The following is a 70,289-nucleotide window of genomic DNA, read 5'->3' on the forward strand; positions in this document are numbered from 1 at the left end:
GAATAATTCACCTTCAGTTTTTTTTACTTGAATATATCTTTTTTTTCTGTCTGATCTCGACGTTTGTTCGTTCTGAGTTTGTTTAAATGAACAGAGTCGGTTTAGGACATCATGATGTTCTGATAGTGTTCCAGTTATTTTGTCCAGCCCTCAGCTGACTGTGTTCACACTGAACAACACACACTTCAGTTCTGACTGTATGCACTGTGTGTGTGTGTGTGTATGTGTGTGTGTGTGTGTGTGTGGGGGGGGGGGGGGGGCTTTAATGAAGCAATCAATTAACTTCAATTAACTTCAAGTGAGTTTAATTAACTTTAAGAGTCACTTTAAACACACACACTTCTGTTGTTTCCTTTGTGATCAGACGGACACACACACACACACACACACACACACACACTCCTCTGAGGCTTTATTTGAACATTTCGGCCGAACAGTGTTTTTTTATTCTCTGCAAACTGACAGAAAATCAATGAAAACCTTCATCTCCTCCTCCTCCTCCTCCTCCTCCTCCTCCTCCTCCTCTTCTTCCTCCTCCTTCTCCTCCTCCTCCTCTTCCTCCTCCTCAGACTCAATCTGAGTCTTCTAACAGGAATCACCTGGTGTCAGAGGCTCTGATTGGTTCTTTTGTTTAACTTGTTTCTTGTTTTTCTGTCGTTGACTTTGAGCTGAACTTGTTCTCACTGATTTGTGTGTGTGTGTGTGTGTGTGTGTGTGTGTGTGTGAGACGTTTCCCTCCACAGTTTAAAAAGTGATTATTAGTTATTATTATTAATCTCTTTGCTTTTTTGTTTCCTCTGAAAGAGTTTTAGCCGCAGTTCATGTTTCCCTCGTGTGTTTCTGAATCCAGCCTGGAAATGACAGACTCCGCCTCCATAAACTAGCTGATCAACAGACGATTAACAGCAATTCACAGCTGATCGACAGCTGATAACCTGCTGATTAACAGATGATTTATGGCCAATTAACAATCATTTTACACCCGATGAATGGACGATAAACGGCAGCAGTCTTTTTACGAAACTGGCTTCAGTTATGTTTTTCCTGCTGCACAGTGTGTGTGGGCGGGCTGTCTGACCTCTGACCCCGCCCCCGGGCTGATGACCTCACTCTGTAATAGAGACTTCACAGCTCACAGAGTCTGCTGACACACACTTAAACACACACACACACATACACACACACACACACACTCTGTGGTGGGTCTACGCGTCAGGCTCTGGTTGGTTGGAAGGTAATCAATCATAGAGCTGTCAGACCTGTCAGTCAAAGTGACATAAAACCTACACACACTGTAACACACACTCATATGCACAGACACACAATAAATACACACATTACACACGTACAAACTCATGTTTTGAATCTACCAGCTGATCTGCATCCATTAAAGTTACGACACATCAGAGCAGGTGAATACACAGCTGTCATATCACAAAGACAGACCAGACGGCCTCTGATTGGCCAAAGAAGATGTGATGTCACTTCCCTGAGGGTGAAATGATGCGTTCAGGGACATCACACTGATGACCTCCATATTTCTATGTATCTGATTACTGTTATTAAGGAGGAGAATAATCAACAACTGTGCTGAGTTCAAAGCAGGTCTCACACACACACACACACACACACACACACACACACGCACACACACACACACACAGGCTGTCAGCTGTCAGTCAGACAGAAATCAATAAAAGTGTAAAGGCTGTTAAAGTTAATATTTCATCTGAGCGGCTGCTGAGGAACCAATTAATGGAGGGAGTGAACCTGAGAGAGGAGTGTGTGTGTGTGTGTGTGTGTGTGTGTGTGTGTGTGTGTGAGAACAATCCAACTCAACAATTTAAAGTTTCGTCAAATATTTAAAATCAGTTCATATTTATTCAAATGTTTTTTTTTTTACGTCTTTTTGACACAAAGACGTAAAAAAAAACCCAATTTATTCTTTGTAAAGTGAGAAACATAAAGATGATGACGGTGATGGTGATGATGAAGAGTGCCTCAGTTTTGAAGGCAGAAATGTAAAACATGTTTCAGTTGCGGTTCATAAAGAATTCATGGGACAGGAAACAGAACAAAGTGAACACAATGTCTCTGCTCAGCAAAATAAAAGCCTTTAAAATGTCTCTTTAATCTGACAGTCACGCTTCACTTCTCTTCTTTCATCTTTTTATTTTTATTTCTGCCTCAGTTTGCTGTCGTTTCCACGCCGACAGCACCAAGAGGAGGAGGAGATGTTTTGGTGTTTTTGGGCCTCAGGGACGAAGATTTTCCGCTCAGAATCCTTTTACATGAAGATAATATTAAACAAGTCAGCGATGGAGGGATGATGATGGAGGGATGAAGGTATGGAGGGATGATGATGGAGGGATGGAGGCCCAGAGGGACAAAATTCATCTCTCTGACCTTCAGTCTGTTTGTTTCTTTCTTGTTCTTTCGCTCCGTTTGATCAAAACAGTTTCCACTCGTTTAACAAAGTCTCAGGAGACACTGAGCATCACTCCATCTGTCTGTCTCTCTGTCTGTCTCTGTCTCTCTGTCTCTGTCTCTCTGTCTCTCTGTCTCTGTCTCTGTCAGTTGTGTATTTACAAATGAGTGTGCTGCTCATGGAGAACACTCACTCAGTTATTTGTACTTTATATTTTCTCCTCTATTTTCTCCTACCTGTAAATGTTGAAGGTTGTTTGGAATCAAACCAACGTTTTATCATCATCAACACTCTGCTGCCACCTGCTGGACACACACACCATCAACACACTTTTAATACAGTCAGTGAAGAAGAAATTAATAATAATATACAGTCTATGATAATAGTAATAATGATAATAATAGTAATGATAACAATGATAATAATAATAATGATAATGATAATAATACTCTGACATTCTCTATTCGACAAGCCCAAGCTCTAAATTGGAGCTGAGATTCCAAAATCTCGCGAGAGTATGTGCTCGCTCTGATTGGCTCGCCCGACTCTGACGTCTCACCGTTTGAAATGGAGGCAAGCATGTAATGTGCCCAACGTGACGCGTCAAGTGGTCATAAATATTAGTTCCGATTCGGTAGGGGGTTTCAAAATAAAAGCAGATGCCTTTTTATTAGTTTTTATTCAGTTTCGTTTTTAACTGTTTTTTTTTTTATTATTATTATAAAGGGATTTTATAAGATGTTTATTTTGGTAAACTGCTTTTACTTCTACTATACTATGTTGTTGTTGTTATTATTATCATTATTATTATTGTTGTTGTTGTTATTGTTATTAGTAGTAGTAGTACACATGTACACAGGTATGTGAAACAATAGGTGTCATATAGATATTATATAAATATATATAAAAAGCACTAAATTACTGACAATAAAAATAAGAAGTAGAAAATAAATAAAAAGTTTAAAGTGTACAGTTTAAAGTGCAAAATAAGAAATGCTGGATGATATACATGGACTGAATGATATTGAACAGTATTTGCACGTGTACATGTTTATGTAGTACTGTGTGTACAGCATGCAGCATTAATACTGACGGATGATATGGACAGTAAAATCAAAATATATAACTTACATGGTATAGAATCTATAACAGTCTTATAATGAGAAAAGAAAGGACATGTAAATTACAGCATTACTACATTTATTCAGTTATTTTGCTATTTTTCAATGAAAATACTACTTACAGGACTACATCAATAACCGCATAATAAACTGTTAAAATAAAATTAAATAAAATTAAACTAAATTATTATATTAGATTAAACATGTTTCATCAGTCATATTATTGTTCACAGTCATGAATCTGTTAAAATAAAATAAAAATGATTTCACGACGACATTAAATTAAACAGGAAACGATGGTGCTTGTAATCTAAAATTTCCGACACTTCTTATACCGGAAGTATTGATGTAGTTGCTGTGAACTTGAAGTCGCCGGTCAGCAGAAGGTCGGTCAACAACAACAACAATAACAACAGTTAGCAGTTAACCGTTAACGGAAAGTTAAACAGTCGTCGGTTAACGTTTAAACTCGTAGGTTTATTCACATTGAGCGGGAAACTGACAACTTCCGGTCGATGTTTGAACAAAGTAACTCGTCTCCGGATTATCGGCTAATGCTAACGTGCTAACCGGCTAACCGTCCAAGCGAACTGAAGTCCTCTGTGTTAGCCGTTAGCTTAGCTAGCTTTGTTAGCCATTAGCATGCAGTGTGTTAACGTTGTGAAGAAGAGAAGTTTAGAAACGGAGGTGGAGCCGTGGAGCTGCAGAGCGGTGAGTAGTGATGATGATGATGATGATGATGGTGGTGATGATGAAGGTGTTGGTGGTCGCCAGGTGTCTCTGGTTCACCTGCGGGATGTTTAAACTGAACTGTGAAGAAGAGCTCTGACCCTGTGTTACTGAAACAGTACTGAGATCAAAGTGTTTCCTCAGGTAGAGTTTGTGAGTCCAATAAAGTTATCAAACATTATTGATCAGCTGTTATCAGAGGAAGTGACACACCTGTACACTAAAGAGTGTGTTATCACAGCTGTGTGTGTGTGTGTGTGTGTGTGTGTGTGTGTGTGTCAATCAATAAAAAATAATCAGTAAGACATCTGATGAACATACAGTGTAATGAAATATGATAACAGGGTTAATCCTGCTCAGAACGAGGCGGAGGTTGATCCATCCTAATCGTGCACATAAGCGCACGTGCACCGAGCCCTCAAACACTTTTTAGGGAATTAAAAAAGATTTTAGGATATATTTTTTCTTTTTAATCAGCTTTTTTTTCCTGCTGTATCAGCACAAACATTCTGGCATCTGTAAAACAAACACAACATCATTTAAGACAGGAAGTAAAATAATTCAGATACTTAATATAAAAAAATGAGGCTGCACTCAGTCCGTTTCCATGACCATAGAGAAAATGGATTTATTAAAACCGGACTTTGAAAATCCATGTGAACATGTTAGTCTGACTGAAATGGTCCTCAAGTGAATTTCTCAAAGTTGGAGTGAAGGTCTGACACTTTACTCCGTCATTGTAATTTTCAGGTTTGGTTGTCTGTGTTTTTCTCCTCTGTCAGAGTCTTTAGAGACGTCTGACTGAATCAGCGAAGAAGATGTGGCAGTGGGACACAGCTGAGACGAGACAGAGGGACAGAATCATTTCATAACTCAGACAGATATGTTCAACAGGTCAGAGAGTGATAATCAGGTGATGATGATGAAGAGGAGGAGGAGGAGGAGACAGAGAGGGAGGACAGCTCTGGTACCATGGTGGACAACTTTACAGCTCTGTACATTTGGTCCGTCCAATGGATGTAGATTTCTCCATGTTGTTACCGGCTTCTTCTTCTCTTACACATTTAATGCTATTGGACTTCCAGGTAAAAGCCCCGGGCGGAAACTGTGGAGCATGCTCAGAGCGCCTCCGCCAGTTTGGGTCTGATTGACTGCATACTGTAGCTAACCATAGCTAACTTGTTTGTCCATTGTTTGGTGTGTGACGTAATAGGTCAACAGGAAAAAGGTCCAATACTAACAAGCTGAAAGGGGGCATATTTCCACCTATCGTAGAGGAGTCGCACATACTTGGGTCAATAAATGGATTCCCCTCCCGTGCTTGTAAACTGGGACAAGGACAGCAGTCCAATTAAATGTCTTGTCCAGCTGGAACTGTAGCTCCACTTCACTGTTTCCATGGAAACGGACTGAGTGTTTTGTAAATGTGTGAAAGGGGATTACTTTAAATACAACTCTTTCTTTTTTTAAATGCTTCAAAAACATTTGTGTAAATAACAGTTTACCTAATAGTTTGTTAGTGTTCTGAAACATAAGGCCTGTTTCCACAGAGCAGTCCGCTTCAGTTCACTTCAGACGTCTAATTTATAAACACTGCGTACGCACAGAACGAGGCCAGAAAGAGGCATACGCCACTTCCCATTCAAGAGTTGTGATTAGGGCTGTCAAAAAAAATTTGAAGTTTGAAATATATCCTAACGTAAATTTGATAATTTGAATATCATTATAATTAATTAATACTGTTAATAATGTTGTATATCATGGCGAATCATGTCCTGCTTTTAAATGTAGCTAGCTACCTCAATCCTCACTTTCACAAACTAGTGCATCTGTGTGATGACGAGAAGCAGATTGTCTACAGTAACGTTTGGGCGGAGATGACTCGTGCACAAGCCAGGCGAGAGAGGGACGCAGAGACTGAGGGAGAGGCGTCGACAGAGGAGCCCGCTGCGCCAACACCACCCACTGCTCTGTCTGCAATGTGTGACCTGTTCGGGGAGACATACAGGGAGAGTGTTGCACCTGCTGCCTCCCTGCCTACCCTTTTTGAAGAAGAGATGAAACGTTACCAGAATGAGACACCACTACGAGCCGACCAGGATCCACTCTTGTGGTGGAAAACTACGCACTGACATGGTCAACATAAAACGTTCAGCCCTCGACCCAGATCAAGTGGATCGGCTCATTTTCCTTGCCAATAACCTCCAGTGATAGCCTGCTTTCGTTTCCAAATGTCTATCTATTTGCTGTTGCAAGTAAGCCAAAATAGGCTGGCTAAGTTTATTACTTAACCCACACAAATTCAGGTAAAACATTTTTTATTTATTTATTTTGTTAGGGTCAAGTCCCCTCTCACTTGACGAGTGTCACGTTCATATTGCACCAGCAATAAGCAGCTTATCTTTTGTAAAAAAAACAATATATATATATATATATATATATATATATATATATATATATATATATATATATATATATATATATATATATATATAATTAATTTGAAAATATTCTAACTCAATTTCATGGCGCTTTTGACAGCCCTTGTTGTGACACATGAGAAATAGACTTGATGGGAGAAAGTTTAACTCACGCTGACCAACATTTTGGAAACAGAAAATTTGCAACTCAAATGGTGAGGTGGAGCCTGATTGTAGAAACTGTGGAATATTACTTGGTGCACGCCATTTTTGTCTTTTGTCTTTATGAACGTTTAAGAGGACTGTCTGTGGTGGAGACACCAAACAGGCCGAGGGTCTAGGTACCATGTCTGGTACCTGGTTCACTGTTGGTTCCAAAGGTACTGTACTCAAAGGGTTTGGTGATCACATGACTTATCCAGGTCACTTTAATATGATATTAATATTATATCAGAAACCTGCAGATGAAGATTTAATATCCAGGAATTCACATCACAGACGATCCTTTGTCAGTTAAAACACAATTTATCAATAATTGTAGTTTATATTAATCAATCAATCAGTTATTATATCAACTAAAATATGTTTTACGCCTGTAAGTGTTTCCTGAGTCAGTTGACGGCTCGGTGCACATGCAGGTGTGTTCACATGATCCAGGTGGTGCCACCTCCATCAGAGACAGAAAAACCCTGTAACCTGTGTTTGGTAGCTGATCTCTACAGTCTGGGGATCAACCGATATGGTTTTTACAGAGCCGATGCTGATACTGGTTATTATGAAACAGAGACACTGATAGCCGATATTTACAACCGATATATGTCTGCTGTAAAAATCATAGTTGACACAGAATTTAAAAACAAAACACTGACAAAGCAATGCATTCAAATACAATTAAGCATATATTTATTCTGAGAACTTTTCCAATGAAACAATGCAGGATATTATAACAGCACTCATAAAAACGGTAACTGAGGAAACGTTATTATGAGTAAGGAAACACCAGGGGCAGGATAAAAACTCAGAATAAAGAACGAAATTTTGGATCTTTCAATAAATAGGAAAATAGATAAGTTAAAAATAAATGAATAAGTAACAAAGTTGAAGAATATGCTAGCTAAATAAAAACAGATTAATAAAAATAAATACACAATAATCATAAATACAAACTTTAATAAATAAAATGAAAAACTCAGAGAGATGAACCCCGACCTCCACCTGCACCTCGTATTGTAGATTCTTTAAATGTGTTTTAAAGTACTGGATAATAATGTAATGGTTGAACATGGAAACACTTAAATGACTTAACCCAAATATGGACATCAGTCCCAAACATCCTGTATCATTAATGAGTGATAATGATGATGATGACGGTGATGATGATGATGTTGACGTTGTTTTGGTTACAGAAGAGAGTGTGTTTGGGAGTGGAGCTCCAGGTGACAGAGTGTCCAATGGAAATGTCCCACAGTCTGAGCGTGTCCAATCAGCAACAAGAACAGCAGGTGACTTTAATGACCACAGATGTGTCCAGATGTTCAGATGTGTCCTCAGCAGCTCATTAAACACACTCAGATCAAACATAGCGAGGCACAGCTCGTCACTGATCACATGATGCTGCTTTATGACCATAAACTGTGTCGATAACAAGAGATCAATAAATCAATCATGCCACAAGGCTTCAGATAGACCCTGTGATCAATATCAGCTGATCCTGCTTCTACTGATCGCTGATCAGAACACCTGCAGTTATTATATTTAATGTCACAGCTCATATTTCATGTAAAACTTCATCATCATCAGTATGTAAATGTGTGTTTATTAATAACTCCTCCATCAGTGGTGTCTGCTCTGTCAACACAGCTGTGTGCTTGTTTATTGATTATAGATCATTGATCAGACAGTGATCATTAGGAGCTGTTGCTATGGTAACATGTTAATGTGTGTATGTGTTTAGATGGATGTTGGTGTGGTCCGGCCCAGAGCTCCTCCTCTGCTCTGCTGCCCCCGCTGTCTGGGAGGAGAACCAGTAAGTATCAGTCAGACTTCTGATAATGTTATTGATCATATTGATAACTGTGTTCATCTGATGATTAATGATGAGTTCTCCGTTTAAACTAAAAGTCATAGTATGTTATGTCAAAACCTGGTAGTGGAGTGTAACAGAAGCTCCAGTGAGTCCAAAGAAACTCAGACTGGTTTCCATAGTTCCCAGTTTAATGATCTTCATCAGATGTTTGCATGTGTCTTCAGGGTCACATTAATCACATCATGGGCCACTGAGCAGCTGATCAATAACACTGATACAAGAGGACGATGAAGAGGTGGCGCCCCGTCCTGACCTCCTGACCCCTTCAGGGAACGCTGACTTGTCTCACAGCCGTCCAATGACGCTTCACTCCTGCAGGATGATGTCATAATGACCTGTCCTGCTGAAAGGACCAATCAGGTGCTTCTGTCAGACCCTGTCCCTTTAACAGAAGTTATTTTACACTCCTGCCGATTGTATTTAGTTTTCATCATCTCTCATAGCCCTGCTCGTCATGGAGATGGTTTAGTTATTGTCACATGAGCTTAATTCGTAAGAACAAAATCTGTCTTTGATGGTGCATTTAAAGACGATCTGACATCTGCGCTTCATACTTTTAATAACTGACCGTTTGAGGTTGATTTGATCTTCTGTATTTGAGTTTAATAACTAAATGTAAATGAATGTAAAGAGAAACGACCACTTCACGTCACCTTCATCTTCCTCTGAGTCTGGAACACTTCTCAGCAGCCCACTCCGAGTTCTCAGATGTCCACGTGTCCTTGAACACACCATCACGTGTAATTTGGACAGTCAGCAGTAATGTGTTTAATTCAGAGCAGACTGTTAAAGCTCCTTTAACAGATCAGTATTAGCCCCGCCCCTTTACCTCTCCCATCCAATCACACATCCTCCCTCCTTCTACCAGGTGTCTGATTGGTTCATGCATTTTGTCACCTGAACATTTTATATCAGCTAATGATTACTGATCAGTAATTGCAGCCAGTGATTTGACCTTTGATCTCTGGTCTCATGAGGCGTTCACTGTCTCTGAAAGCAGGCACTAAAAGGGCTATTACAGAGTTTTAAAGGTTGATTCATGAACAAACCTCCTGATGCTCGTTAGCTAACTCTCCTCAGTTTAATTAAAGATGTTTGAGTAGAAACCTTCAGGGTTCGTCTCCACGGTCACAAACAGCATGTGATGTTGTTAATGTGTGTTGGTCCTCGATTATAAGACGACTTTTCATTTCCAGAAACAAACGTCGTCTCATCATCAGGTCAGTAAGACGAACTGTGGTGGACATTAAATGTCTCCGACTAATCAAAGGGAACCATTAAGATAATTTGTCTTTTTTTTTATTTGTCTCTCCAGCATCGGTCGTACAACAAAAGGGACTGAATTTATTTTTGTGTTTAAAGTTTGTTAATAAATCTGTTTTAATGAGTTTCTGTCTGTTGGTCAGGAAGCATCTTAAATTTAAGGTGGTGATTAATTATTATGACTGATGTGTTCTCTGTTAGAGTTCAGTATTAATGAAAAGGAGAAATAAATATTGTTAATCTGTCCTTTCTGTTTGTAGAGATATATTTTTATATTTCAGAGCAGTTTTTTATTGATCTGACTGAATGTACAGCAGCTTCCTGCATAGCTCTATTTTTGATGGCATCATTTTCTGCTTTGGGGCTGACCAATCAGAACACTCATTTGTACCACAGACAAATTTTAAAAATAAAACATTGAACTGAAAACTGAAAACTGTGACGTCTGTTTTTAATGAGAAACTAAAAAACTTTATTCAGTCTGAACAACAAACACAAAACAAAGAGCTCGTTAACAGAACGACTGATTTTCTGTTCATCAGCTGTTTATAAAAAATATGAACACATCAGAATCAGAAGCCCCGCCCTCCTCAGCTGTCCATCACTCAGTCAGGTGAGGTCTGGCTTTCTTGGCTGCAGGAGACTCACCTGCTCAGGTACAAACACACACACGTTTCAGCTCTAAGGTTTTTCATCATTGATCAGGTTGTGAGTGTCAATAAATGAATTGATTAATGAGTCAGTGAACCTACAGTCTGCAGGTGGAGCCTCCTGCTGGCAGCTCGACTCACTGCAGCTCTTCATGGTGGAGATGATCCCGCTGGCCGTCTTCCTTGTTTCTGACAAACAAACAGAGAATGTGTCGCTACACAGCAGTTAATCATTAGATTTTATAATCAAATGATTGATTATCTACCAGTTCATCCCCTGTAGATCAACTGACCGATGGCTGCAGCTTTATTTACAGTCAGTGTAATGTAGAGCTGTGGAGCTGTTTCCTGTTCACACTGCAGCACCTGTACTTTATTTACCTGCGTGAAGCACAGCTGATCGACAAGTAGAGGACACGGCTTCTTTGGCGTCTTCGTCCGACAAATCGAACAACAAACCTCTGAGGAACCAGATCAGGACGACAACGTCATCTACACACACACACACACACACACAGTAGTGCATACAAACTCCAGTTTGCTGTTGAACCAATAGGAAGGATACAGGTTGGTGATGTCATAGGGCCCTCTGAGCTCCAGAGGCTGCGGACACACAGACATTATTGATTACTACAGGTTGATCAGTTGTGTATTTATCACTTCTGATTATGATTGATCACCGACCTTCTCAGCTGCACTGGACAGGATCACATTCTGAAAGACAGAACACTCACAGGTCAGTCACACTGCAGGTGTTTCAGGCTCCACCCCCTCTGACATCACCACTGCATCACTGAATATGTCACAATCGATCCACAAGGAAGGTGAGTAGTGACATCACAGCATATACCTTTCCTTTACAAGTCTCCATCAGACACACAGCATTAATGATGGTGTAGCGCCTCCTGGTGGAGTCTCTGATGGCTGCAGAGTATGACACCTCAAACACCACCCCTCTCTCGATAGCCTGAACACAATTATAACACCAGTTTAACACGTGTACATACGTATGGATGTGTTTTTATAACATGTTATACTATGGTGTTTTTTGATGCTTTCGGATGACATGCTATACTATGACATTTTTTCATAATTTCAGACGACATGCTATACTATGAAGTTTTTTGATGATTTCGGATGACATAAAGTTAAAGTTCCACTGTTTGTCACACACCTGAGTGTGTGAAATTTGTTCTCCGCATTTGACCCATCCCCTGAGGGAGCGGTGAGCAGCAGCGGTGCTGCGCTCGGGAATCATGTGGTGTTATAACCCCCCAATTCTAACCCCTGATGCTGAGTGCCAAGCAGGGAGGCAATGGGTCCCATTTTTATAGTCTTTGGTATGACCCGGCCAGGGATCGAACCCATGACCTCCCAGTCTCAGGGCAAACACTCTACTAGGCCACTGAGCTGGACATGCTATTTTTTGATGCTTTCAGACGACATGTTATATTATTACATTTTTTTTCATGATCTCAGATGACATGCTATACTATGACGTTTTTTTGATGATTTCTGAGGACACGCTAAACTATGATGTTTTTTTTCATGATTTTGGACAAGGTGCTATACTATTACGTTTTTTGATGATTTCGGACAATATGTTATACAATGACATTTTTGATGATTTCGGACGACATGCTATACTATGATGTTTTTTCATGATTTCCGATGACATGCTATACTATGGCTTTTTTTCATGATTTTGGACAATATGCTATGCTATGACATTTTGTCATGATTTCGGATGACATGCTATACTACCACATTTTTTCATGATTTGGACAACATGCTATACTATTATGTTTTTTGATGATTTTGGAGGACATGCTATATATGCAGTTTTTTCACGATTTCGGACCACATGCTTTATTATGAAGTTTTTGGGTGTTTTCGGACGACGTGCTATACTATGACGTTTTTTCATGATTTCGGACGACATGCTATACTATGACATTTTTCAATGCTTTCGGACCACATTCAATGTTGGGACGTTTTTTTGATGATTACGGACGACACGTTATACTATGACGTTTTTTGATGATTTCAGACATCATGCTATACTATTATGTTTTTTGATGATTTTGGAGGACATGCTATACAATGACGTTTTTTGATGATTTCTGAGGACATTTTGGACCACATGCTTTATTATGAAGTTTTTGGATGTTTAGGACGACGTGCTTATACTATGACATTTTTTGATGATTTCGGACAACATGCTATACTATGACATTTTTTCATGATTTCGGACCACATGCTATACTAGGACTTTTTTTTTTCCATGATTTCGGACGACATGCTATACTATGACGTTTCTTGATGAATTCGGAGAACATGCTATACTATGAAGTTTTTTCATGATTTCGGAGGACATTTCGGACCACATGCTTTATTATGAAGTTTTTTGATGATTTCGGACGTCGTGCTATACTATGACATTTTTTCATGATTTCGGACCACATGTTATACTATGACTCTTTTTTTTCATGATTTCGGACGACATGCTATACTATGACTTTTTTTTCCCCATGATTTCGGACGACATGCACCCAAGGGTTTTTATATAAATTGTCTTACATGTTAATTCTTTCTTTTCCTGCATTATTGTGTCCGTAGAGTAGACTGCTCTTTATAGTGCATTTTTTTATTTTGAAAGTTTTTCAATTCAATTTAATTCAATACAACTTTATTTGTCCCGAAGGCAATTCAGTTTGACAGCAAACATAGTGCATACATTCATATGGTTACAATCAACAGTCAGTAATGTCAGAGACAGCACACAGGCGTCCTCCTGTGTCCCCCCAGATGATTTTGAAAGCATCTTCAATTTTGCACATCACTTCAATAAAAATAATGGTGTTAGGCTGAGTGGATTTCTTCACAATTACTATGACATTTTAAAATATTTGTTTTCATTCTCAGAGAGAAGCTTGAAGGATCCACGTATTGACCATGCTGTTGCCATGTGCAAGAAGGTGGTGAGCAGCTTCTCTTTCAGCTGGAAGAGGAGAAGAGACCTGGCCACAGCGCAGCAAGAGATGAATCTCCCTGCACACCAGCTGATCAGTGAGTCTCCTGCCAGGTGGGGATCCCGAGAGAAGATGATTGAGCGGGTGCTGGAGCAGGAGCGGGCTATTTCTCAAGTCTTAGCCACGGACAAGAAAACCCGGCATCTCATTCTCACCTGGCAAGACCTGGAAGTCCTGGAGTCAGTGCACAAGGCTCTCAAAACACTCCTGGAATTCGTTGACGCTTTATCCAGTGAGAGCTACATCACAGTGTCCTGTGTCAAGCCTGTGTTTCATCTTTTCCAGTCCAGCATCTTGGCACATCAGCAGGATGACACTCCACTTACCCAGTCTGTCAAAGTCTCCATCCTGGATTACCTGAGGGAGAAGTATTCTGATCCTTCCACTAACAACCTACTGGACATGGCAGGCTTAGTGGATCCCAGGTTCAAGACAACATACTGCACAGAAGAAAAGGTGGAGGACATCAAGAGCAGAGCCATAACCGAGATGGAGGCAATGCTGTCCGAGTCTAATCAGGGCACAGCTGAGTTGGCTGCTTCACAGCCTCAAGATGCAACAACAGTATCACAGCCAGCAGAGCCACTAAGGAAGAAAACCCTTGGAAGCTTCTTTAAAACGGCAGCAACACCCTCTGCCACACTATCACAGCGAGAGCGTATTGAAAAAGAGTTGTTTGCCTACTTGCAGTCTGTTAGTGTTGACAGTGAAGCAAATCCCCTGCAGTGGTGGAATGAGCATGAGGAAATGTTCCCAAACTTGAAAAATGTGGCAAAAAAGTATCTGTGTGTGCCCGCCACCAGTTTCCCATCAGAAAGGGTATTTATTACCAGTATAGTTACATGCCACCGAGCATCTCTGCACAAAATGCAGCTATATATTTTTTGAACTTTTTATTTCTGCCATGCATTTCATACAGTAGAAACCAAAACTAAAGCTGTGAACTTTTCCATAATGTACCCCATTCACCTTTTGTTGCCATTGTTTTATGTTTAGGCATTGTGGCTGACACCATAGGATTGTGACAGCCCAAAAAAACTAAAAGCCGGATCCTTAATAAATACATTTTCTCTTTCACCATTTGATTTCCTATTATGCAGCTAATTTTTTTTTTTTTACCGTTTTTGAAATTACCTGTGTCACATCATGCACAAAAGTGCAATTTCATTTAGTGTTGTTTTGAAATGTCATCTTAGTGACATCATGCACTTTATTTGTTGTAAAACATTGTAATTACAGCAAGAACATAAGTACACAAATTTTTTGTGTTGAAATGTTTCTGTGACAATCTTGCGTAAAATATGCATTTTCAGTTTTAAAATGACAATTATATGTTTGTGCTGTTTAATAAATACTGTTTTGGCAAGTTTGACTTTGTTGTGATTTCCCCCTTTTTGCATTAAAGTTTAAAATTAGCATATATTAATGCAGTATTAACAACAATGTTTTAATGTAGACATATAGAATCATCATACTGGTGTGACTGTGTGCATCAAAAGCATTAATTAAAGGCTGGGGCAAAATATCGAAATATATATCGTGTATCGTGATATGGCCTAAACATATCGAGATATTGATAAAAGGCCATATCACCCAGCCCTACTATGACCATTTTTCGAAATTATGGACAACATGCTATAACATGACATTTTTTCATAATTTTAGACCACATCCTATACTATGATGTTTTTTCATGTTTTCGGATGACATGCTATGATATTTTTTTCATAATTTTGGACCACATGCTATACTATGACGTTTTTTCATGATTTCGGACAACATGCTATACGATGATGTTTTTTGCTGATTTTGGACGACATAATATACTGTGACATTTTTTCATAATTTTGGACCACATGCTATACTATGACGTTTTTTCATGATTTCGGACAACATGCTATACGATGATGATTTTTGTTGATTTCGCACAACATAATATACTATGACATTTTTTCATAATTTTAGACCACCTGCTATACTATAAAGTTTTTTCATGATTTCGGACGACATGCTACACTATGAAATTTTTTTCATAATGTTGGACCACATGCTATACTATGACATTTTTTGATGATTTCGGACGACATGCTATACTATGAAATTGTGTTCATAATTTTGGACCACATGCTATACTATGACGTTTTTTGATGATTTCGGACGACATTCTATACTATGAATTTTTTTTTCATAATTTTAGACCACATGATGTTTTTTCATGATTTCGGATGACATGCTATACGATGATGTTTTTTTGTTGATTTCGGACGACATAATATACTATGACATTTTTTCATAATTTTAGACCACATGCTATACTATGACGTTTTTTCATGATTTCGGACAACGTGCTATACAATGACGTTTTTTTCATGATTTCGGACGACATGGTATACTATGACGTTTTTCCATGATTTCGAAGTACATGGTATACTATGACATTTTTTCATGATTTCGGACGACATGGTATTTATTCTATGACGTTTTTTCATGATTTTGGACGACATGCTATACTACAATATTTTTTGATGATTTTGGACAACATGCTATATACTACGACATTTTTTCATGATATGAGACGACGTGCTATACTATGATGTTTTTGATGATTTCGTAGTACATGGTATACTATGACATTTTTTCATGATTTCGGACTACATGCTCAACTATGACTTTTTTTCATGATTTCGGACGACATGCTATACTATGACGTTTTTTCATGATTTCGAACTACATGCTCAACTATGACGTTTTTTTCATGATTTCGGATGATGTGCTATACTATGATGTTTTTGATGATTTCGAAGTACATGCTATACTATGACGTGTTTTCATGATTTTGGACAACGTGCTAAACTATGATGTTTTTTCATGATTTCGGACGACATCCTATACTATGATGTTTTTTCATGATGTTGGACCACTTGCTATATGATGATGTTTTTTGATGATTTCGGATGACATACTATACTATGACATGTTTTCATGATTTCGGACGACATGCTTGACTATGACGGTTTTTTTTCATGATTTCGGACGACATAATATACTATGACATTTTTTTCATGATTTCAAAGTACATGGTATACTATGACATTTTTTAATAATTTCAGACAACATGCTATACTATGATGTTTTTTCATAATTTTGGACCACGTGCTATACTATGACGTTTTTTCATTATTTCGGACAACATGCTATAGTACGATGTTTTTTGATGATTTCGGTCAATATGCTATATACTATGACATTTTTTTTCATAATTTTGGACCACATGCTATACTATGACGTATTTTTCATGATTTCGGACAACGTGCTATACTATGACGTTTTTCCATGATTTCAGACTACATGCTCGACTATGATGTTTTTTGACATGCTACAGTATTTCATTTTTTCATGATTTCGGAACACATGCTCGACTATGAAGTTTTTTTCATGATTTCGGAACACATGCTCAACTATGAAGTTTTTTTCATGATTTCCGACGACATGCTATTACGTTTTTTCATGATTTCGGACGACATGCTATACTATGAGGTTTTTCCATGATTTGGGACGACATGCTATACTATGACGTGTTTTGCAAAATTTCAGGCGACATCCTATACTATGACTTTTTTCCACGAATTCAGACAACATGCTATACTATGATGTTTTTTATATAGACTTTTTTTCACTCTTTTGATAATATCAATAATAAAAACTCACCCCGTTAATCGGCGCTCTCTTGAAGAAGAAGGGAAGTTTCTCCGTGACTGGGATACAGATGATGTCAACATCATATGTCATACAGGCTGCCTGCGCACACGCACATGCACACACACACACACACACACACACACACACACACACAGTATAACAACATGTAGTCTTGTCATCAGTCAGATCCTTTACTTCAGTATGAGTAGTGAAAATAAATATACATTGTTACAAGTTAAATTCCAGCATTCAGAATTGTCATCAACAAAACACCCTCAAGGTGTCAGCAGTAAAAATACTTAGGAAAATGTTGTCTGTATATTATTAGTCTATATTATTTAAACTGATTATTATTACTGATGAATTCATGTGTAATCAGTGATTAAATGTTGTCACTGGTGAACCTGTTTATATACTGCTGAGTCATGACAACACGTTGTGTTTCATGTGTTCAGTATGACAGTAAGTTCAGCTGTGAGGTCAGTGTGGTAAAATATGAAGTAGAATAAAGTAGAAATACTTTATTGAAGACAGTGTTTAAAACATGTTGTAAAGTCAATGTATTTTGGTGTAGACAGTGTCAGTGAAACTCACATGGAAGAGTTTCTCTGTGGTCGGCTGGACGGCGAGGAGGTCAAAACACCGATACTCCGGAGCGGTCGGCCTCTGAACACACGCACACACACACAAACACACACGAAAGTCACAGCTCTATTGAGCCTTGTATTCCTTCATCCCTTAGCAGTAATGATTTTATGAGCTTTTTTAATGACAAAATTCTAACTATTAGAGGCAAAATTCATGACCTCCTGCCCTCAAACACAGCTGTAAGATCTAATATACATTTAGATAGCTTCTCCCTGATTTCTCTTCAACAACTGACCTCAATGATTTCTTCATCTAAATCATCAATGTGTCTCTTAGACCCCATCCCAACTAGGCTACTTAAGGAGGTCTTACCTTTAGTTAACACTCATATATTAGATATGATCAATATATCCTTATTAACAGGCTATGTACCACAGTCTTTTTAGGTAGCTGTAATTAAACCTCTCCTAAAAAAGCCCACCCTGGATCAAGAGGTGTTAGCCAACTATAGACCAGTATCTAATCTTCCCTTTATGTCAAAGATCCTTGAGAAAGTAGTCGCAGGCCAGCTGTGTGATTTTCTCCATGATAATAATTTATTTGAGGAATTTCAGTCAGGATTTAGAGTGCATCATAGCACTGAGACAGCACTAGTTAAAATTACAAATGACCTTCTGATTGCTTCAGACAAAGGACTCTTCTCTGTACTTGTTTTATTAGATCTTAGTGCGGCGTTTGACACTATTGACCATCAAATTCTACTGCAGAGACTGGATCACTTAATTTGCCTAAAAGGTACTGCACTGAACTGGTTTAAATCTTATTTATCTGATCGTTTTCAGTTTGTTCACGTTCATAATGAGTCATCCTTATGTACTAAAGTTTGTTTTGGAGTTCCACAAGGTTCTGTGCTCGGATCAATTCTATTCCCTTTATGATGCTTCCCTTAGGGAACATCATTAGAAATCACTCTATAAATTTCCATTGTTATGCGGATGATACTCAGTTGTATTTATCGATAAAGCCAGAAGAAAGTAATCAATTAACTAAACTTCAAAAATGCCTCAAGACATAAAACCTGGATGAGCACCAATTTCCTGATGTTAAATTCGGACAAAACTGAAGTTATTGTTCTTGGCCCCAAACAACTCAGAGACTCTTTATCTGATGACATAGTTTCTCTAGATGGCATTGCTCTGGCCTCTAGCACTACCGTAAGAAATAATATTTGATCAAGATTTGTCTTTTAATTCTCATTTAAAACAAACCTCACGGACTGCATTTTTTTCATCTGCGTAATATTGCAAAAATTAGGCCTATCCTGACCAAAAAAGATGCAGAAAATTGGTCCACGCTTTTGTTACCTCTAGGCTGGATTACTGTAACTCTCTATTATCAGGTAGCTCTAATAAGTCTTTAAAAACTCTGCAGCTAAATCAAAACGCACCGGCACGTGTGCTGACACAAACTAAGAAACAAGATCACATTTCTCCTGTTTTAGCTTCTCTGCACTGGCTCCCTGTAAAATCCAGAATTGAATTTAAAATCCTACTGTTAACTTATAAAGCTTTAAATGTTCAGGCTCCGTCATATCTTAGTGAGCTCATAGTGCCATATTATCCCACCAGAACACCTTGCTCTGAGAACGCAGGGTTACTCGTGGTCCCTAAAGTCTCCAAAAGCAGATCAGGAGCCAGAGCCTTCAGCTATCAGGCTCCTCTCCTGTGGAATCATCTTCCTGTTACGGTCCGGGAGGCAGACACCGTCTCCACATTTAAGACTAGACTTAAGACTTTCCTCTTTGATAAAGCTTATAGTTAGGGCTGGCTCAGGCTTGCCCTGTACCAGCCCCTAGTTAGGCTGACTTAGGCCTAGTCTGCCAGGGGATCTCCTATAATACACCGGGCACCTTCTCTCCTTCTCTCTCTTTCTCTCCTTTGCCAACACTAATGTCATGTTACTGCATGTCACTAACTGGGCTATTAACATATACCTACAACATGTTGTACCACAATAGCTGTAATTATTATAATATTATTACTTAAATTAATGTTGTTGTAAGCTACTGTCATTACTGTCTATCCTGCATCTCTCTCTGTCTCTGTCTCTCTTTTCTGTCTCATTGTGTCATATGGATTACTGTACATTTATGATGTTGATCTGTTCTGTACGACATCTATTGCATGTCTGTCCGTCCTGGATCCATTCTGGCATTTTTATACCACATGTATTTATTAATGTGTTCTGTCCCTTCTTACATAAACTAAATATTAATAACTGATATTGTCACCAGAGCTTCGTCAGTTTCTTATTTGTCACTCTATAACTACTATAAATAATATAACTATTTTAATTCATTCTAAAGTTTATTTTTTCAGCACACACAGAAACAAACTGTTTAATATTCTCTGGGATGTTTTTGACATTTAGGAAAACAATCAATCAAATAATGGAGAGAATAACCACCAGATTAACGGTTAACTGTCGCTCTGTCTGAACCCCCAGTGCTTTTATTGTGAAGGTCAGTTTTACTGAGCAACATCCTCCGCACATGAAACCTGTTACAGGTGACCGAGGTGTCAGCTGAGGTCAGTCACAGGCTGTGTGGGGTCATAGCGCTGTGGGTCCTGTCTGTAAGTTAAGTGAAGCGGAAACACTGAAAGCAGCCGACGTGAAAGTTTCCAAAATAAAATCCACACTCACAAAGTGACTGGAGTCTGACATCACCACGGTCAGCCTGTTCAGCACTCTGATTGGACGGGACCGACCCTGAGACAGACAGAGACACGTTACCATGACGACGACACAAACAGTCACCATCATCCTCATCTTCATCAGACCCACCTGTACGACCGGCAGCTGATCGATCAGCTCATTGATCGGTTTGGGGACAGGGATCTCCTGCAAACAGGAAGTAAAGACAGAGTTACAAAATAAAAGTGACACTGATGGTGGATCCATGATTCAGATTGCCTGTAAAATACCAACAACTGTGACAACTCACACTCATGTCTTCAGACTTCTATTAATCACATCAAACATTAACTGACATCATTTTAAATTTAATGCCGAGCTGACTGACCTGTTTCTTTTTGACCGTCGGTTCGAACACGTAGTTGATGGCGACTGTGGAGAAACCGACTGCAGGAAGAAGACGACACAGACTCACAGCTAAAAGTCACATCATCACAAAACTCATCATCTTCATCTTAATATTGACCACTGATCATCCCTGTGTCAAATCATTTTAATATCATTATTGTTCTGACAAGTTTTTACCATCTACAGTTTGTTGATTTATTTGTGTTGCTTACATTACATTTGGATCCTCAGGACTACATTATAATTTAATAAATTAGCTATATGTATTTATATGTTTATCAACTTAGGTTTTATTTTAACATTTCAATGTTTTAAATGTTTTCAGACGTCCTGTTCTTTGACCAGCAACAGGGGAACTTTAAAATGACAACTTTTTGAATGGAGTTTGGTGAAGAGGTTTCAGCAGGTTCCCTGAGCTCATTAATCAATGAACTGTTTTCACTCATTAAATCTATCATAAACTGATTAATTAATCAATCTGATTACCTGCAGACTAAACAGACCAACACATCACCTGCACTGTTTATCTATTTCAATCAGGTCTGGTGGTATTTTTACCTTCTAGAACACTAAGACCTTATATAAAATATTAGGTTTATTAAATTAATTTGGAATTTATAGGTTCATGTTGATGGACGAATTTGTCGCGGGATCATATTTGTTTTCAGGATGTCTTCAGTTATAACTTATTTCAATTCTATATTTATTAATAACAATGGAAACTTTAAATGGAGCGATTTTCAAACGGACTCTGGTCTGATGGTTTGTTACCTGTCTGCAGGTAGAAACAGATTCTTTAAACAAACCTGTAACGTAATGAACGAATAAATATATAGTACATTAATAAGCCAACGTGTTTACTGACAGTAATCACGTGACACGGGTGGTTTCATCAGGACGCAGTGAAACTTTAAAATGACAACTTTTCAAACGGAGTCTGGTCCAGAGTGTGTCGGTAGTTTGTAGCTCTATCATTGTATTTAACGGTGAGATAAGCACCAGTCTGATGCAGCAGGTGAGTCATCACCTGTTACAGAACAACCTGAACCCAAACAGACCCCATAATACTCAGAGCTTAGCTCCGGTGCTAGCTGTTAGCTCCCGGCCCTGTGGACTCTGACTGCCCGCTGAGGAGCTGCTGTCTGCGGGGTGAAGCTGAGGAGACTCACGGTGAGCTGCGGTCTGGATCAGACTCTGCAGGCGGGTCTGATCCGCCGTGTAGTTCAGGTTCAGATCCATAAACACAGACATGATGCTGCTGCTGCTGCTGCTGCTGCTGCACGCGGGTTTCCGACACATGTGTGAAGCCGAACGGCCTGCTGGGAATTGTAGTCCTTCGCTGTACACAGCTGTAGGCACAAACCAGCTTTCCATCCCATCTTCTGTTTAACAGGATTATTATTTCTGACCCGCTGTGACGCTTAAATGACAAATAAAACCCGTTCTTACACTTTTTAAAATCTATTTTATTATTTTATTATAAACATTTGTATATGTTTTATCTTTTTGTCTCTGAAGCTTCAGTTTTAAAACGTATCCATTTGATTCAGTATTTCTTTCTAACGTCAGATTATAGATACATATTCTGCCTAAATTAATATCTCATTTGGATGAAACAGTTATTATAACTTAATAAAAGTTATTATCACAGTGTTTTTTTATTCTTAAAACAGAAATCTGTAAGTTATTGATAAAATCCTCAAATTTGTGAATGAAGTTAAGAAAAAGGCGTTTAATTTATTAACCCACCAAAATAAATAATGTTATTATGATAAACATTATTTATAAAATAGGTCTATTTTATCATTATTGTAAATTACTAATAAAAGTCTGAATTAAAAGACAGTAAAAAAGAATAGATATTGATACATTAGCACATTATATAATCTCTCTTAAACAACTCGTTAAATTCTTTTAATATTTTTCTTGTTTAAATCAGTTGGTTTTTTCCTGCAGGGGGCGACAACAGGTCAGCTGCCGAATAACAGCAGCAGAAGAAGACGAGTGAAAGGTCACAGAGCGTGAAGGAGCGAGGCAGCTGCAGGTATCTGACAAATACTAACACCACATACAGAACTAACACAGTATAGTATTCACAGTACACACACTCACACACACAGACACAGGTCCTTAATACTGCATCCATCAGCCTGTAGTTCAGCGGTCTGTGTCTGAGTCTGTTTTTGGACTTTATTTGATTCCAACCTTCATTCAGAATCTGACTTAATGATTCTCTTGTTTTCGGTAAAAACTCCGAACAAACTTTGAATAGTATTTAGAATCCGGACAGTCTGCTGTGACGTCAGCAAACACCTGCTCCACCACAAAGCTCAGGTTAAAACAGAGTGTGCTGCAGGATTCAGTGTGTGCTGGAGGAAGATTTCACCATCTCTAACAGCATATAGTTTGTATTTCTGTTAAAATAAGAGCAGCCAGAGTGGTTCAGTGAGCGCCGAAATGACAACTGGAAACTTAAGATTCAGATATTAACCTGAAATTACTTAATAATGAGTAAACAATGCTATAAAAACAAAACAAAATGTAAAATACTAGATTTTTAAAGGGGGTTCGGCACTGTTGTCTCTCCACACATGGACACTTAACTCCCGTTGCTTATAAAAGCGAACAGTTTCCCTCCGTTTCCAGTCTTTGTGCTAAGCTAGGCTATCAGTTTCCCTCTGCCTCCAGTCTTTGTGCTAAGCTAGGCTAACAGTTTCCCTCTGCTTCCAGTCTTTGTGCTAAGCTAGGCTAACAGTTTTCCTCTGCCTCCAGTCATTGTGCTAAGCTGGGCTAACAGTTTCCCTCTGTCTCCAGACATTGTGCTAAGCTAGGCTAACAGTTTCCTGTCTGTCTGTCTGTCTCTGGGCTAACAGTTTCCCTCTGTCTCCAGACATTGTGCTAAGCTAGGCTAACAGTTTCCTTCTGCCTCCAGTCATTGTGCTAAGCTGGGCTAACAGTTTCCTTCTGCCTCCAGTCATTGTGCTAAGCTGGGCTAACAGTTTCCCTCTGTCTCCAGACATTGTGCTAAGCTAGGCTAACAGTTTCCTTCTGCCTCCAGTCTTTGTGCTAAGCTAGGTTAACAGTTTCCCTCTGCCTCCAGTCTTTGTGCTAAGCTAGGCTAACAGTTTCCCCTCTGCTTTCAATCAGGTGCTAAGCTAGGCTAACAGTTTCCCTCTGCCTCCAGTCTTTGTGCTAAGCTAGGCTAACAGTTTCCCTCTGCCTCCAGTCTTTGTGCTAAGCTAGGCTAACAGACCATGCTGAGACCTGTGAAGATCCTCCTCTCTACAACATGTCTGGCCACTCGCTGCTGTTCAGGCTTTGTCTCCAGGATAAGGTTCAGTAACTCAGAGAGACTTTGATTTATTTATTGGTTGATTGATAGACTGATAAATCATCTGACTGACTGACCCGTTCTCTCAGGTACATGAACAGGCTGAAGGAGGATGATGACTCGTGCGCCGCAGCTCTACCGAACGCTCACATGTTCCTGTTCCACCGTCTGTCTCCTTTGCTGCAACGCACCGAGCAGGGAACCTTCAGACCTGCAGCACTGATCACCTCAGGTACAGAACCTCAGGTCCTCAGGTACAGAACCTCAGGGACAGAACCACGTGTAGGGAACTTAAGCCACAGGTAGATAACTTAAACTACAGAGCCTAAGGTACAGAACCAAAGATACAGAACCCTGCAACTTCAAATACAGAACCAAGGGATGAGAGCCACAGTTAGAGAACCAGAGATACAGAGCCACAGGTGGAGAACCTCAAGTACAGAGAGCTGAAAGCCACAAGTAGAGAACTTCATCTGCTGAACCACAGTTAGAGGACCAAGGGAACAGTAACAGCTCGAGAGTCCCAAGAGGAGAACATTAGGTACAGAACCAAAGATAAAGAACCACGGGCAGAGAACTGTGGGCCACAGTTGAAAAACCAATAGATGAGAACCAGGAGAACCACTGCAGGTAACTAAAGTCAGAGAGTCACAGAGAGAAAAATTGAAAAGAAGACATGAGAACCTCGTAGAGCCTCAACCAGAGAACTTGGGGCATAAAAAGTCCTGATCTCTGTTTTGTGTTCTAGATGTGCAGTCGATCCTGGAGAGACTGGGTTCTGACAGAGCCCTGCTGAAGGAGTCGGTTCTGATCGGCTGCTCTGAACAGAACCAAGCTCAGTTCTGTCTGGACGTCGGTAAGAACACATCAGTGAACTCAGAGTCCCTAAATACACCAGTCAGTAGGTTCTGCATGTTCTGGTCTGGGTTCTAGGAGAACTGGATCAGGCAGCAGTAGAAGAAGAGTGTGGAGGAAACTTCATCGACTTGAGGAAGGCGTTCTTTCTTCTTACTGGAGCAGAGGTGCCTCTGGTGGCCAAGGTGGGTAACTACACCTGAACCAATATGTTCCTGTGAAGTAAGACTCAGATCCTGACCCGGGTTCTGGGTCTGTTCCTTCAGGGTCAGGCTCTGCTGCACTGGCATCAAACCAACAGGTTCTGCAGTGCCACGGGTCTGCCGACCAAACGCAACCAGGCAGGAAGTCAGAGAGTCTGCAGCAGCTCTGGCATCATCTACTATCCCAAGGTAACAACTACAGACCAGGTCTGAACCATCCTCTTGCCTTGATGTAATGTGGTGCCTATGTGGTTCCAGTCTGGACCTGGTCTCTGAATGGTTTGTCCTGGTCTTCCTGCAGATGTCTCCGGTGGTGATCGTCCTGGTGTCTGATGGGAAACGGTGTTTGTTAGGCCGACAGTCGTCTTTCCCTCGAGGGATGTACAGCGCTCTGGCTGGCTTCTGTGACATGGGTCGGTCCAACCTGTCTACAGACTTACCTGTCTAATCACCTGTCTACAGACTCACTTGTCTAATAACCTGTCTACAGTCTCACCTGTCTACAGACTTACCTGTCTAATAACCTGTCTACAGTCTCACCTGTCCACCTGTCTCTCTGTGTGTGTTCCAGGTGAGACAGTGGAGGAGGCTCTGAGCAGGGAGGTGGCGGAGGAGGTGGGTCTGGAGGTCCACAGTGTCTCCTACAGTTCCTCGCAGCACTGGCCTTTTCCACATAGCTCCTTCATGATTGCCTGCCACGCCTCTGTTAACCCCGCCCACTCCCAGGTGAGTTCTGACACTGAGATTTTACAGAGGAAACTTTTGAGGAGGAAATGAAGGACTCATTGAAGCTGTTTTATAAGTTCATTTTTTTCTTTTTCACAGTGAGTTAAGGTGTTTTAATGTTTTAATTACATTTTAAGGTTACTGTGCATTTCCTCTTAAATTTAAGGAGGTATGAAGCAGATCAAAGTTAACAGTTATTAACCCTTAACCTTTTACCAAAAGTTTGAAAGCCACCTAACAACTGCCTTAATGTTTTCCCTTAAGGTGAAAACTCAAGGATGTCTCTAACAGAGCATTTAAAGGCATTTTTTTAAGGTTTTACATCTTAAAAAATGATGATGATGAAGGTTTTACACCTTAAAAAACCCTGAACAGAAAAGCCATTAATTAATTTAAAGCAAAGTCATGAACCCATTAAAATCTATTCAGATTCTTAATTAAGGGCTTTTAAAATTAAGTACAAGAAATTTAGTAAAATTAGGGTGTGTTAAAGGGTTTAGTGCTGGACCTTTGAGAATCCCTTGAATATAATAAAAACACCTTAAATTGATCATTAATGGAGTTGGGACAAATATTAAAGATGAATATTTGAATTAAGAGCAAAGTTAAGTCCTCTTTGCATTTGACTTAATTTGTCGATTAAGGGCTTTTTAAAATTAAGTTTGTTTTTGTTTTTTTAATTCATGGACAAGTAAAGTTAAGGGTTTTCATGGAAACAGAGCGTAGAACCCCTGATCAGTGTAGAACAGCAGAGGACCGAGCGTGGAGCCCTGAGGAACACCAGGTGAGACCACCTGTTGTCTTCAGTCATGTGACCTGCTGTCCTGTTTGTCCTCCAGTTGGACGTGGACCACTCAGAGCTGGAGGATGCTCGCTGGTTCAGTCTGGAGGAAATCACCGCCGCCCTGCAGGTGAAGACTCCGCCGAGGAGGGGCGATGCCCCCGTCCTCTGGCTACCTCCAAAACATGCCGTTGCCCACCGCCTCATCACAGAGTGGACTGACTGCCAGAGACGCCGCAATGAGGGAGACTAACGTCTAACCTGAAGACGTAGAGGAGATAATAACAAACCCTACATCCACAATTGGTCCACGCTGAGTGTCCTCAGTCCTCATCCAGAGTTCTCAGAGTCCAGAGGGACAGGTGTAAAAACAGGAAGTTAGTGACTGCAGCAGAGACACACAAATGATGGAGAAGATGAAGACCCAAACTGACTCCTCCTCCTTCATCACTCAGTGTCTCTGACATCCATCCAGGACAGATGTCCATTAATCAGCTGAGACATCAGAGACAAATCAGTCATCAGTTTGATAAAAAACTTTATTTCAAATTAAAGCGTCTGAGATAGAAAACATTTATCTGACATGTTGGGCTTTTATTTTGAAGGTGTGAGTGTGTGTGCGTGTGTATGTCAGTGTGTTATGTGCGTGTGTTTTGCAGTAAAGTCCAGCTCTGTCTCCTTGGTGACGGTCAGGGCGCTCTGGACTTGTCTCTGCAGCTCGGCATCAAGCAGCGTGTCTCCAAACACGAAACGATCCTGATCAATAAAACATGATGGACAGATCTGAGACTGTGAGCGTGAGGTTAATCAATAAATCAATGAGTCGTACTGATCAAAGGTAAAGATCTGAGGTGTGTGAAGGTGCGTCTGATTGGTGTACCTTCTTCTTGCTGCCGGGTGGAGCTACAGGAGGGTTAAAGGTCATGTCTCTGACACTGTAGACGTCAAACAACTCCACCGGAGACCTGGACAGGAAGTCGACACACAGACACGTCGCATGTCAGGAAATGAAATTAGTGTACTGCTCCTTTAAGATGACATCACCTGCAGACGCACCTGCGGCTCAGCTCCACAGAGAGCGACGCCGAACCTTCACTGGGCGCTCCCTGACTCAGGTGGACCGCCATTCGCCGCACCACCGGGTGGAAATGTCTCTGTAACGCAGTGTGATGTCAGCATGATGTCACACAGCATGATGTCACTCAGCATGATGTCACACACAGCTCCCAACGTACCTGCAGTGTGTGTAGTTCCCACAGCGCTGTGTTCTGTGCATTGCAATGTTCAGGTTCGTCCAGCTCCGGCAGGTAGTAGCCGCTGCCCTGAACCTCATTATCCAACAGGAAGTCACACTTAGGGAACGCCTGACACACACAACACACACACACACACACACACACACACACACAGGAAGTACAAGTGTATAATTTCAGATCAGACGCTCTTTCATCAGAGACATGATTCAGGTCCAGGTCCGAGGTACTGTACAGTCCACATATAAACCAGGTTCCAGCCTTCCATTGGCCAAACACACTCACATGCATGGCGGCTCTGCTGGCGGCCAGGATCCCCACACTGGCATTGGGCAACACATGCAGACTGAGCATGCTCAGTCTCTTGATGAACGCCATAGCCCTCTGCAGGGTCACCTGCTTCCTGCGGCGGGTCAGCATGGCATCCAGGCACCGCAGCAGGATGATGACATCATCATTGGGCACCCCTGAGACAGAAGGACAGACAGACAGCAGCTTTGAATAAACTGTTATATTTATATATCATATATAATATCTGATCAGTCAGTAACTTTTACAGTTTTTACTTTATCAATAAAACACCAATCCAATAATATCACATCTAATAATCTGAAACACTGAGAACTGTTACTATGGAAACTGTACGTAGACGCAGGACTTTTACCTGTAACAAAGTATTTTCACACTGAGGTGTTAATACTGTTACTGCAGTAATATATCAGAGTATCAGATTACTCTCCTGCTCTGTGAGTCGGTCTGTGAAACAGGAAGTGTGTCTCACCTGCATGGAGCCGCGGCAGCAGTCTGTACAACTGCGAGTAAAAGTTGAGCGGGTCGATGTTCAGAACGTCACCTGATGAAACACGTCAACAAACTTTATTGATACAGGTCAGATTAACAAACACACACATACACACCTGCACACACAAACCTTGTCCTGACAGGATGGTGAAGACAGTCTGGATACAGTGGAGACTCTCCCGATTGGTCAGATCCTGCAGAGGTCACATGACGATCATCAGTTATTATAGAACTAGTTCTGTATGAAAACGTCTGTCAGGAGCAGTGTATGTAATGTTTCCCTGATGTTAGCATGTAGCTACATGTAGCAGTGTATGTAATGTAATGTTTTCCTGATGTTAGCATGTAGCTACATGTAGCAGTGTATGTAATGTAATGTTTTCCTGATGTTAGCATGTAGCTACATGTATCAGTGTATGTGATGTTTCCCTGATGTTAGCAGCTACATGTAGCAGCTACATGTAGCTACATGCTAACCTCGGGACATACACTGCTACATGTAGCTACATGCTAACATCAGGGAAACATTACATATGCTGCTACATGTAGCAGTGTATGCCAATCAACTTATCAATTGATTGACTAATCGATCAGTCTGACAGCGGACTAACAGCAGGTTGTTAAGAGGGCGGGGTCAAGGTGAATACTCACTCCTGATTGGATGAGGTTCTGAAGCACGTTGAGCAGGTCGTCAAAGAACTCCAGGTTGATCAGGTGAGCAAAACTGACAGGAAGTGACATCACAGTCAGTACTACAGCACATCTACAGTACTGTGTGTGTGTGTGTGTATGTGTGTGTGTGTCGTACTTGGCCAGCCCCTCCAGAACAGCAGGAAGAAGAACTGACTTCTGAGCCTTCTTCAAGATCCTGAAGTAGATGAGGAAGACGATGTTCAGAGTCTCTGTGTGCTGAGGAAGAGGAGGAGGAAGAAGAAGAAGAGGAGGAGGAAGAGGAGGAGTTTAGTTTCCTGTGTGTAGAATTTGTTCTTTAAGCGGCGGCGTCGATCTGTGACTCACCAGTTTGATCTTCTTCTCTTTGCTCTCAGAGGCGTCGGCCTCCAGCAGCTCCTTCTCCAACTTCTCCTCCGCCTTCTTCCACTACACACACACACACACACACACACACATACAGTCAATCCAGGAGTGTTCAGGTGTTCCCTGTTGTGAAGCAGCAGACAGGTGTGTGTGGTTTACCTTCCTCTGCATCCTGGACAGGTTCTTCTTCCTCTCTTTGTTGTTCATGAACTTCTTCTTTGGTGCTGTGTCCTCCAGGTCCTTCTTCACCTGCACCTCCTTTATCCTCAGACTGAGCAGCGTCCGCAGCACCTGGAGGGGGGGCAGGTGAGGTCTGACATCACACTTACACAGGTGACATCAGCACACTGTGGCGTTGGATGTTAAGGGTGCATTTGATTCATTACCTCAGGTCTGACATTATAGTTGAGACTCTTTACGAGACCCGAGATGACTCGTACGACCGCCAGTGAAGCTCCGCCCTCTTTGTCCTGCTGGAAGAGCTTCCTGAACGCATCACAGCACACACCTGACACCTGTGACAGACACATGAACGCATCACACACCTGACACCTTAACGCATTACACCGCACATCTGACACCTGACAGCAGTCTCACCTGTTTGACGGGGTCGTTCATCAGCGGGACGAGGGCGACGATGATGTTGTTGTGGAAGTTGAAGTGAGGAAGAGCGAGCAGCAGCTCACACAGGCAGCGAACGGCGACTTCGGCGAGTCCGCGGTACGACTGGAAACCAACCGCCTGACTGCGCTTCTTCTTCTTCTGCTTCCAGTCTGCAGGTGACAGGTGAACATGCTGACGTGACACCTGTACATGCTGTCATCACATGTGTGTGTGTAGCTGTGGTTGTGACGTGTGTGTAGCTGTGGCTGTGATGTGTGTGTAGCTGTAGCTGTGTACCTCTGATGGTCTGCTCCAGGTCCTCCAGGTAAAACTTGTACTGACTCACCAAACCTTCTTCAAACTCTCGGAGCTGCTGCGTCTCCTTCTTCACCTGCAGGACACACATCAGATACAGGACTCCTGAGTCACACGGAAACACAAACACAGACACACAAACACAGACACACACACACACACACACGGTGGTTACCTTGGCGGCCTTCTCCTCAGGGGTCAGAGGTCGTATCCTATAGGTGGGGGTGATGTCTTTAAAGATCTCCATCAGTGAAACCATCACCAGCTTCCTGACCGTCACCGCCACAGAGGGGTCCGACTCCATCAGCATCCCACGCAGCTCCTTCACCCGCTTTATCTGATCACACACACAGGAAGTGACATCATCAGACTGCGCCTGTAAACACAGCATGTCTGACCTCAGATCAGCGGTGCGCTCTTACGTTGCTGTAGGGGTCGGACATGACGGCTGACCCCAGGCTGGCGATGCAAAGCTTCTTCTGGTTGATCTTGTGAAGTCTGAGCGTCTCTCTCTGCTCCGCCGTCAGTGCTGCTGAGCTCTCTGGCTCCCCCTCTGTTCAGGAGGACACAGAAGGACACTCATCACATGACCACATCACATGACTGACGGCTGGTCTGACCTCTCTTTTCTTTTGGTCACATCCTCCCCTAAAAACATTCAAACTTCATAAAGCGCCGTTTGAACAGTGTGCAGTCTGACTCAGAGGAGACGCAGTGCATTGTGGGAATCTGAGTGAGACAAACAGGTTACCGTTTTCTGACTCCTCCTGCTCCTCAGCAGCCTCCTCTTCCTCCTCCTCCTCCTCTTCCTCCGGCTTCTTTGTGACAGCTTCAGAGACAACAGAAGAGACGCTCAGTCAGCTGGTCACCGATCAGACCGATCAGAGGATCAATAACAGCGATCAGTACCTCTCTCCACGCTCTGTGGGATGACTCCTCTCTTGTCTTTGATCGGCAGCAGGTGGATCACTTCCTTCTCCTCCGTCCTCGCCATCTTCCTCGGAACCTTCTCGTAACTCCGGACCACCTCAGCGCTCCTCTTCTTCCCGCCGTGCACTGGCCCGCTGAGACGCCCCGCCCACCGAAACAAACTCACATCAGTCTCTGTGTGCGTTTGACATCTACATCCTGATCTGTGTGTGTGCGTGTGTGTGTGTGTGTGTTACCATGACGACAGGTCTCTGGTGATGAAGGACGCCTGGCGAGCCAAAGCGGTCATCTGCTCCACGTCATCATCCTCCATCATGTCTGTGGGCAGCGTCTCCAGGAACTCTTCCTCCTCCTCCTCTTCCTCTGTCAGAGACAGTCATCAGGTGAGAGCAGACTCACAGAGGTGCATTGTGGGGAACAAAGTCCTCCTGACTCAGCTGCACTCACCAGGCCTCTTCCTGTACGTCTCCAGTGGGCGTGGCGTCCTGATGGCGGCATCCTTCACAGCCTGCCGCAGCTTCTTCTGCTCCTTGCGCTGCTTCTTGGCGACGTTCTGCTGCTTCATCTGACGGTTCTTCATCTTGTTCTCCAGCTTCACGTCGCTCGTCTTCAACAGGCGACGGAACGTCGGGCGCCGCTTCTTCGACCGGGGCTGGACAGGAGGGAGGAAGGAGTCAAAGTCAAATAAACATCTGTTTATTTTTCTAAACAACATTTCAGAATAAAAGCTGTAACTTTTATTGATGTTTGTGTAATTTAGTGTCTTTAAAATGTCCAAATTAAATCAGTCTCAGTTTTATTGATTTACTGATTTGGATCAGAATACAGATTACAGATTACAGACTACAGAGTCACAGATGAACCTTCAGCAGCTGATGAGTTTCTGTTTCAGAGTCCTGAGGACAGACTGTCTGCAGCTGAGAGACTCTGAGTTCATGAATTATAACAATAATAATAATCATCTCTCTGGATCATGAGTCAGAAGATGAATTCATCACAAAGACTGAAATTACTCAGTGAATAACTTAACCTCTGTTGATCACATCAGATCTGAGACTGGGACAACTTTACATTTACTGTCTGCAGTCTGGAGTCAGGTGTGAACTTACCGGACCCATGGCGGCTCAGAGTCTCCGTGTCACTGCGCAGGTTCAGGCCGAACTCCGTTGTCCTCTCCTCGGTCACTGTGGAGGAGAGTGTCGGTGTGTTTTGGTGGAAAGTCTCAGTTTGTTTCCACACGTGTGATCACCGGAGGACCTGGTTCACACCAACAACCCGGAAACACTATGACGCACTGATCCCCGAGCAGACAGCGCCCCCAGCGGCCGGAGGTCACATGACACAACACGTCCGAGAATTTTAATTATTATTATCATTATTTTTTAACTATGAAAAGGTATTTGATGAACTCCCCGACATTTAGTGAAATTAATAATTATAGAGATCATTAAATGCATTTATGTGATGACATAACGATATTGAATTATTGATGTGTTATTATTATTTATTTATTTTGTTATTTATTATTTAATTTTCATTTAATGCAAAGGTTTATCTGAGATCTTGGAAATGTATTTTGGAAATTTATTTATTCTTTGACTTTTTGTTTTTTTGTACGTGAAACAGCTTTCATGTATTGTGTTATATGTTATTGTTTGACATAATTTGTAAATTGTTAATATTTAAATAAAATAAAATAAATAAAAATAAATACAAATTATTATTATTATTATTATTATTATTTATTTATTTTAATCAGGGTTTGTCGCCCTGATGGAGATTATAACACATTTTATTTACTGTAAATAAATCAAAAAATTCTGAATTATTGAATAAAATATATCATTTACATTTTTTTATTTTGTTGAATATTTTATTGAACTGTATTTTTAAATTATTGAGCCAAATCTTCTCAAAACTTTTAACAAATTTATTTTTATTGGCCCTCAAATACAAATCTTTTTCTCAGTAGTTGGTGTTTTTGTATATTAACCCTGAATTAGTTTGTTTTACTTGTATAATGTTTAAATATATTCTACATATTCATTATTTATACCTGTGCTGTAAAGACAGGATGAATTTATATTATGATCTGTACTGACTTTATGCTCCTGTTGGAATTAAATACAATAAAGAAACCTGGTGTTCATTTATAGATTTTGTGTATAAAATATTTTAATTGAAGCTTTAGAACAGATCAGGCCAAATATCTTCTATAAAGTTAAATTAATGTGTGTTGTGTGTGTATTCTGGATTAAATCAACATGATGCAGTGAACATGTCAGAGGTGTCATGTGACCGTGTGGCCATGTGACCACACCTTCAGGCTGAACACATTGAATTTGCAGATTTTATTATTTTCCAAACAAATGAAAAATAGAATCTATGAAATTATAAAAAGCAACACTGTGCGTATGAACACATTTACACACTGTTTCAACATGACTGAGATTCAAGGTTTCAATCAATCAGAAGATCAGAAGACAGCATCTCAGTGGGCGGAGCCACTGACATCACTTGTTCCATATTCAGTGGCTGAAAAACATCACAAGGTATAAAGATGACAAATGTCCGCACATTTTGTCAACTGATTCCAGAAGATTTAAACCTGTTGTAGTTTTGTCCCCACAGCTCTGTGTTTTGGCAACATGTCTTTTATTTCCCAGAATGTTGATTCTAAATTTTCCCATCTTTATGAAAATGCATTTAGTGTTTTTACAGACTTCTCTACCAAAGCAGATCAATATTACATCATCAATTTCATTCTTTTACTTGCAAAATCTCACATTCATAAACCAAAATTTTCCACTCATAAACCCTCCTTCATGATGTTTGATTTCAGCTCAAACAATAAATCCAATTAATTCTGTTCTCAAAAAATCAGAAAGTGGCAAAAACACTGAACCTGTTGTGCCTGCGTCACGTCTCCTGATCTGATACAAGACTTCTGATCAGATCTCCTGGTGACATCATTTGCTTTTATCTGTATTGTCTTTATGATGCTAAAAAAAAAAAATCAGAAGAAAAAGTTAAGTTTCAGGAAAGAAGTCAACTCCCAAAAAGCTTTACTGTAAGAATCATCCAATCAGAGAGCTTCAGACTCTGTTACCAGGCAGCTGAAGGCGGGACAAAGTTAAAGGTTAATCATTGTATTCATGAAAATACGATGCTGTGATGAGTGTGGAGGATCAGTCAGATCACTGTTCAAAAGGAACTTGAATCAGAGGCTCCGCCCACTTTAACACCCACGAGCTCTGATTGGCCAAACAGATCCACTTCCTGTCTAATACCCCCAACAATTCAAAATAAATTAAGTAAACTCTTTCCTCAACAAAACTTTAATTAATAACATTCAAGTTTTTCTGTCTCCAACTCCCAAACTGAGGAAACTGTAAATGTTCACGTTTCAGAGCTGCAGCTAAAAATGTATTTAATTATTAATTCATCTGCAAATTATTTTCCTCAATTAATCATTTTGTCGATAAACAGACTGTCGATAATGAAACACAGCCTGCTGTGTGATTCAATGCCACGTCTTCAAATGGTGTTTGATCCATTTCAGGTAGGACTGACCAGAATATCCATATTACCGTAAAACTTCTATTAGTGTTGAAGTGTTGTTTGAAAGATGACTACAATAATTATTTGATAATTAAAATAATTGCAGACAAATTTTCTGTCTACGGCTGCAGCTCTAATGAGGTCACATTCATGCGTAGCTGCACTTGTGCAGCTTGAGGTTACGCTGGTCCGAGTATCTCTTCCCACACTTGTCACAGATGAACTGTTTGCCGCCGGCGTGGACGTGCCTCTTGTGTGTCCTCAGGTGGCTTCCCTGGCTGAAGGTCTTGCCGCAAATGTCGCAGGCGTACGGCTTCTCACCGGTGTGAACACGCAGGTGCAGCTTCAGGCTGTTGGAGTTGTTAAACTTCTTGTCGCAGAAGTTGCATTCGAACGGCCGCTCTTTGGAGTGCGTGCGGCCGTGTGAGATCAGGCTGCTCTGTTGGCTGAATGTCTTGCCGCACTCTGGGCAGCTGAATGGACGCTCGCCGGTGTGGATCCTCCGGTGGATCTTGAGGTTCACGGACTGGCGGAAGCTCTTCCCGCAGAGGTCGCAGCTGTATGGCCGCAAGCCACTGTGAATCCTCAGGTGGTTCTTGAGGTTGACGGCGTGGCGAAAGGTTTTAGGGCACTGCTCGCACTTAAAGGGTTTCTGCCCGGTGTGGATGAGCTCATGAGTTTTGAGCGTGACGGCGCGAGTGAAGCCTTTCCCACAGATGCCACAGATGAAGATCTTCTTGCCAGTGTGGGTGTGCGCATGGCGGTGCAGGTTCTGCAGCAGGTTGAAGCGGCGTCCACAGGTCTCGCAGCCGTACGGTTTCTCTCCCGTGTGGATGATGGAGTGCGTCTTCAGCTGTGTCTGCTTGGAGAAGCACTTGCCACAGGTCGGACATTTGTACGGCCGCTCACCGGTGTGCGTCCTTTCGTGGCTCTGTAAGCTCTGCCGCCGGCGGAAATCTCGTCCACAAACGCTGCAGGAGAACGGCTTCTCACCCGTGTGGATGCGGTAGTGAGACTTCAGGTTGCTCTGAGACGTGAAGGATTTACCGCACGATGTGCACATGAAATATTTCCATGTGACGCTCTGCAGAACAAACTCCGGCTGCAGTTGGAGGTCAGAGGTCACCGGCTGGGCGGCTTCAACTCGAGCTCCTAGAGGAGAAACACAAACTGTGATTAAACTGAAGTCTGACAGATAGTGATCAGATCTGACAGGTACTGATAAGGTACTCACTCTCAGCAATGGCTCCCAAGTCAATGTTGCCATGCTCGTCTTTAATGGTCACTGCCGGGACAAACAGGTTTTCTTCCTCCTCTTGTTTGGTCTACAGTGACACAATGTACAGATGTCACTCTCTCTTGTAATGACACATTTCAAGCATTTGAAGAACAAATTATTTTAAACCTAAGGGTCAAATATTCACACAGACATTCACATAGACCAGTCTGAGCCAGCACAACACTTCACAGAGACAATTTAATTAGATGGCAGAAGAAACTTAAGGCCAGGCACCAGCCGGGAATCGGTCAGGGTAAATATCCTCTTACTCCATCAGAATGAAAGTTTGCCAGATTACGAGACCAAATAAAGTCTGAGCCTTTCACTGGCCATGAACGTGATTGTCAAGTCAGCAGAGTTGGATTGTAGAGTCCCCATGTCTGGATCAGATCCCCCATAAAAGAATCATGGACCAACAATGATGGTAACACCCATTCCTGGGTGCAGTAGATTCCTTCAGGGGCTCGTCGGCTCATCTCATGAGCAAATGGGAGTTTTAACCAGCCACGTCCCACTCTGGTCCTGGAGAGGGGAAGAGTGGCCGACCAGTATCGATTTACCTTGGAAGGGACAACCCTTACAGTCAAGGATGCTTCATTGACAGGATGGGTCGTTCCTAGTTGGGTCCTACAGAGGTTAGGCAAGACTTCTTCCTAACATTCGGTGAACACACATTGGAACAGGCAAGTGAGTGCCCAGGTGCGTCAGTGAAGAGGCTCCGCCTTCAATTCCAGCAAATCGCGCTCAAAGAATTGTGGGTACTTCATGCCTGCTGAGGATACAAACATGCATCCTTAAGAATACTCTGATGGAAGGACTCTGACCTAGGTGGAATTCGAAGGATTCTTGACACTGGAGCAGTCTTTTGGTGGGATTCGATGGCGCAGCCTTCTTGAAATTTGTTTAGGGATTCTTCCTTGACTTTAAGAAACACCACCAGATTCAAACAGTGGCAGAAAAAACATTTAGGAGCCTGGACAAGATCTCTGACAGTTCTTGGAAGGGCCTGGATTAAATCCGCATTTCCACTCCTGAATCTGAGGTTCAACAATCGGTCAGAGTCTCCTCTCCAGCATCCTGGAATTAATTTTCTCAGGGAGGCCGAGCAGTGTGACACCCCAAAGATTAGAGCACACCCTCCAGTCCCCTTTTATAAAAATGAGAACCATTCCACAGTCACCGTACCCGACCTCCATGTGACACTGAAAAGGTGTGTCAACCAAGACATTCCAACAATGTCCAGTGCCTTCAGCATCTCAGGGTGAATCTCATCCACACCTGGAGCCTTGCTACCAAGAGGCTCTATCAGGGATATGGGCAAGAGTTCCCCCAAATCTTCAGACTCTACCACCTCCACATAGAATGTGATGGCCAAATTCAGGACTTCCTCAAAGCCTGAGACAAGCCCTGCTTACCCTTCCTGAGGTGTCTAACGGTTTGCCTGAACCTTCTTGAGGAAAGTCCTTCTCCATAGCCTCCCCCAACTCCTCCCGAACCTGTGTTTTTGCTTCAGCGACCACCACGGCCACACAGCCCTTCTGATCAACCACTACCTGCCTGCTGTTTTAGGAGACCCCTTTGCCAACCAGACCCAAAAGACCTCCTTCTCCAGCCTGACAGCCTCCTTTACTGCTGTGTCCACCAGTGGGTTCTTAGCTTGGACAACCTTCTGACCACAACTTTTAGCAGCCACAAAGAAGGCTTTGAACATGGCCCACTCAGATTCCATGTCCCCAGCCTCACCCAGGATGGATCGTGGACAGAGGCATCAGCCAGACGTTCCCAGTTCACTCTCACTACATGTTTGGGTTTACCAGGTCTGTCCAGCAGCCATCTGATCCAACTCATCACCAGGTGGTGATCAGCTGACAGCTCTGCTCCTCTCTTCACCCAGGTCTGATAATACGACCACAAAGTCGATCATCGATCATTGGCCTCAGGTGTTCTGGTACCAAGTACACTAATGAACCTCCCGGTGCTCGAACATGGTCTTCATTACGGCCAATCCACAAACAGCTCAGAAGTCCAACAACACACCACCACTCAGGTTCAGATCAGGCAGGCTGTTCCTCCCAATCACCCCCTCCAGGTTTCTCTATATTTGTCTATGTGAGTGTTGAGGTTCCCCAGAGGCACTGAGGGCATGCTGTGATAGACACATCTGTGCCCTTGTATTTTGGCTATAGGACAGACGTGGTCCTGCAGAAGCACTCCAGATGTATAACAATGGTTTCACAGGTGAATTTAGAGATGACAGAGCGCACAAAACTCAAACTCAGAGATTTTAGTAGGTTTCACTTTAGAACACTTAAAACGTCTTACCTGAGTGGATCTGTTTATATTTGCGTTCTCCGGTGGGGCTCCATACGAGTGTTCAGCGTCTGTGATGGACAAACCACAACTCATGTTAGTCTGACATCATCATACGATGGCCTTCCTGATTAGTGTGTTTGACTGGCAGGGGGTGGGGCCTATGTACATACCAACTCGTGTGTTGTTGAGGATGTTGAGGACGCTGGTCTGCGGTCTCTTACCGCCCCTCCCTGACTCTGGTTCCACAAGCAGTTTGGCTTCATCCACAATGTTTATCATCTTCCCCAGAGCCTCGTTCCCCAGAGTCTCCATGACTGCGGCAAACTGCACCTGACAGGGTCAGAGGTCAAACAGTGTAAAAACAACTTCCAGGTCAGTGACGTGGCGCCGTCAGACCAAACAGACTTTTTCCCACAGACTGACACAGAGGAGAAAAAAGACGTCTGTAAATCAGTTTCTCTTCCAGGATTTGATCCGTTCAGTCTGAGGATGTTGGACAGTCTAGAAGAGATGATCAGTAATCAATGATGATGTTTGATTATAGATGAATCTACCCAGCAGGATATAAGGTCATTAAACTGATCAACATATTCAGGAATCAATATCATCAGATTGATTATTCTGCTGACTGAGCACCATTACTGCAGGTACTTTATTTTGATGACAGTACTTTAGTTACAGAGTACTTGTACTCTGTGGTATTAGTACCGTTACTTCAGGTAATTTATTTAGATGACGGTACTTTAGTAACAGAGTACTTGTACTCTGTGATATTAGTACCGTTACTGCAGGTAATTTATTTAGATGACAGTACTTTAGTAACTGATTACTTGTACTCTGTGGTACCGTTACTGCAGCTACTTTATTTTGATGACAGTGCTTTAGTTACAGAGTACTTGTACTCTGTGGTACCGTTACTGCAGCTACTTTATTTTGATGACAGTACTTTAGTAACAGAGTACTTGTACTCTGTGGTACCGTTACTGCAGCTACTTTATTTTGATGACAGTGCTTTAGTTACAGAGTACTTGTACTCTGTGGTATTAGTACCGTTACTGCAGGTAATTTATTTAGATGACAGTACTTTAGTAACAGAGTACTTGTACTCTGTGGTACCATTACTGCAGCTACTTTATTTTGATGACAGTGCTTTAGTTACAGAGTACTTGTACTCTGTGGTATTAGTACCGTTACTGCAAGTAATTTATTTAGATGACAGTACTTTAGTTACAGAGTACTTATACTCTGTGGTATTAATACCGTTACTGCAAGTAATTTATTTAGATGACAGTACTTTAGTAACAGAGTACTTGTACTCTGTGGTACCGTTACTGCAGGTACTTTATTTTGATGACAGTGCTTTAGTTACAGAGTACTTGTACTCTGTGGTATTAGTACCGTTACTGCAGGTAATTTATTTAGATGACGGTACTTTAGTAACAGAGTACTTGTACTCTGTGATATTAGAACCGTTACTGCAGGTAATTTATTTAGATGACAGTACTTTAGTAACAGAGTACTTGTACTCTGTGGTACCGTTACTGCAGCTACTTTATTTTGATGACAGTGCTTTAGTAACAGAGTACTTGTACTCTGTGGTATTAGTACCGTTACTGCAGGTACTTTATTTTGATGACAGTACTTTAGTAACACAGCACTTGTACTCTGTGGTGTAAGTATCGTTACTGCAGTTACACGTCACCCAGGGACCCCCAGCTCCTCACCATCTTCCCCCGGCTGTCGGCCTGCAGTTTGGCCTGCAGAGGCGGCTCCTGTCCGGTCCGGACCTCCAGGCGGAGCAGGCAGGTCGAGCTGTCCTCCACCAGCTTCTTCAGCTCCGCCACCGCAGCGTGGACCAGAGACTCCATGACGGCGGCCAGCTGAGTGTACAGGCCCGCGGAGGAGCTCATCCTGCCGGCTAACAGCCGCCGCTGCTCCCGCTCAACAACAACCGAGGCTAACTGCGGCTAACGGCTAATGCTAAGCGGCTCGCGGGGGACATGAGCTGAGCTCGGTTTGTTCTAGATTCTTCTTAAATCATTAAAGTCATTAAACACTTCAGGAGAAAACAAGTCCGACATGAGTTCATAACAACAAACTGCAGACACACGCTGCTCCGAGTCTGTCTCTGTTCACTTCCGGGTTCACTCTTCTTCTTTTTCTTCTTTTTAACGGTGACTTCCATCCAGGCGGAGCATTATCGCCCCCAGCTGTTAGTGTCCTCGTGTCCCTGTTAATTCCTTTAAAGGACTGTTCTCTACTTATCAGAGGAGGGCTCTTTGAATCGGAGGTAAAATAAATGCAAAATAAAACCATTTAAATCTGTATGCCCCCCCAGCCAACATAAAAACACAACTCAATGCTCAGTGCTTAAAACATATTTGACATGGCTCCCTCATTATGCACCACCCGCTCATAAGTAACGAACAGTCCCTAAAGTACAGAGAAGAGTTACATTCAGAGACTGTTTTGATATACTGATTTAAACGGTTTTATTTTGTTTTTATCTTACTGCAGATGTTTGAAGAAAACATGTCTGTTTTATTTTTTTAAATTATTTTAAGTATAAACTGAAGAATTATGTATATTCAGATTTTGTAAAATCATAATTATTCAGATATATTAAGATAGATCATGTTGATTAAGCTATATATATAATATTAATATTTATAGTGGTGACATATATGACACATTTAGACTGGTTTATATTCATAAGTCAGCGATAATGGTAATCTATATTATACACTGTCAGACAAAAATAACGCATGTAAATATGAACCTGTCTATCTTATATGATAGATATTTAGTCATTAAAATTCTATATTTACATGGGTTATTTTTGTCTGACCAAGTTAAATGGTAATAAAAACTATATTTATTAAAGTCTGAGGAGGAAGCTTTGTTTCTTATGAAGGAGATGGGATTTAATAAGTTTATATTTCCTCCTGCTCCTTTTCAGATGTTTCAATCAAACTATGAACTGACAACTGATTTTTACATTTTGCTTTCATAATTTCTGTCTGATTTGTATGTTTTTTTACATGGTCAAAATATATATCAAATATTATATTTCTAGCTTTATTTGGTCTTTAACTGTATGTATATATTCATATTTATACTGTAATATCTTATTGATAAATGTGTTGTAAAGACATAACTTCATATTATGTTCTAAACTGACTGTAGCTGTTTTACACACTGTTGTAACTCAACAATAAAAACTGGTGTTACAGAGCTTATGAATAAAATGTTTTATTTTCTTTAAGACTCATGACGTTAAATATAGATGATAGACTAATAAATTAAATCAACATCAGACACAGTAAATATGTCAGAGGTGTCATGTGACCACATGATGTCTGACACACGTTTCTACATTTATTATTTTCCAAACAAATGAAAAACAGAGTCTAAACAGTAAGAAAAACAATGTGCATATGTAAATATTTACAAACAATTTCAACAACACAGCATAACTCAGATATATGGTTTAAACCAATGAGAACACAGCATGTCAGTGGGCGGGGCTTACATCAGGTGAGGTCATTTGTTCCAAATTCAGAGGTTCAAACATCAGATGAAATCAAAGAAACTATAAAGGATTTATTTACAGTTTCCTTGGAGGAAATAAGGAAAGGTTAAAGGAGAGAGGGCAACTACAGCTCCCAGAAAGCTTTGCTGTAAGAATCATCCAATCAGAGGGCGGCTGAAGGCGGGACAAAGTCACAGGCTTATTTCTGCAGAACTCAGTGGACACGTTTCAGTTAAAGAGTTAAAGGTTCAGTTTGTAACTTTTCACATATATTAAATGTTTTTATTGTGAACAGGTGAACTGACTGTGACTAAACTTTAAGAATGTTTCACCTGTGAGACCGTTTATGTGGTCGTGTTTTTTATGGTGAGATTCTGGTGAAAAAAGTTTGTGTTGAATCGACTGGAAAAATGAGACCTGGATCAGTTGAGCTGCTGTTAAACATGGTCGTTATTTTTGGGATTCTTCATTCACCCTGGAGGCAGGCGAGAGCTAAAGTCACCGCTCTGTGGTTGAATGACTCCGCCCACCAGTCCAGTGTCTCTGGCAGTTCAAGATCTATACAATCAGCACAGTTTCAAGATTAGAGTCACCAATTCAGTATCTGACCAAATGTCTCCCCTTCTGTTCCTGAGATATGACGTTAAAACATGATGATGTCACAGTCAAGCTGACCTTTGACCTTCATTATTTTAGACCTTTGTGTCAAGTTTTATCATAATTAGCATATGAATGGACAAAAACATGGTTTGTGAAGTCACAGTGACCTTTGACCACCAAATACTAATTAGTTTATTCTTCAGTCCAAGTGGACGTTTGTGCCAAAGATAATCTCATTCCCACAAGGCATTCTCGAGAAGCTGCCGACTGACAGTCTGTCTCCAGAGCTGCTGTCTGCTCTCGTCCCAGGGAAGTAGTGTCGTAGAGGGTGGGAGTGAGGCAGACGGACCACACAGTGTACAGGTTCGCTAATTCATCTCATCTGAGGTCTGATAAACGTTCAACAAACTCAGTGCTAGCAAAAAACCATCATTCTATGTCTTTCCTGGATGTATCAGTCAGCTAGGTTTCCACGCTAACGCTAACTCATGATTTATGACAAACAGTGTTTGTTAAACAAACAATAAAAGATGTAACGGTACACATCAAAGGTGTAAAACTAACGACTGCTTTCTACCAAAAATGAGCGTCCAACAAGCCAACCTGTCACTGTGGCTCTGAACTCAGGACCAAATAGGTCACTGTTCCGTTAAAAAACTGCACATTTTATTCGTCCAATCACACGAGGTCACGTTCACACATAGCCTTATGTGTGCGGCGTCAGGTTGTGCTGATGTTGGTGTCTCTTCCTTCACTCGTCACAGATGACCTGCTTGCCGCCAGCATGGATCAGCTTCTTGTGTGTCCTCAGGTGGTTGTCCTGCCTGAAGGTCTTGCCGCAGAGGTCACAGGCATACGGCTTCTCGCCGGTGTGGACGCGCAGGTGCAGTTTCAGGCCGTTGGGGTTGTTGAACATCCTGCCACAGATGTCGCAGGCATGTGGCTTCTCACCAGTGTGGACACGCCGATGCAGCTTCAGGCTGTTGGCGGTGTTGAACTTGTTGTCACAGAGGTCGCAGGCGTACGGCTTCTCACCGGTGTGGGTGCGCAGGTGCAGCTTCAGGCTGTGGGCGATGTTGAACGTCTTGTCGCAGTAGCTGCAGGCAAACGGCCGCTCTGTGGAGTGTGAGCGGCGGTGTGAGATCAGGCTGCTCCGCAGGCTGAAGGCCTTACCGCACTCCTGGCAGCTGAACGGACGCTCGCCAGTGTGGATCCTCTGGTGGTTCCTGAGGTTGACGGCATCACAGAAGGTTTTGGAACACTGCTGGCACCTGAAGGGGTTCTCCCCACTGTGGGTGAGCTCGTGATTTTTGAGCGTGACGGCACGGGTGAAGCCTTTCCCACAGACGCCGCAAACGAAGACCTTGTTGTTGGTGTGGGTGAGCAGGTGGCGGTGCAGGTTCTGCAGCACGTTGAAGCGGCGTCCACAGGTCTCGCAGCCGTACGGTTTCTCTCCCGTGTGGATGATGGAGTGCGTCTTCATTGTGGTGTGGCTGGAGAAACCCTTGCCACAGGTCGGACACTTGTATGGCCGCTCGCCTGTGTGTGTCCTTGCGTGGTTCTTCAGGCTCTGCCGCCGGCGGAAATCTTGCCCGCAGACGCCGCAGAAGAACGGCTTCTCGCCCGTGTGGATGCGGTAGTGAGACTTCAGGCTGCTCTGAGATGTGAAGGATTTACCACACGCAGTGCATGTGAAGTATTTCCACGTGACGCTCTGCAGAACGAACTCCGGCTGCAGCTGAGAGTCAGAGGTCACCGGCTCGGCAGCTTCTACTGGAGCTCCTGGAGGAGAAAAACAAACCGTCAGAGCTGCAAAGATCAGTCAGCCGACACAAAACTAACACTAACTAACCAGCACCTGTTCTGACGGTTTAATAATCATCTGAGCCATTAAACAAGCAAAAGCCAAAGTTTGATGTCACATGTCAGAACGAGCTGTGAATGTAGACGCAGAACATCTGAAGGCTTCAGACCTTCAGGAGGACAGATGGTGAGGACAGGTGGACGTACAGGAGGGAATGAAGATATGACAGAGGTCCCTCAGCCCCCACACCACTTCTATTCTTGCCCATAGCCTTGTCACCTCCCGCATCGACTACTGCAATTCTCTCTTCTTTGGTCTCCCTCACAAGTCCCTCCATAAGCTTCAAATGGTCCAAAACTCCGCTGCTCGTATCATCAACAAAACCCCCTCATTCCACCACATCACCCCTGTCCTCCAGCAACTTCACTGGCTTCCGGTTAAATTCAGGATTCACTTCAAAATTCTCTTTTACACATTCAAGGCCATCCATAACCTCGCCCCCCATTTTATTATTATTACTATTACGGGGACTTAATGTGTGACTCTGATGCTCTCCTCTCTGACAGATATTGATCAGGTACTCACTCTCAGCGTCTCCTTCCTGGTCGATGTCGTCAAGTTCCTCCTTCACGGTGACCATCTCCTCCTCTGGATCTGTCTGCAGGGACACAACGTACAGACGTCACAGTCAGGTCAGTGAACGCATCACTGATGAGCAGGTGAGTCTTACCTGAGTGGATTTGTGTGTGTTGGAGCTCTGTGATTGGACTCCATACGAATGTTCTGCCTCTGTGACAGAGAAACAACACCTCATGTTAGTATGACATCATCACATGGTAGCTTTCCTGATTGGTGTGGCTGACTGGCAGGGGGCGGGGCCTGTGTACATACCAACCCGTGATTCGCTGAAGATTTTGAGGACGCTGGTCTGTGGTTTCTCTCCGCCCCTGCCTGGTTCTGGCTCCGCCCTCAGTTTGGCTTCATCCACAATGTTTATCATCTTCCCCAGAGCCTCGTTCCCCAGAGTCTCCATGACCGCGGCAAACTGCACCTGACAGGGTCAGAGGTCAGAGGTCAGACTGCATCTGACAGGGTCAGAGGTATTAGTACCATTACTACCGGTATTTTGATGACAGTACTTTAGTAATAGATTACTTGTACTCTATGGTATTAGTACCGTTACTGCAGCTACTTTATTTTTATGACAGTACTTTAGTAACTGATTACTTGTACTCTGTGGTATTAGTACCGTTACTGCAGGTACTTTATTTTGATGACAGTACTTCAGTAACTGATTACCTGTAGTCTGTGGTATTAGTACCGTTACTGCAGGTACTTTATTTTGATGACAGTATTTCAGTAACTGATTACTTGTACTCTGTGGTATTAGTACCGTTACTGCAGGTATTTTATTTTGATGACAGTACTTTAGTAATACAGCACTTGTACTCTGTGGTACCGTTACTGCAGTTACACGTCACCCAGGGACGCCCGGCTCCTCACCATCTTCCCCCGGCTGTCGGCCTGCAGAGGCGGCTCCTGTCCGGTCCGGACCTCCAGGCGGAGCAGGCAGGTCGAGCTGTCCTCCACCAGCTTCTTCAGCTCCGCCACCGCAGCGTGGACCAGAGACTCCATGACGGCGGCCAGCTGAGTGTACAGGCCCGCGGAGGAGCTCATCCTGCCGGCTAACAGCCGCCGCTGCTCCCGCTCAACAACAACCGAGGCTAACTGCGGCTAACGGCTAATGCTAAGCGGCTCGCGGGGGACATGAGCTGAGCTCGGTTTGTTCTAGATTCTTCTTAAATCATTAAAGTCATTAAACACTTAAGGAGAAAACAAGTCCGACATGAGTTCATAACAAACTGCAGACACAAGTTGCTCCGAGTCTGTCTCTGTTCACTTCCGGGTTCACTCTTCTTCTTCTCTCGGTTTATTGGAGGATCGACAGCAGCTTTAATGTACTTACCGCCACCTGCTGTACAGAGTGAGCAGCATCATATCCATTTATCTTGTTTCCTAAATCTTCCTGAGAAGAGAAGACCAATTAACCTGCATGTCTTTGGACTGTGGGAGGAAGCTGGAGCACCTGGAGGAAACCCACACTGACACAGGAAGAACATGTATACTCTACACAGGAACCAGGAACCCTCTTACTGTGAAGCGACAGTGCTAACCACTGCACCACCATGCCACCATCTCTGTGGTATTAGTACCGTTACTGCAGGTACTTTATTTTGATGACAGTACTTTAGGAACTGATTACTTGTACTCTGTGGTATTAGTACCATTACTGCAGGTACTTTATTTTGATGACAGTACTTTAGGAACTGATTACTTGTACTCTGTGGTATTAGTACCGTTACTGCAGGTACTTTATTTTGATGACAGTACTTTAGTAACTGATTACTTGTACTCTGTGGTATTAGTACCGTTACTGCAGGTACTTTACTTTGATGACAGTATTTTAGTAACTGATTACCTGTACTCTGTGGTATTAGTACCGTTACTGCAGGTACTTTATTTTGATGACAGTACTTTAGGAACTGATTACTTGTACTCTGTGGTATTAGTACCGTTACTGCAGGTACTTTATTTTGATGACAGTACTTTAGGAACTGATTACTTGTACTCTGTGGTATTAGTACCATTACTGCAGGTACTTTATTTTGATGACAGTACTTTAGTAACTGATTACTTGTACTCTGTGGTATTAGTACCATTACTGCAGGTACTTTACTTTGATGACAGTATTTTAGTAACTGATTACCTGTACTCTGTGGTATTAGTACCATTACTGCAGGTACTTTACTTTGATGACAGTACTTTAGTAACTGATTACCTGTACTCTGTGGTATTAGTACCACAGAGTATATATATATATATATATATCAAACATCTCTGATCATCAGGCTGTAATGAGACAGAATCACTGTGCTGCTGCCAGAGGAGCCGCTGAATGAGTTCCCTCTGAGCGGACGCCACAGTTTATTCCACGCTACTGAAGCTCCTCCTCTTTTTGGAACCACCGCAGAGTTGATCATCATTTCACTGTCAGCCATGTTTGTTGTTGCCGTGGGTAACAGTCGGACGTCAATATGTCTACAAGTCCAAATATCACGATCATGTCCTGATGTGTCGTCACAGATAGAGAAAATAATTTATTATATAAATATAGATAATATGAAACATATATCAAACATTAATGATTATTCATTAATGGTTCATTTGTCAGATAGAAATGTTCCTGCAGAAAGGTTCAAGGTTCAAAGTTCGTCAGTGTCAAATTAACAAAGTTCAAAGAGCAGCTGGTGACATTAAATAAACTCTGCTCACAGACTCTGTCATTTAAATATTTATAAAACATAATAAAATATGAAGTTAATGATATAAATCAGCAGAAGATAAACTGGTTGAACTGCTGACAGCACAACAGGAAATAAATATGTACATACAGACAGTTTCCTGTGAAGAGAGTGGATGTGGTATCAGAGTACTGTTACTGCAGTCAAAGAGCAGAGAACTTCTTTCACCAGTTTATTTCATACTGATGGAAATTAATGATCCTGTAATGAGTCCATGTGTAAACACAGTGTGAAGGTTTCTGTATCATCATTATCTGTATGAACAATAAATAAACTTTTCTTTTGTTACACATCAGCCTGTGAGTCGTATAAAGTCCAGCAGGTGTCAGCACGTCACCACAGAAGAAGAAAAATGTCTCTCGTTTAAATTTTCTCTGCAATGATGAAGTGTAACAGCACTGACACCAACCTTCTGATTCCACTGTCATAACTGAAATAAACTAAAAACACGAACCAGTTGAATATTCTAATATAAAATAATATTGATATGTAGCTGCTGTTTGTAACTCCCAATGAAATAAGACTTTATGAATCTGTTTCAGCAGCTCAGGAGTCAGAAAAGAAAAGAAAAGAAAAGAAAAGAAAAGTGACTCAGTGTTTAAAAGAAAGGACGAGACTTTCACACAAATATAAATCACTGATACAGACACTGTGTGTTCACTATTAACAGTTACACATGAACTGAAACACACATGGTTTGTGGTGAACAGACCTGCACCTGCACAGGTCCTCTCTAGTCCTCTGACCCCTCAGAGAGTTTATATCAGGCTCCTCTCCTGTGGAATCATCTTCCTGTTTCGGTCCGGGAGGCAGACACAGCCTCCACATTTAAGACTAGACTTAAGACTTTCCTCTTTGATAAAGCTTGTAGTTAGGGCTGGCTCAGGCTTGCCCTGTACCAGCCCCTAGTTAGGCTGACTTAGGCCTAGTCTGCCAGGGGACCTCCTATAACACACCTCCCATAATACACCTCCTTTAATATGCCTCCTATAATACACCTTCTATAGTACACTTCCTATAGTACGCCTCCTATGATATGCCTCCTATAATACGCCTCCTATAGTACACTTCCTATAGTACGCCTCCTATAATACGCCTCCTATAGTACACTTCCTATAGTACGCCTCCTATAGTACACTTCCTATAATACGCCTCCTATGATACGCCTCCTATAATACGCCTCCTATAGTACGCCTCCTATCATACACCTCCTATAGTACGCCTCCTATAATACGCCTCCTATAATACGCCTCCTATAGTACGCCTCCTATAGTATGCCTCCTATAGTACGCCTCCTATAGTACGCCTCCTATAATACGCCTCCTATAGTACACTTCCTATAGTACGCCTCCTATAATACGCCTCCTATAGTACACTTCCTATAGTATGCCTCCTATAGTACACTTCCTATAATACGCCTCCTATGATACGCCTCCTATAATACGCCTCCTATAGTACGCCTCCTATCATACACCTCCTATAGTACGCCTCCTATAATACGCCTCCTATAGTACGCCTCCTATAGTATGCCTCCTATAGTACGCCTCCTATAGTACGCCTCCTATAATACGCCTCCTATAGTACGCCTCCTATCATACACCTCCTATAGTACGCCTCCTATAATACGCCTCCTATAATACGCCTCCTATAGTACGCCTCCTATAGTACGCCTCCTATAATACGCCTCCTATAGTACGCCTCCTATAATACGCCTCCTATAGTACGCCTCCTATAGTACGCCTCCTATAATGCGCCTCCTATAATACACCTCCTATAGTACACTTCCTATAATACGCCTCCTATGATACGCCTCCTATAATACGCCTCCTATAGTACGCCTCCTATCATACACCTCCTATAGTACGCCTCCTATAATACGCCTCCTATAATACGCCTCCTATAGTACGCCTCCTATAATGCGCCTCCTATAGTACGCCTCCTATCATACACCTCCTATAGTATGCCTCCTATAATACGCCTCCTATAATACGCCTCCTATAGTACGCCTCCTATCATACACCTCCTATAGTACGCCTCCTATAATACGCCTCCTATAATACGCCTCCTATAGTACGCCTCCTATAATACGCCTCCTATAGTACGCCTCCTATCATACACCTCCTATAGTACGCCTCCTATAATACGCCTCCTATAATACGCCTCCTATAGTATGCCTCCTATAATACGCCTCCTATAGTACGCCTCCTATAGTACGCCTCCTATAATACGCCTCCTATAGTACGCCTCCTATAGTATGCCTCCTATAATACGCCTCCTATAGTACGCCTCCTATAGTACGCCTCCTATAATACGCCTCCTATAGTACGCCTCCTATCATACACCTCCTATAGTACGCCTCCTATAATACGCCTCCTATAATACGCCTCCTATAGTACGCCTCCTATAGTACGCCTCCTATAATACGCCTCCTATAGTACGCCTCCTATAGTACGCCTCCTATAATGCGCCTCCTATAATACGCCTCCTATAGTACACTTCCTATAATACGCCTCCTATGATACGCCTCCTATAATACGCCTCCTATAGTACGCCTCCTATCATACACCTCCTATAGTACGCCTCCTATAATACGCCTCCTATAATACGCCTCCTATAGTACGCCTCCTATAGTATGCCTCCTATAATACGCCTCCTATAGTACGCCTCCTATAGTACGCCTCCTATAATACGCCTCCTATAGTACGCCTCCTATCATACACCTCCTATAGTACGTCTCCTATAATACGCCTCCTATAATACGCCTCCTATAGTACGCCTCCTATAGTACGCCTCCTATAATACGCCTCCTATAGTACGCCTCCTATAATACGCCTCCTATAGTACGCCTCCTATAATACGCCTCCTATAATACACCTCCTATAGTACGCCTCCTATAGTACGCCTCCTATAATACGCCTCCTATAGTACGCCTCCTATAGTACGCCTCCTATAATGCGCCTCCTATAGTACGCCTCCTATAATACGCCTCCTATAGTACGCCTCCTATAATACGCCTCCTATAATACGCCTCCTATAGTACGCCTCCTATAGTACGCCTCCTATAGTACGCCTCCTATAATACGCCTCCTATAGTACGCCTCCTATAATACGCCTCCTATAGTACGCCTCCTATAGTACGCCTCCTATAATACGCCTCCTATAGTACGCCTCCTATAATACACCTCCTATAGTACGCCTCCTATAGTACGCCTCCTATAATACACCTCCTATAGTACGCCTCCTATAGTACGCCTCCTATAATACGCCTCCTATAGTACGCCTCCTATAGTACGCCTCCTATAATGCGCCTCCTATAATACGCCTCCTATAGTACGCCTCCTATAATACACCTCCTACAGTACACTATCTATCTATCTATCTATCTATCTATCTATCTATCTATTTATCTATGTATCATCTATCTATCAATAATAATTACAGATTACAGAGTTTCCTCAGAAACTTCACAGAGTGCTGCGGTTCGTTTTCTCTCTCCTGTTTCAACTTGTCTGACTTTCCATTTCTTCATGTCAGGAACAGGAAGAGTCCTGATAAGGTCACGGTGGGTGTGATGTCAGTGTGGTGGGCGGGGCTAAGCTTATATAAGAGCAGCGGAGCTCCTCAGCTCAGACTGACTGAGCTGCCCCACACTGACTGAGTCTGATGGGAGGATGCTGCTGCAGCCTCTCTGGAACGTTCTGCTGGGACACTCGTCCCTCCTGCTCTCACCTGTCTTCCCCGTCCTCTAATATCTATAATACACCTTCTATAGTACACTTCCTATAGTACGCCTCCTATGATATCTATCTATCTGTCTATCTATCTATCTGTCTATCTATGTATCATCTATCTATCTATCTATCTGTCTATCTGTCTATCTATGTATCATCTATCTATCTATCTATCTATCTATCTATCTATCTGTCTATCTATGTATCATCTATCTATCTATCTATCTATCTATTTATCTATGTATCATCTATCTATCAATAATAATTACAGATTACAGAGTTTCCTCAGAAACTTCACAGAGTGCTGCGGTTCGTTTTCTCTCTCCTGTTTCAACTTGTCTAACTTTCCATTTCTTCATGTCAGGAACAGGAAGAGTCCTGATAAGGTCACGGTGGGTGTGATGTCAGTGTGGTGGGCGGGGCTAAGCTTATATAAGAGCAGCGGAGCTCCTCAGCTCAGACTGACTGAGCTGCCCCACACTGACTGAGTCTGATGGGAGGATGCTGCTGCAGCCTCTCTGGAACGTTCTGCTGGGACACTCGTCCCTCCTGCTCTCACCTGTCTTCCCCGTCCTCTTCTCCCTGTCCATCTACCTGTCCTTCTGTCTGCCCTTCCTGTTGCTGGACCTGCTGTCCTCCAGGTGGGCCCTGGTGCGCAGGTACAAGCTGCAGCCTCAGAGCTCTGTCAGCTGGGCTTCGGTGCAGAGCTGCCTGGCCCTGACGCTCTACAACCACCTGGTCTTCATCTTCCCCCTCACCCTTATGCACTGGTACCTGAGGCCACTCCACCTGCCGCAGGAGGCCCCGCCCCTGCCCCGCCTCCTCGCTCAGGTGCTCGTCTGCCTGCTGCTCTTTGACTTCCAGAGCTTCACCTGGCACTTGCTGCACCACAGGGTGCCCTGGCTCTACCGCAACTTCCACAAGGTCAGTACCTGCACGAGACACACTTGAGACACACTTGAGACACCTGCTGCTGATCAGTGATCAGCTGATTATTGATTGCAACATTTTCTCATAATCACTTCATCAAATTTCATGAAATTCAGGTTGTTTTAATGATTTAATCTTGAAACTGGGAATCTGTGGATAAAAACACATTTTAAGTTTATTATTAATTATTGTTAATAAGTTATTAACGAGTAATAATGACAGAACAAAATATTAAATAGATAAATAACCTGATAATTTAATATCTGTGTTTTATTTCCTGACCGTTAACAGTTTGTCATGTTTGTGCTCCTGCAGCTGCACCACACCTACACCTCCACCTCCGCCCTCACCACCGAGCACTCGGGAGCGTGGGAGACTCTGAGTCTGGGCTTCTTCGCCGCCTGCACCCCCGTCCTGCTGGGCTGCCACCCGCTCACCGAGCTCGCCTTCTTCACGCTCAACATCTGGCTGTCGGTGGAGGATCACTGTGGCTACGACTTGCCGTGGGCCACGCACCGCCTGGTGCCACTGGGGCTGTATGGTGGGGCCCGCCACCACGACCTCCACCACCTCAACTCCAAGTGCAACTACGCCCCCTACTTCACCCACTGGGACCGACTGGCCGGGACACTGTACATACCACATGACTGAATTACTGACGGAGGAGTCTGTGAACTGACGGAGGAGTCTGTGAACTGACGGAGGAGTCTGTGAAGTGATGGAGGAGTTTGTGAACTGATGGAGGAGTCTGTGAGCTGATGGTCGAGTATGTGAGCTGACGGAGGAGTCTGAACTGATGGAGGAGTTTGTGAAGTGATGGAGGAGTTTGTGAACTGACGGAGGAGTATGTGAGCTGACGGAGGAGTATGTGAGCTGATGGATGAGTCTGAACTGATGGAGGAGTTTGTGAACTGATGGAGGAGTCTGTGAGCTGATGGTCGAGTATGTGAGCTGACGGAGGAGTATGTGAGCTGACGGAGGAGTATGTGAGCTGATGGATGAGTCTGAACTGATGGAGGAGTTTGTGAAGTGATGGAGGAGTTTGTGAACTGATGGAGGAGTCTGAATTGATGGAGGAGTTTGTGAAGTGATGGAGGAGTTTGTGAACTGATGGAGGAGTCTGAAGTGATGGAGGAGTCTGAAGTGATGGAGGAGTATGTGAGCTGAGGAGGAGTTTGTTGAAACAAGGACGTTTGTGAACAGATTTAAAGCTGAACAAATTTCTGATTGTTCAGAAATGTTTACATCATATTTTCTTTTACATTAAAAGACTGATGGCAAACTGCACAGACACACATATAGACACATATATATTTGTATTATTATTTATTTGTTTATTGAGGAGCGCAGTGAGGACTGATGTGAGCCGCCTGTAACTGTCTGTCTGCAGTAAAATGTTTTTATGTGTTGAATCTTTAAAATCAGAAACTCTGCAGCTTCAGACCAGATGACCTGTTTTAACAGCAGATTTTTTACAGTGTAATTTTGGCCATTATTTTTCATGTTGTTTGAATCATATGAAGAGTTTTATAATGATTTATGTTCCTGTGCAGCTGTGCTGCATCAAGACCACATGTTTATTTATTCTTAATACATCAGTTCATATTGAACAGATGAATAAGGTGCGGACCACGATAGTTTTTATATGAATATATATTTAATATCATTAATGGCAGCTGATTAATGTTGAAGCTACAGTTATATAAAGTCTGAATGTAAACAGACGACAGGAAGTGAAGAGACTGAACTGTGATGTGTCGAGGAGAGAAACTCCTGATGAATGTTTGTCTGAGCTGAAAGTTTCAGACGTGACTGAAAATATGAAATCAGTATTTATATGAATCTGTGAGAATAAACTTTATGAACTAAAGTCAGAGTGTTTCTGTTTCTGATGTTTCAGTCTGATTTATGTTTGTTAACAACTTTAAGGACGAATCAGAAAGAAAATGCATGATGCAAATAAAGAGATGTCCACAAATACATAAACGAGTACAAGTACTCTGTTACTAAAGTACTGTCATCTAAATAAAGTACCTGCAGTAACGGTACTAATACCACAGAGTACAAGCAAAGATGGGCAAAAATACATCAAAATGTATTTTGATACAAAATATCCCTCAAATAAATGTATCAAAATAAAATACATGTATTTTGTATTTTCAAATACAGAAAATACTTCTTTTCTTTTTCTTTTTAGCAGCGACCTGCAGCTCTATAGGTCACTCTGACGGTCTGTTGAAAAAAGTCCTTGGCCAAAAATGCTCAAAAAGTGCATACTGCAACTAGAGACCATGAGTAACTATACCAGAAAGAATGCAGACGATTCGTCCATAGGTGGCGCTATACTAACCGATTCAAATCTTTGTGTGAATAACTCAAAAAGTCCTTGACCAGAAATGCTCAAAATTTACATGCTGCAATTAGAGACCATGAGTAATGCACTAACCTAGACAGTTAGCATAAGCACCACTAGCTTGATATTATAACTATCATCACCATGTATTTATACAATAGGCTATGTAGCCAGACCCAGACATAAATCATACATCAAGCCAGTTGACATCTATCACACTCAGATAAAATATTTACCTTGACAGACAATCTATTGAACTTGGAAGACGTGAGCAGCAAGGTAGTCTGCTGGTGGTGTGGGTCCATCCACGTGAGCAGCATGCCTGGCAGGTTGAGTCTAGCTGTGCTGTGAACTGTCCACCAATGGTCTAGCTAAACAGCAGCAAGATACTGTAGCTACTGTAGCTAGTTAACTTGTTTGCTGTCTAACTTGGAGCCTTTGGAGCCCTGTGGTCAACTTTTTTCCAAGTGAAAAAGAGAAAACAAAGCTAGGGACATGTAGGCTACCCTAAAATATTATTTACTGATTCAGATTTAGATTCAGACAACTTTATTGATCCCACGTGAGGCAATTCATTTGTAGCAGACTCATCCCAAGCATCAACCACAACAACATACAATTTCCTCTGTTATGCACAGTCCAGTAAAACAGACCACTAGGTCATTGAAGGGCACACTGAATGGCCCAAGTTTAAAAAAACATAGATAAAAAAATATATATATGTTGAAAAAAAGTGAAAAATATTGTTACATCCATTATCATAAAAATGTGTAGCCTATTATTTTTGTTTTTTGGTTCGTGTTGAAAGTATTTTGAGTATTTTAAATACAACATTACTCCACTCAAAAGTATTTTGTTACAAATTACATTTGCTTTTTATCGGCCTTATCAAATACAAATTACAAAATACTCAAATGTAATTGAAATACGTATTTTAAATACAAGTCATAGAAATACTGCCCATCCCTGAGTACAAGTACTCTGTTACTAAAGTACCGTCATCTAAATAAAGTACCTGCAGTAACAGTACTAATACAGTATTAGTACCGTTACTCTGTTCCTCTTTGCCCGGAGAACACAACATCCATGATGGACTTGTCAGACCACAGCACACTTGCTCACTTTGTGTCAGTCCATCTCAGACGAGCTCGGACTCAGAGAAGTGGGCGGAGCTTCTGGATGTTGTTGATACCTGGTTTTGTCATCGGTACATGAAACCACAAACTGTGTTTACTGACAGTGGTTTTCCAAAGTGTTCCTGAGTCCATGTCGTACTGTCCTTTATACAGTCAGGTCTGTTTTTAATATAGTGCCCTCTGAAGGGTCAAAGGTCACAGCCACTCAGTGCTGGTTTTCAGCCTTGGCCCTCATGTGCAGAGATTTCTCCAGATTCTCTGAATGTTTTGATGCTATTACAGATTGTTGATGGTGAAATCCCTAAATTCTTTGCATCTGTGTTTTGAGACATGTTCTTAAACTGTTGGACTGTTTGCGCACACTATTTATAAAAAGCTCCTTTCATACCTATTAGCGATACTATTATCTGTTACCAGTTAACCTGTTTACCTATGAATGTTCCAACAGGGTTTTTCGGAACATGTTGCAGCATCAAATTCAGAATAAGTGTATATTTACAAAAAACAATAAAGTTGAATATCAAATATCTTTGGGCTGTATCCATTTGAATATTAGTCAAAAAGGATTTACAAATCATTGCATTCTGGGGTTTTTTGTTTTTTTTTACATTTTACACAATGTCCCAACTTTTTTGTTAGTTGGGGTTGCATAATCAAACATCATCATTGATTACTGATCAGATTTTAGATCAATAATCTGAATCTGTGAAGCTGTCAGATAAATGTGGTGCAGTGAAACCTCTGAGATGGAGGAGAAAGGAGCAGGAAATAGAGTGCATTCAGTCCCATCTGGATCTTTTCAGGCTGTTTGGAGGTCTCAGAGTTCCTTCAGTTGTTAGTCAGATCGTTTTCATCAGAAACTTCACAGGAAAACAGATATTCAGTAAATATCTGACAAAGCGTTCCAATTAACAGATGACATCATCACAGTGAAACATTTAAACTTTATCAGCTGATGAGTTTTACTGAAGTCGAACAAAGAATTTCCTTCTGCAGTGTGAAAACCTCCCGCCAACACAGTCCTGATAGTATCAGTGTGATGACTTGAGTGATTGTAAAGCAGCGTTGAGAGGAGTGACTCACAGGAGTTTAATGTTTTTATGATGTTTCCTGTTGCCCTCAATGTTGATCCAAACACACCCTCTGATACGAGCAGCAACACTGTTAGGATCATTTACTTATGTCATTAATAATAAACCAGGTGAAATGTTTCCTCCTAAGATAACGTCAGTTCACACAATCACAACAAGGCTGTCCGTCCTAGAACAGGGATCCCTCCTCAGTTGCTCGTCCTGAGGTTTCTACCATTTTTTCCCCCCGTTAAAGGGTTTTTTGGGGAGTTTTTCCTTATCCGCTGTGAGGGTCCTAAGGACAGAGGGATGTCGTATGCTGTAAAGCCCTGTGAGGCAAACTGTGATTTGTGATATTGGGCTTTATAAATAAAACTGATTGATTGATTGATTGAACATGGAGTTTAATCAGGAGGTTTCTAATTCTGATGGACAATAATCATTTCTTATTTCTGGTGGGTGAACGTTGTAACGCATACCGAACTAAAGAACTGAGACCTTCCTGACTGTCTCTGACATCTCTGTGACTCAACAGGTAAATCTAAACGATGCGACGTGATGCGACTCCTGAATGTCTTGTTTCTCTTCAGTTCTGCTACAGCGCTAACAGTGAGCACCACTAGCTAACATTTGCTAACAATAGCTAAGAAATGACTAACATCAACAAACAATTGACACCCACCCCACCTGCTGTTTCATTAATTTATTTTGCAGCGACGGCCCAGCAGAGACAGAACTTCACTTAGCGCCCTGTAGCTACATGAATTCATCCCACACCACCCTCTTGATGGCCCTGAGTCCCCGCCAGATCAGCAAACTTTCTGTTGCTGCTATTACAATGGGTTAGACCCAGCACTGCTGCTGATCAGCAGCCTGCTGTGAACTGCAGGGTTTGGATTTACGCTGGTTGAATTTGAGTTGCTACAGCGGCTAATGTCTGAGCTGCCGTCTGCTCTCCTCCTGAGGAAGTACCAACCTAGAGATGGGTAGTGAGGCGAAGGGTCAGCAGGCTGTGCTAAAGAGGTAATGTTTGTTAATTGTGGTCTAAAAAACAGTAAATTAACCAAACTCTGTGCTCCATATCATAATTTCAGTTCTCCACTGCTGAAAACAAAAATATTGTGATAACGTAGTTTTAGTGGGCTAATGTTAGCTAACCTTAGCTCGCTGGCTAATAGACAAATTGCTAGCTGGCTTGTGTAGCTAAATACTGTCTTGAGTGATTAATGTCACTTGATTTTATTCAGACTGGTGCTGATCAGACTGGTACATTAGCTAACTTGCTGTTTGCACATTAATTAATCAGCTAATGTTACGAAACAAACAACAGCAGATCAATTGCAGCGTAGCTTCATTAAAAATAGCTGGCTAACTTTGCTTGTCATGTCTGTCAGCCAAGTCACGGCACAATTTTATGACTCCACAATCATGTAATGTGACATAGTGACTTTCAGCACGGGCAGAAAAGTTGTGTAGTGTGTACCAGGCATAATGCAAGTCCTGAGTCTGACCTGTCTGTCAACGAGTCCTCCTCCATCTATTAAGCCGTGGGGATTTTACTGACGATCCTGTGTAATGTTTTAGACTCCACCGTAGACAACGGCAGCATTTCTTCTACCACGTAGCGAGCCACAAGCTCCGTGGCTTCTTTTGGACTGAACACAAGTTTATGTGTGTTTTGGGGGCGGGGCTTTAAGATGGTCATGTTAATGATTAGCAGTTGTTACTAATATTGTTAAGTCATGTTTAAACGTTGTCAAAGGTCAAAGGTTCACGTGAGTCTTAAATACATTTGTTGTTGTTTACTGATGTAACTTCTGTTAATGAGTGTTTTTGATGAGTTAATAAATCATAATATCCACTCATGTAGAGGAAATAGTTATTGAATAGAAGTTAATCAGGCACCAAAGAGTTGGAATGTGTGTGTGTGTGTGTGTGTGCAGGATGTGAAGGAGGGAGCACGATGGCTGAGGGGAAGTTTGAGGATTTCCCAGAAGCAAGCAGTGAGACTGAGGTTTGGATTTCAGCCACACACACCCACACAGACACACAGACACACACACACACACACACACAGACACACACAGACACACACAGACACACACACACACACACACATTCCTGCAGCAGCCCCCTTTTACTAGAAGTCACACGACCCTCACAGTGAGCTCTGATTGGCTGCAGATAACAAACACCATCAGTCATTGTTTCTTGTTCTTCATGACTCCAGACTCCACAGAGGGACCCTCAACACACTGCAGCACCACACACAGGCCCGCCGTCAGGGGGGTCAAAGGGTCAAAGAATCAAAGGTCTGTGGTTGGTCCCTGACTGGGATCAAATTTACTGACGGACTGAAATCACTGACAAGTTTTATGTATTTAGATGAAAAATACATTTAGATTTATCATTAAAACACTTTTCAACGTGTCCCCTGATATCATGATATTGACATGATGACTCCACACAGTTGATCCATGATGTTCCAGCACATCCCAAAGGTGCTCTATTGGACTGAGATCTGGTGACTGTGGAGGCCATTGGAGTACAGTGAACTCACTGTCATGTTTGAGATGATGTGAGCTTTGTGACATGGTGCGTTATCCTGCTGGAAGTAGCCATCAGAAGATGGGTACACTGTGGTCATAAAGGGATGGACACGGTCAGCAACAATACTCAGGTAGGCTGTGGTGTTTAAACCATGCTCAGTTGGTACTAAGAAAATCTCCCCCACACCATTACACCACCAGCAGCAGCCTGAAGCGTTGATACAAGGCAGGATGGATCCATGCTTCCATCTGAATGTGGTTTTTCCAATCTTCTATTGTCCATTGTAGCCTCAGTTTCCTGTTGTTAGCTGACAGGAGTGGCACCTGGTGTGGTCTTCTGCTGCTGTAGCCCGTCTGCTTCAAGGTTGGACAAGGTGTTGTTGCTTCAGAGATGGTCTTCTGCAGACCTTGGTTGGAACCAGTGCTTATTTGACTTCCTGTTGCCTTTCTATCATCTTGAACCAGTCTGGCCATTCTCCTCTGACCTCTGGCATCAACAAGGCATTTTGGCTCACTGGATATTTTCTCTTTTTGGGACCATCCTCTGTAAACCCTAGAGATGGTTGTGCTGAAAATCCCAGTAAATACTCAGACCAGCCTGTCTGGCACCAACAACCATGCCACGTTCAAAGTCACTTAAATCACCTTTCTTCATCATTCTGATGCTCAGTTTGAACTTCAGCAGCTCGTCTTCACCATGTCTACGTGACTAAATGTTAAGGAGCTGCTGACACCTGACTGGCTGATTAGCTATTTGCATTAATAAGCAGTTGAACAGGTGTACCTAATAAAGTGGCTATTGAGAGTGGAACAGTCTGATGTGTGGGCAGAGTGATTGACAGTGTGAATGAGTGATGTAAGAATGAATCAGCTGAATGACTGACAGAACATTCCTTAACTTCACATCTGAACTTTCTGAGATGTTGACATTTATTACACCTCTGATGACTGAACACACACACACTGATGACTCAGCGATCTTTCCCAGTGACAGTGTTAAATTAATTTCTCTGTTAAACAGTCTTCATGTTAAAATCTGTTTTCACTTGTCGAAATGACCTGATGACATCACAGATATCTTTAATTTGATATTTAATAATTTATTTTTCACCTCTCAGAATGAAAATCACAGAAATCTACTGTTACATTTACTCATGTTGAAAAAGAGAAAATATAATTTCTCAGTTCAGAAATGAACATTTGTGTTTCACTAAAATAACAAACAGAATTTTTGATGTGTCCGTCATATTAAAGATGACGTTCTGACTGGTGGCAACTGTTTAATTCTTTATAATTCAGTTCTGTCTGATTATAAAACTTAAGACAACGCAGTTACAATATTATTATTAGTAGTAGTAGTAGTAAGAATCGTTTTACAGGTAAGTTACCTGTCAGGTGTTTATCTCCCAGCAGCCCCCGCTGCAGCTCAACCTGACTCATCCTGACCTGAGACACCAGCACAGACCCACAGTCAGTAGTAGGACTAAAAATAAAATCAACAGAAGAATTCCCCAGAAAAAGATTAGACTTAGAATTCCCAAACTGAGATCGGAGAACAAAGACGAGGAGATGAAACAGTCACGAAGATGATGATGATGATGATGAGGAAATCCTCAGGAAGAAAGTGAGTCAGGGCGCAGACACGGCAACACTTCTGGGATAAAGTTCATCAGGCAGCATGTGACTGACAGACGGGAAAACCCTGCAGAGCCCCGCCCCCTCTGCTCAGATCAGAAACCATACATCATCACCGATCATCACATGAACACTGACAGTCTGAAACAGGAAGTGAACCTCTGACTGCTATTTTAGGTTGTTTCTAATTATAATAAAAAAGAAGTAAAATCTCATGTTTCCATCTGACTTCCTGTCTGCATCTGTCAGCTCGAAGCTCATTGGTCCAATCTGTGAAAACGCAGTCTGATGATTACACTGAATCTGATCAGGGTCTGATCCTGGACCTGCAGGGACAGGGTCTGATCCTGGACCTGCAGAAACAGGGTCTGATCCTGGACCTGCAGAAACAGGGTCTGATCCTGGACCTGCAGAAAAAGGGCCTGATCCTGGACCTGCAGGGACTCGTCTCATCTCTGAGTTGTTTGAACTCTACAAATATGTGGAACAGAAACCTGAACTCTCTCAGGGTCGTCCACGTGGACGGGGACACGTCGAGACACGACCTGGAGCTCAGATCAAACTGCCGACCTGAGATCAGGTTTAAAAAGAGTCCTGGTTTCAGACTGTTTTAGTCTCAGAGTCATGGATGTCTCTGAGGACATGTCTCCTGTCTCTGAGCTCTCAGCTCACTGTGTCCTCGTCCAATCAGATGTCCTGACCTCAGCTGGACTGCAACCAGCGTCTCAGAGACAAACAGGAGGCACCTGAGCTGAGACTCAGGTACGAGTCCCTCAGACGTGTCCTGCAGTTACACACGTCCTCAGTAAGTTTCCAGCTGTGTGAAGAGACGAAGACACGACCTGAGGGGACATTTTGTACGTGACTAATGGCCACACAAACTGAAAACACTCACACACACTCAGACCTGTTGGGACACATCGAGTTACACAACAAACTCTCACTGAACTCTGAGACAGAGGGACGGATATTACACCATGTATCTGTCCTGATGGGGGACAACTGACAAAACATACTTGTCCTCCTGATGTTGACGTACTGAATCAGGACAGAATCTGAAGACAAATGTCTCTTTAACACCGTTTAGAACAGATGTTCAGAGTCACCTGTCCTCCACCTGTCCCCCAACCTGTCCTCCATCTGTCCTCCACCTGTCCTCCGTCTGTCCTCCACCTGTCCTCCAACCTGTCCTCCGCCTGTCCTCCATCTGTCCTCCACCTGTCCTCCAACCTGTCCTCTGCCTGTCCCTCAACCTGTCCCCCAACCTGTCCCCCACCTGTCCTCCACCTGTCCTCCATCTGTCCCCCAACCTGTCCTCCAACCTGTCCTCCGCCTGTCCCCCAACCTGTCCTCCACCTGTCCTCCAACCTGTCCTCCACCTGTCCTCCAACCTGTCCTCCGCCTGTCCCCCAACCTGTCCTCCGCCTGTCCCCCAACCTGTCCCCCAACCTGTCCTCCGCCTGTCCTCCACCTGTCCTCCAACCTGTCCTCCACCTGTCCTCCACCTGTCCTCCGCCTGTCCCCCAACCTGTCCTCCACCTGTCCTCCAACCTGTCCTCCGCCTGTTCTCCAACCTGTCCTCCGCCTGTCCCCCAACCTGTCCTCCAACTGTCCTCCAACCTGTTCTCCAACCTGTCCCCCAACCTGTCCTCCACCTGTCCTCCACCTGTCCCCCAACCTTTCCCCCAACCTGTCCCCCAACCTGTCCTCCACCTGTCCTCCATCTGTCCTCCAACCTGTCCCCCAACCTGTCCTCCACCTGTCCTCCATCTGTCCTCCAACCTGTCCCCCAACCTGTCCTCCAACCTGTCCTCCACCTGTCCTACGCCTGTCCTCCACCTGTCCTCCACCTGTCCTCCATCTGTCCCCCAACCTGTCCTCCACCTGTCCTCCGCCTGTCCTCCAACCTGTCCTCCAACCTGTCCTCCGCCTGTCCCCCAACCTGTCCTCCGCCTGTCCTCCACCTGTCCTCCAACCTGTCCTCCACCTGTCCCCCAACCTGTCCCCCAACCTGTCCTCCACCTGTCCCCCAACCTGTCCTCCACCTGTCCAACCTGTCCCCCAACCTGTCCTCCAACTGTCCTCCAACCTGTCCTCCAACCTGTCCCCCAACCTGTCCTCCACCTGTCCCCCAACCTTTCCCCCAACCTGTCCCCCAACCTGTCCTCCACCTGTCCTCCATCTGTCCTCCACCTGTCCCCCAACCTGTCCTCCGCCTGTTCTCCAACCTGTCCTCCGCCTGTCCCCCAACCTGTCCTCCAACTGTCCTCCACCCTGTCCTCCACCTGTCCCCAACCTTTCCCCCAACCTGTCCCCTAACCTGTCCTCCACCTGTCCTCCATCTGTCCTCCAACTGTCCTCCAACCTGTCCTCCGCCTGTTCTCCAACCTGTCCTCCGCCTGTCCCCCAACCTGTCCTCCAACTGTCCTCCAACCTGTCCTCCAACCTGTCCCCCAACCTGTCCTCCGCCTGTCCTGCACCTGTCCTCCAACCTGTCCTCCACCTGTCCCCCAACCTGTCCTCCAACTGTCCTCCAACCTGTCCTCCGCCTGTTCTCCAACCTGTCCTCCGCCTGTCCCCCAACCTGTCCTCCAACTGTCCTCCAACCTGTCCTCCAACCTGTCCCCCAACCTGTCCTCCACCTGTCCTCCATCTGTCCTCCAACCTGTCCAACCTGTCCCCCAACCTGTCCTCCAACTGTCCTCCAACCTGTCCCCCAACCTTTCCCCCAACCTGTCCTCCACCTGTCCTCCATCTGTCCTCCAACCTGTCCCCCAACCTGTCCTCCAACCTGTCCCCCAACCTGTCCTCCACTTGTCCTCCAACCTGTCCTCCGCCTGTCCCCCAACCTGTCCTCCACCTGTCCCCCAACCTTTCCTCCAACCTGTCCCCCAACCTGTCCTCCACCTGTCCTCCAACCTGTCCTCCGCCTGTCCCCCAACCTGTCCCCCAACCTGTCCTCCACCTGTCCCCCAACCTGTCCTCCGCCTGTCCCCCAACCTGTCCTCCAACCTGTCCCCCAACCTGTCCTCCACCTGTCCTCCACCTGTCCCCCAACCTTTCCCCCAACCTGTCCTCCAACCTGTCCTCCACCTGTCCCCCAACCTGTCCTCCACCTGTCCCCCAACCTGTCCTCCACCTGATGGACTCGTGTTGTGAACTCCATCAGTCCATCAGTGCTGCTGCAGTCAGGGTCTCCTCTCATTCTCTGCTGAGTGACCTCATGCAGGAAACACTTCAGTAAACAGTCCAAATGGTGCAGTGTTGTCCTCTGGGAAAGTCCAGTGTTTGTGTCCACTGATCTCAAAGTATGTCCGTCCTTTGGGGGACCAATTCACTTTTAGAAAATGAGAAGTGAAAGTGATGATGAGACACATTTAGAGAGTGGAGACATTTTACAGACAGTAGATCTTTTTGGAGACATTTATTTTGCTGACAGTTTGGAAAGTGACGACACATTAAGAGATTTGGACATGTTTCAGATTTTGGACAACAGAAAGTGTCTGTGAGGACATGTGGAGACATGCGGACATATTTTAGATTCTGGGATATTTGGACAGTTATAGAGTGTCTGTGGGGACATGTGGGGATGTTTTTGACCCGACCCATTATAGATTAAATCATGTTGGAGTTTCGATCATGTTGACAACCTGAGCTCCAGCAGCCCTCACCACATCAGAGGATCAAAGTGTGTGTGGGTGGACGGAGTGATGAGGTCATGTGTTTTGTTCTCTCTTCCTGCAGCGCCTGAGTGGCGGCCGTGGCGGTGGCGGTGGCGGCAGCGGCTCAGGAGAGCTTCTGGGAAACTCCAAGAATTATTTGTCATTCATCACATGTCGATGATGTTTAATATGAATCTGACAAAAGGGACAGATTCACTCTGTGTCCTCATAGAGGACATTCAGCTGTCAGGTCCACACGTCCTCTGTGTCCTCACAAACCCACTCTGAACATTAAAGACAAACATTAAAGGGGGAGGGGTTTAAGGGTTTTTAAAATTAAAAGATTGAGGATTTTTACAAGTTAAGGTGTTTTTTAAGGCAACAGTGGTCCTCAGTGTTCAGGCAGATTCAGTCCCTGATGTTTAACTTGTGAAGCAGCAGCTCCACCTGCAGGTCACTGCGTGTTACTGCAGGATGACTGCACCCACACTGCTCCTCCTGCAGGGGGAGCCACAGGATAATAAGGAGGAGGAGGAGGCGGAGGCACAGGTGGTAGCAGTAGGTTTGATCTTCAGCTTAAGTTTGAACAGATTCAGATTATTGATACAAAATATGATCAATAATCAACGATGATGTTTATTTATAAACTGACCAGCTGCAGATACAGCTATTGAAATGAGCTGCAACATAAAACTAATAATAATAATAATTACTTTCAGTACTTTAAATATATTTGGATGATTCTACTTTTGTACTTTTACTCAAGTAAAGTTATAAATTCAGGTCTAATAACATTTATTTTCTATTTTTATATTATCATAATTTTTGTTTGTTTTATCCGTGTCGTGTGGACGTTCGGGTGTGGTACCTGTGGAGCAGCAGACTCTCAGAGGGTGTGCTCTGATCATCCAGATATCACACTGCTCAGCCTCTGCAGGAGAGTTTCCTCCTGGAGAGACTCTCCGACTGTTGAAGCTCAGGTTCAGGAGGAGCCGTGCGGAGCCCGTCCTGGTCGTGGAACAGTGGAGAAGCTCTTTACCCTCGCAGGGCTGCTGGAGGGGTCGTTGGAGTTTGTCCATCTAGTCTACATGTGTTCTGTGGACTTGGAGAAAGTTTACAAGTCCTGTGGGGGGACTGTGGTAATACGGGGCACTGGGGTCGTTGTTACGAGCCATCCAGTCCCCGTAAAACCAAAGTGAGTGCTGCATCCGTACACTCAGCACAAAGTCAGACGTGTTCTCAGTGGGTGTCGGTCCTTCGCCAGGGCTGTCCCTTGTCTCTGATCCTGTTTGTGTTGTTCATGGACAGGATCTGAAGGTGCAGCCGAGGGGAGGTAGGGGTCCGGTCTCTGCTGTTTGCAGATGATGTGGTTCTGTTGGCTTCATCTCACCGTGACCTCCAGCATGACCTGGGGTGGTCTGCAGAGTCAGCTCCTCCCAGTCTGAGGTCATGGTTCTCTGCTGGAGAACAGTGGATTGTTCCCTCTGGTTGGGAGAGAGTTACTGCCCCAAGAGAAGGAGTTCAAGTCTCTCAGAGTCTTGTTCACAGTAGAATGGAGCATGAGATGGATCGGTGGTTTGGCCTGCGTTTGATCGTTATGGTGAAGAGGGAGCTGAGCCAGTTTGATTTACTGGTCCATCTACGTCCCAACCCTCACCTATGGTCATAAGCTCTCGGTAGTGACTGAGAAAATGACATCATAGATACAAGCGTCTGAAATGAGTTTCCTCAGTAGGATGTCTGGGCTCAGCCTTAGAGATAGGGGGAGGAGTCGGACATCTGAAGGAAGAGGTCGGAGTAGAGCCGCTTCTCCTTCGTGTTGAAAGGGGTCAGCTGAGGAGGTTCAACATCTGATCAGGATCCTCCTGGGCGCCTCCTGTTAGAGGTGTTCTGGGCACCTCCAACTGGTAGGAGGCTCCGGGGCAGACCCAGAACTGTCTACCTGTCAGCACTGTGTTTAATGTGAGAACATGTGACTGTAGTGCTGAGGTGTGTCCAGCAGGGGGCAGCACACCACAGCAGCTGTATTCTAATTAAACTGTGTGTAAATGTGCTGAAGGTTTCGGAGCCTCAGACAGAAACTGATCATGTGACCGCTGACATCATCACTCTGTTATATTCAGACATAATAATGTGATGGAGTGTGCGTCAGTGTTACAGGACGCCGTCCACAAGACGAGTCCTAAAATAAGCCATCATCCAGTCACATAGCTCCACTTCCTGCTCCCAGCGGTCCGCAGCAGTGATATTCAGCTTACAACCTGTGGGCCAAATGTGTCCCGCTGCAGGCTGCAGGGAGGGCGGACGACTGTTTTCTGATCAGAGTGAAAATAAACTGATTCACACTGAGAGAAGTTTTAATACTGTCAGTGTCAATAAAAGCATCAATAGAGCTGATATTTAAAACAATAAAAAGGGGGCACGTTTCTGCCATAATGGAGGACAGTGAGGCATCACAAGATAAATGCGACACTTTCTAATGTCACAATGGAGGGACAACTACGCAGGTTGATTTTAGCGCTGCTCATCGTGGACTATATTGCTGTCACTGTTCATTTTAGTCAAACCATACAGTTTGAAAACGAGGCGCAGCTCCAACTAGAAAACAATGTTTTGATGCATTGGATGTGCTGCATGTGCATATTAAGGCAGTACAGGAGGAGGTGCACATTAATAATCCTCCAGGACTGTAACATGCTCATGGGGGTTACCAGCAGTAACCCTTCAGACATGGTACCTAGACCCTCGGTCTGTTCAGACAGTCCTCTTAAATGTGGGCGGGGTTGTTGTCACTCACTGCTCCGTCCAGCACTCGCTGTATTTCCTCATCAGCGGTGACACAGATGGAAGTCTGCACCTGGTTTATCGTCCACAGAACGAGGCTGCACGCCCACATTTTCAGAACAAAATAGAACAGGCTGCAGTGAGAGTCTCTCTCCATGGGATATTTAAAAATAGCAGCTTTGTGCATTTAGTCCTTCTCAGGCAAGCTCAGGGGTTTAGTGTTGCTGTAGCCCACAGGAAGTGAGGATTAGAATATATGACCTTCACATAATCCGCTCCAAATTAATCTGTATTTTTAAAGTCATTACTAAAAGTGTGTGTCATATAAAAACTAAAGTGATGCTCAAAGTTGTCACAGTGAAATTTAAGGTGTGCTGATGGATTCACGTCATCAACTCATGCATTGAGTAACATTACAAGTTAACATTCCACCTTAAAAGTTGCCGGCAGTCGGCCCAGTGAATGAAGTTATTTTTTTCTCTTTCATTTTATAGTTGTAGTTTACTGATGTATGAACAGAGGTTACATAAAACCAGAGTGACCGTCCTCTACTGACCAATCAGACTGCAGGGTTTCTAGCTCCACCTTTTAGTACCAGATCTGTGTGCTAGGTACCCCAACAGAGGGGGGACCAAACATGGGGACGCTAAGGAACGGCTCTGTTGGGACCATCCACAACTTTCACTGTGGAAACAGAAACAATGAACCGAACTGAACTGCTGAGTGAAAACAGGACCAAACTGTCCCAGAGTCAGTCGTACTGGACTGATGCTGACTGGTGTCAGAGGAGGGCGGGTCACAGAACAGTCACTGAGTTTAAACATCTGCCTCAGAATAACTGATAATTAATGTTGATGAATCATGTCAGATTATTTATCTATTTATGGGCTGTTTGGGGTTTTTGAGGTCACAGTGAATAAAAACGGTGCATTTGAAAACTGATCTGGACACCGATCACCATGGCAACGACAGAAGCTTCAAAGCTTCGAAGCATTCAGGTCAGTCCTGGTGCCAGAGAACGATCTGAGGTTCAGGCTCCGCCCCAAATGTCCTCAAATCCTACAGACGTCCCGCTGGACACCTGAGCTGCTGCGACTGCTAACTCCTCTATTCTTTTTATCTGACAAACGTTATCAATGTTAGTTTGTTCGTGTGTGTGTGTGTGTGTGTGTGTGTGTGTGTGTGTGTGATCAGGACTTCTATTTCAGAATGTTTCCACACTGTGGTTCTGCTGCAGTAAAAGATTTCAGTATTTCTTCCATCTCTGCGTCTCCTGTTGCCATAAACAGAAAAAAGGCAGAACACACACACACACACACACAGACACACACACACAGACACACACACACACACACACACACACACACACACACACACACATTCCTGAGCTGGTTGTGTGAGCGGCTCGCTGTGTGTTGATGTTAGTCGGCCAATCAGAAGCAGTTTCAGACGTCCCTGTAAGGAGTCCAGCTGTTTTCCCATTTTCGGTCAAAGTCCAGGCAGCGTGTGTGTGTGTGTGTGTGTGTGTGTGTGTGTGTGTTGTATGAATGGAGGTGAGGCAGGTGGAGTCGCTCCTCTTCACCTATAAACTGTCAGACTGAGTGAAACATGTTGCTGCTGGAAACATTAAAAATATAACTGTGATAATAATTTAATTTAAGATGATATGCAGCCTGTAATTTAATATAATGCATTAAATATTAAAACACAGCACATGTTAGTGAGGACTCTGTTCTGCAGGGATGATGTTTTTCTGTAGTCCGACCCTCAGCAAACAGCCAATCAGATTGTTTCATTGGATTTTAGATTATTACAGAAAATAAATAAATGTCTCTGATCCTTCAGGTTCTGTTCAGTCAGATGATCTTCACTAAGCTAACGTTAGGCTGTAAACAAACTACACCATGGTCACATGACTTAATGTCACCGCCACAACCAGCCGTAAAGTCGTATTTGGCGTGATGGCGTTCTGTAGTCTCATTCAGACACCCATTAGCAACCGTCTTATAAAAACTGTAAAGTTGGAAATTTACTGAT

General features: G+C 43.0%; 7 protein-coding genes across 13 annotated transcripts; 4 read left to right on the forward strand and 3 right to left on the reverse strand.

Moving 5' to 3' along the window:
• Positions 1-3,899: 3,899 nt before the first annotated feature.
• On the forward strand, positions 3,900-10,483 carry LOC117247426 (uncharacterized). Its single transcript, XM_033611990.2, has 4 exons — positions 3,900-4,260; positions 8,105-8,200; positions 8,653-8,724; positions 8,949-10,483. Exons 1-4 carry the CDS (start codon positions 4,192-4,194, stop codon positions 8,976-8,978), a joined length of 267 nt encoding a protein of 88 aa, XP_033467881.1. The 5' UTR covers positions 3,900-4,191; the 3' UTR covers positions 8,979-10,483.
• A 12-nt stretch (positions 10,484-10,495) lies between these two features.
• Positions 10,496-22,430, reverse strand: rpp30 (ribonuclease P/MRP 30 subunit). Of its 3 annotated transcripts, none has more exons than XM_033611987.2 (12): positions 22,288-22,430; positions 21,099-21,157; positions 20,861-20,917; positions 20,720-20,785; positions 18,023-18,094; positions 17,438-17,527; positions 11,548-11,664; positions 11,382-11,411; positions 11,263-11,300; positions 11,079-11,158; positions 10,800-10,886; positions 10,496-10,695 (listed from the first exon to the last, which is right to left on the reverse strand). In XM_033611987.2, the coding sequence occupies exons 1-12, from the start codon at positions 22,415-22,417 to the stop codon at positions 10,649-10,651; spliced, it is 873 nt and encodes a 290-aa protein (XP_033467878.1). In that variant the 5' UTR covers positions 22,418-22,430; the 3' UTR covers positions 10,496-10,648. The 3 variants fall into 3 exon arrangements, with proteins under 3 accessions (XP_033467878.1, XP_033467879.1, XP_033467880.1); XM_033611988.2 differs by having other exon boundaries at positions 10,800-10,912; XM_033611989.2 differs by lacking the exon at positions 11,548-11,664.
• Positions 13,342-14,975, forward strand: LOC144459481 (E3 SUMO-protein ligase ZBED1-like). The gene has a single exon (XM_078163715.1). It carries the CDS (start codon positions 13,664-13,666, stop codon positions 14,615-14,617), a length of 954 nt encoding a protein of 317 aa, XP_078019841.1. The 5' UTR covers positions 13,342-13,663; the 3' UTR covers positions 14,618-14,975.
• Positions 22,431-23,074: 644 nt separating the features above from the next.
• Positions 23,075-27,798, forward strand: nudt13 (nudix (nucleoside diphosphate linked moiety X)-type motif 13). 4 transcript variants are annotated; one of them, XM_033611958.2, is made up of 9 exons: positions 23,075-23,162; positions 24,345-24,452; positions 24,539-24,681; positions 25,198-25,305; positions 25,383-25,489; positions 25,571-25,696; positions 25,809-25,920; positions 26,079-26,233; positions 27,073-27,798. In XM_033611958.2, exons 2-9 carry the CDS (start codon positions 24,373-24,375, stop codon positions 27,265-27,267), a joined length of 1,026 nt encoding a protein of 341 aa, XP_033467849.1. In that variant the 5' UTR covers positions 23,075-23,162; positions 24,345-24,372; the 3' UTR covers positions 27,268-27,798. The 4 variants fall into 4 exon arrangements, with proteins under 4 accessions (XP_033467849.1, XP_078019840.1, XP_078019839.1 ...); XM_078163713.1 differs by having other exon boundaries at positions 23,130-23,162; positions 23,765-24,452; XM_033611959.2 differs by lacking the exon at positions 23,075-23,162 and adding an exon at positions 23,245-23,522.
• Positions 27,536-33,254, reverse strand: noc3l (NOC3-like DNA replication regulator). The gene is made up of 21 exons (XM_033611956.2): positions 33,061-33,254; positions 32,399-32,603; positions 32,188-32,314; positions 31,931-32,085; positions 31,773-31,850; positions 31,444-31,574; positions 31,197-31,358; positions 31,004-31,097; positions 30,701-30,876; positions 30,490-30,618; positions 30,263-30,394; positions 30,086-30,166; positions 29,877-29,977; positions 29,720-29,792; positions 29,199-29,262; positions 29,049-29,120; positions 28,553-28,734; positions 28,250-28,378; positions 28,071-28,168; positions 27,895-27,979; positions 27,536-27,770 (listed from the first exon to the last, which is right to left on the reverse strand). The coding sequence occupies exons 1-21, from the start codon at positions 33,067-33,069 to the stop codon at positions 27,645-27,647; spliced, it is 2,409 nt and encodes an 802-aa protein (XP_033467847.2). The 5' UTR covers positions 33,070-33,254; the 3' UTR covers positions 27,536-27,644.
• Positions 33,255-34,287: 1,033 nt separating this feature from the next.
• On the reverse strand, positions 34,288-47,092 carry LOC117247003 (uncharacterized). Its single transcript, XM_033611072.2, has 11 exons — positions 46,544-47,092; positions 45,932-46,091; positions 45,771-45,829; positions 45,626-45,698; positions 43,992-45,018; positions 43,814-43,877; positions 40,829-41,071; positions 39,275-39,434; positions 39,114-39,172; positions 36,747-36,837; positions 34,288-36,664 (listed from the first exon to the last, which is right to left on the reverse strand). The coding sequence occupies exons 1-11, from the start codon at positions 46,715-46,717 to the stop codon at positions 35,661-35,663; spliced, it is 3,114 nt and encodes a 1,037-aa protein (XP_033466963.2). The 5' UTR covers positions 46,718-47,092; the 3' UTR covers positions 34,288-35,660.
• A 4,933-nt stretch (positions 47,093-52,025) lies between these two features.
• Positions 52,026-54,933, forward strand: ch25h (cholesterol 25-hydroxylase). Of its 2 annotated transcripts, XR_013488357.1 has the most exons (3): positions 52,026-53,057; positions 53,379-54,000; positions 54,232-54,933. XR_013488357.1 is itself a non-coding variant. In XM_033610832.2 (2 exons), exons 1-2 carry the CDS (start codon positions 52,635-52,637, stop codon positions 53,712-53,714), a joined length of 759 nt encoding a protein of 252 aa, XP_033466723.1. In that variant the 5' UTR covers positions 52,026-52,634; the 3' UTR covers positions 53,715-54,933. The 2 variants fall into 2 exon arrangements, 1 of the variants encoding a protein (XP_033466723.1); XM_033610832.2 differs by having other exon boundaries at positions 53,379-54,933.
• Positions 54,934-70,289: the final 15,356 nt, after the last annotated feature.

The sequence above is a fragment of the Epinephelus lanceolatus genome, chromosome 21 (assembly GCF_041903045.1).
Source record: "Epinephelus lanceolatus isolate andai-2023 chromosome 21, ASM4190304v1, whole genome shotgun sequence".
Lineage (NCBI taxonomy): Eukaryota > Metazoa > Chordata > Actinopteri > Perciformes > Serranidae > Epinephelus > Epinephelus lanceolatus.

Coding starts and splice junctions, on each gene's coding strand:
- LOC117247003 (XM_033611072.2), bottom strand. CDS start 46,717: ATGAGCTCCTCCGCGGGCCTGTACACTCAGCTGGCCGCCGTCATGGAG. Junction 46,092..46,543: donor CCGACAGCCGGGGGAAGATG/GTGAGGAGCCGG, acceptor TGACCCTGTCAG/GTGCAGTTTGCCGCGGTCAT. Junction 45,699..45,770: donor ACACACACAAATCCACTCAG/GTAAGACTCACC, acceptor GTGTCCCTGCAG/ACAGATCCAGAGGAGGAGAT.
- nudt13 (XM_033611958.2), top strand. CDS start 24,373: ATGCTGAGACCTGTGAAGATCCTCCTCTCTACAACATGTCTGGCCACT. Junction 24,453..24,538: donor GGCTTTGTCTCCAGGATAAG/GTTCAGTAACTC, acceptor CCGTTCTCTCAG/GTACATGAACAGGCTGAAGG. Junction 25,490..25,570: donor AGGTGCCTCTGGTGGCCAAG/GTGGGTAACTAC, acceptor CTGTTCCTTCAG/GGTCAGGCTCTGCTGCACTG.
- LOC144459481 (XM_078163715.1), top strand. CDS start 13,664: ATGTGCAAGAAGGTGGTGAGCAGCTTCTCTTTCAGCTGGAAGAGGAGA.
- rpp30 (XM_033611987.2), bottom strand. CDS start 22,417: ATGTGTCGGAAACCCGCGTGCAGCAGCAGCAGCAGCAGCAGCAGCATC. Junction 11,412..11,547: donor TGGAGACTTGTAAAGGAAAG/GTATATGCTGTG, acceptor TCTGTCTTTCAG/AATGTGATCCTGTCCAGTGC. Junction 11,159..11,262: donor CCCTATGACATCACCAACCT/GTATCCTTCCTA, acceptor CTGGTTCCTCAG/AGGTTTGTTGTTCGATTTGT.
- noc3l (XM_033611956.2), bottom strand. Junction 31,851..31,930: donor CCCACAGAGCGTGGAGAGAG/GTACTGATCGCT, acceptor TTGTCTCTGAAG/CTGTCACAAAGAAGCCGGAG. Junction 28,169..28,249: donor GGGAACTACACACACTGCAG/GTACGTTGGGAG, acceptor ACTGCGTTACAG/AGACATTTCCACCCGGTGGT.
- ch25h (XM_033610832.2), top strand. CDS start 52,635: ATGCTGCTGCAGCCTCTCTGGAACGTTCTGCTGGGACACTCGTCCCTC. Junction 53,058..53,378: donor TCTACCGCAACTTCCACAAG/GTCAGTACCTGC, acceptor GTGCTCCTGCAG/CTGCACCACACCTACACCTC.
- LOC117247426 (XM_033611990.2), top strand. CDS start 4,192: ATGCAGTGTGTTAACGTTGTGAAGAAGAGAAGTTTAGAAACGGAGGTG. Junction 8,201..8,652: donor ATCAGCAACAAGAACAGCAG/GTGACTTTAATG, acceptor GTATGTGTTTAG/ATGGATGTTGGTGTGGTCCG. Junction 8,725..8,948: donor GCTGTCTGGGAGGAGAACCA/GTAAGTATCAGT, acceptor ATGTGTCTTCAG/GGTCACATTAATCACATCAT.